We start from the raw sequence: 71,821 nt of genomic DNA, 5'->3' as shown, positions 1-71,821 counted from the left end.
TTCCTCTTCAAAGCAAACAAGCACCATGACATGCCTCTTCACCAAGTCGTCTCTTGGGTGGCTTTGGCATAGAAGAATTGCTCATATCGGCATGAGCAACCTCAAGAAATCCCACAATAGAGGGATGATCACCGGCCTGAAGGATGTTACCTTTGACAAGAACAAATTATGCAAAGCATGTCAAGTCGGGAAGCAAGTTGCAACACATCATCCCATCAAGACGATGTTGTCTACCTCCAAGCCGCTCGAGCTACTTCACATGGATCTCTTTGGTCCAACTACATACAAGAGCATTGGTGGTAACCTCTATTGCCTAGTAATCGTTGATGATTTTTCACGTTACACTTGGGTCATGTTTCTAGGCGATAAGGGTGAAACTCCAGAAATCTTCAAGACATTTGCAAGGAGAGCTCAAAGGGAGTACAACTCCCCAATAGTGAAGATCCGGAGTGACAACGGCACCGAGTTCAAGAATATGAAGATTGAAGAATGGTGCGATGAAGAGGGCATCAAGCATGAGTTCTCCGCCACCTACACGCCTCAACAAAATGGAGTTGTAGAAAGAAAGAACAAGACACTCATCACCCTAGCAAGAGCAATGTTGGATGACTATGGCACGTCCGAAAAGTTTTGGGCGGAAGCAATCAACACGGCGTGTCATGCATCCAACCGAGTGTATCCTCACCGACTCCTCAAGAAAACTCCATATGAGCTCATCACCGGGAAGAAACCAAATATATCCTACTTTCGAGTCTTTGGTTGCAAATGCTTCATCTATAAGAGGAAAAGGCTCGGTAAGTTTGAAAGTAGATGTGATGAGGGTTTCTTTCTTGGTTATGCATCAAACTCCAAAGCATATAGAGTATTCAATCAAACCTCCGGGTTAGTTGAAGAAACATGTGATGTAGAGTTTGATGAATCTAATAGCTCCCAAGAGGAGGTTGTTGGCTATGAAAATGTAGGTGATGAGGAGATTGACGAAGCTTTGAAGAAGATGTCCATTGGGGATATCAAGCCGGAAGAGGTGCATGAAGGCAATGATCAAGGGGGAGGACCTTCCTCATCTACACCAAGCACCTCCATGGTACCCCAAGTGGATGAAGATCAAGACAAAGATGATACACAACCTCAAGAAGATGTGCCAACGCCAACACCCCAAGTCCAAGAAGAAGAGGAGCAAAGTGTTCCACCACAAGCACAAGTCACCCATGCTCCACCCCAACAAACATCCACGCAAGCACCGCTAGTGAAGCATGGTCGCATCTTCAAGGATCATCCAATTGGTCAAATCATTGGTAGTCCTTCCAAGGGAGTAAGAACTCGCTCCAAGCATGCTTCATTTTGCGAATATTACTCGTTTGTTTCTTGTTTTGAACCCACTAGCATAGAGGAAGCTCTTGAGGACTCGGATTGGGTAATGGCCATGCAAGAAGAATTGAACAACTTCACCTGCAATGAAGTTTGGGTCCTCGAAGCTCCTCCGAAAGACAAGAACATCATCGGCACCAAGTGGGTCTTTCGAAACAAGCAAGATGAACATGGGGTAGTGATACGCAACAAAGCTAGACTTGTGGCAAAAGGGTTTTCTCAAGTCGAAGGTTTGGATTTTGGTGAAACTTTTGCTCCGGTCGCAAGACTTGAAGCTATCCGTATCCTTCTTGCTTACTCTTCACATCATAACATTAAGTTGTATCAAATAGATGTGAAAAGTGCATTCTTAAATGGCGTTATTAACGAACTTGTTTATGTTGAGAAACCTCCCGGGTTTGAAGATCCGAGGAATCCTAATCATGTTTATAGGTTGCACAAGGCACTCTATGGGCTCAAACAAGCTCCAAGGGCTTGGTATGAGAGGCTTCGTGACTTCCTAATCATGCAAGTCTTCAAGATCGGGAGAGTGGACACCACGTTGTTCACAAAAGACGTCAACGTGGATCTTTTCATTTGTCAAATTTATGTTGACGATATTATCTTTGGCTCAACTAATGATTTACTAAGCCATGAGTTTGCTACCATGATGTCTAGGGAATTCGAGATGTCCATGATTGGCGAATTGACCTTCTTCCTTGGTTTTCAAGTCAAGCAATTGAAGGAAGGGACATTCATCCATCAAGAAAAATATACTAAAGATATCTTGAAGAAGTTCAAGATGGATGAGTGCAAGCCAATCAAGACACCCATGGCTACCAATGGGCATCTCGACTTGGATGTGGACGGTAAACCGGTTGATCAATCCCTCTATCGTTCTATGATAGGGTCTTTGCTTTACCTTACCGCATCTAGGCCCGATATAATGTTTAGTGTGTGCTTGTGTGCCCGTTTTCAAGCAAACCCAAAGGAATCACACCTCTCGGCTGTGAATAGGATCCTTCGGTATCTCAAGCACATCCCTAGCATAGGCTTGTGGTACCCCAAAGGTGCTAGCTTAGATCTCTTGGGATACTCGGATTCGGATTTTGCCGGAAGCCGTGTGGATCGCGAGAGTACCTTCGGGGGTTGCCACTTGCTTGGGCGTTCTCTAGTTTCTTGGTCGAGTAAGAAGCAAAATTCTGTGGCTTTGTCCACCGCGGAAGCGGAATATATAGCGGCCGGTGCATGTTGTGCCCAAATCCTATATAGGATCCCACTCCTTTGTGACAATGAAAGTGTCGTAAAAATTGCCAAGAATCCGGTTCAACACTCTCGCACAAAGCACATTGATATTCGCCATCACTTCTTGTGTGATCACGAAGCCAAAGGAGACATATCTCTTCAAGGTGTGAGATCCAAGGAGCAATTGGCGGATATTTTCACAAAACCTTTAGACGAGAGCACTTTTGTGAGGCTAAGGAATGAGCTTAATGTGTTATATGCGGCAAACGTCATGTAAGTTGCCATGTCATATAGAAAAATGCATACATACAGGACACTTGTCTAACCATGGTAAGATAGTGATGAGCAAGGGTTTAGCTAGAGGTGGTGGTCCACTTGTTTTCCTCTAGGCTTGTAGAAAGGCTCATCATGAAGAAGCTTCCCGTGGGTTCAAACTTGACAAGTAGAATTTAAATTCTTGCTATGCATTTCTTGTCATATAGATGTGCACTTCATGTTTACCTTACTTTTGCATATGGTTATAGCTTGCACCATCATTGCATGCGTAAGGGTCACAAAGGAGATCACTTGATGAAAATAAGACTTGTTTCATATACAAGATCTTAATTCATGAAAAGTGAAAAGAGCAAAGTGTTAGGTGCGTTATTGCCTAGTGAGCAATGTCATGATGAGTTTGAAGCTTTCTATCTTCAATATTCCTATGACATGGCTCATACATTTTATTTGGCGCTTTGTCTCGCTTTGCGGCGTCTCCTTGTATTCAAAAAGAAAACTATTTAAGCTAGTGTGCTATCCTATTTTTTTTGAGGGGTAAAGTCGCCTATGCAAGTCCATTAACTTGAGTTTATTTGAGTTTTATAAGTTTATTGGACTCAGCATAGAAGTGTGAGCTGAGAGAAGGTTTTTGGGTTCACCGGTTAAACCGACGCTTAAAAGGTTTTAACTCATCGGTTTAACCAGCGTTACTAAGTTGTGTCTCAGCTCAGTCAGTTTCAGGCGTTCAACCGGCGTATACAAAAGTGACATCATCAGATCAACCGGTGAACGTAACACAGTTTTGACCTGTCAATCAACCGGTGTTAGCAGCAATCAACCGGCGAGTTCAAAAAGCATTACGTCGGATCAACCGGCGCTCAGATGATATTTTGCTGGAGTCACGGGTGAACTGCACCGATGCAATCGACCGGCGCTCAAGACCTAGGCATCGGTTTAACTGGCGTTAGGGAAAAACGCAGGGCCCACCTGTCATATATCCCTTGCCCGCGGCCTCTGTTTGTTTTCTCAGTTTATTCTTCTCGCCGCCGCCGCTCCGCTCCCGCACCCGACTCGCTCGCGCCGCCGCCATTCCACCTCGCTGCCGCCGTCCTCGCACGCCCGCGCTGCCGCCTTTGTGCCGCCCGCGCGCCTTCTGTGCCGCCCAGCGCGCACAACCGCCACCGCATCGCCGCCGCCTGCGCACCGCCATTGCCGCCACCAGCGCGCAGCTCCACCTCTCCGCACCCAAGCCAAGCAAACCAAGCCACATCGCCCACACAGCGCAAGTTCGCCGCATGCGAAACCCTACTCGCACATCCACGCCTCGCACGCCAAGTGTTCGGTGTTTTGCCCGAACCATCGCGCTCGCCCTAGCTCGCAGCGCCGCATCCTTGTTGCTCCCTGTTGTCGAGATGGGTCGTGAGAAGAGGAAGGGGAAGGAGGTTGTGGTCGAGAAGCCCGCTCGCAAGCGGACTCGTGCAGAGAGAGAGGTTGAGAGGGTCGAGATGTTGGCCAAGGCCGTCGAGGAGCAGGCGTCAGGCCGTGCTCGCCCGTTCGCGATCAGGGATCCGCCAGCCAGGGGCAGGGGCAGAGGCCGAGGTATGGGCCGAGTTAGAGGTGCCAGGGCTACCAGAGCCACGACTGAGGCTATAGCAGAGTCAGATCAGTCAGATACAGCTGCAGATTCAGGTTCAGAGGCAGTGCAGTCTGAGCAGTCTCAGGGGCAGAGCACACACGAGTCACCGACTCTACGACTGTCTGGCCGCACTCGGCAGACGTCCCCAGCAGCAGAGACTTCGCCAGCGACCGAGCGTCACACTGGACCGAGGATGCGAGGAGGTCACCAGCCACAGGAACCTCGCAGGTCCGCAGCAGCAGCAGCAGCAGCTCGTAGAGCCGAGGCCCTAGAGGCCGAGCGCGCAGTGTTCTGTATGGACACTGTTGTGCATCTGGAGCCAGGTGTGCTGCTCCAGAACTTGACCAAGGCCAATGCGGCGAAGGTCAAGAGGCTCAGGTGGAGTGTTCAGGAGGAGGACTGGTTCCCCGTGACCCGTGACAGCAGGGTCGACCGTAGGTTCTGGACGCTTCTTCATGCCAGTTTCTACGAGACCTACCAGAGGCGGGGCCACAGGATCTTCCCGCACAGAGTGCTTGACTGGGTGTCACTGAGGACAGCCGCAGGGGGAGCAGATGTTAGAGAGCACTTCGCTCACTTCAGGGGCCTGCCCAGGTTACTCCAGATAGAGCAGAACAGATACATAGAGGACTGGGTTAGAGTGTTCTACGCCACAGCCTGGATCGCTCCCGAGCGCAGAGCAGTACACTTCGTGTTTGGAGGCCAGGTCTTTGGTCTGTCCAGGGCGACGATTGCAGGGATTCTCGGAGTTGACTTGGTTGACGTCTCCCTACACGAGATGGTATACGGAGACGCAGATCCACCGCGCAGAGCTATGATTGGCGGGATTGCACCTTCACACGAGGCGATCACTCAGTGCTTCCGCCAGCCGTTTCCAGCATCGTATGCCAGAGTTCCTAGCCTGTTGACCCCAGAGGCGTATGCAGTACACATGGCCCTCCGGAGGACTTTGCTACCAAGGAGTGGCTACCTAGAGGGGTTTACGGGTTTGCAGCAGTTGTTACTACTTCACATCCTCACTCACGAGCCGTTCGATATTGTTGACTTTATTTTGGCTGAGATCGAGGATGTGATCACTGACGGGATGGGGGTCGTGAGGCAGTTTCCTTATGCTCACTGGATTAGCTATATCTGTTTTATGATTGTGCCAGCTGAGTCACCCGTCAGTGCAGTCTACCGTCAGGACGAGGCTCCCCGGTTCCCAGTTTACCATCCCACAGCACCACAGGACCGGAGGAGAGGCAGACAGGCCGAGAGAGTTGCCATGGCACAGTTGTCCCCAGAGGCACAGGCATGAGTGGCACAGGAGGATGAGGCACTGCTAGCTGCCGAGGCCCAGCTTCCCGGAGGAGACGATGAGATACACTGGTCTGAGCTTGAGTCAGACTCCTCCGAGGACGTCGAGTACTTCCCTGCAGCAGCCCTAGCTAGTCACGACCACGAGGCAGGGGGTCCAGAGAGCCAGCCCCAGAGTCAGCCGCTGCTACTACAGTCTCTGAGTCCCATGTGTCTCAGCCGTCCGAGCTCACCGCACTTCTACAGCAGCTCGTGACTCAGCAGAGAGAGGACCGGCTTGCACAGGAGGAGGCCAGGAGAGCCCATGAGGCTCAGCTTGCTGCTATACAGAGGGAGGCCGCCCGAGAGCGGGATGCGACCGAGGAGCGTTTTGTCGGGCTTATTGATAGAGTCTCTCAGAGGACAGACGCTCAGTTCCAGCAGATGCAGCAGGGCATGATGGCGATGTTCGGGATGATCTCACAGCTTTGCTCTCACACCGGACTCGCCCCGCAGCAGCCAGGACTTCAGGGTGTTGTAGCACCTCAGCTTGCAGCCACACCAGCCCCTCCTCCAGCTACTACTGCAGCTCTAGCCTTCTCGACGACACCGGAGACCACGTTCTCGATGTCCGCACTACTTGGGTCTGCCGGTCGTCCACTCTTCTCACCACTGCCAGCGACTTCACTCTTCCAGGAGTCTCCTTCGGCAGTCCAATCAGTCGCCCTCCCCATTGTACCTCAGACAGCACCTTTAGGGGGAGGAGCACGAGAGGAGTCCCTACTTCCACAGTCGACGCAGCCAGCAGCTTCAGCAGTCACGACTTCAGACGTTGACACTTCTTCTGCTGACCCGGTTACGACTTCTACGGATCCTCCCCTAGGCAGTGCTAGCACGAGAGCCTCGACTATAGCTACACCCCCAGTCAGTTCAGATCCAGCAGGCAGTACTGACCAGCAGCTCTCGTCTGTTACCGAGGGTACACCGTCCGACGACGATGACGACGATGATGACCCGGACCGCTTCCTCGCAGTGCCGCGACAGCCGGATCAGTAGCTCGCCTTTTTTGGTGCTTTGACGCCAAAGGGGGAGAGAGTCAGGGGGAGGGTAGAGTTAGAGAGAGCTCGTAGTTATCAGGACCATGAATGTTTTGTATCACATTTGGTGTTAGTTCATGGATATGTACATTTGACGCTTGAGTTTGCTGTGGTTTGAGACATATCTATGGATTTCGTTTGAGCCGTTGAGCTCTTTGGTCCTTTTTTCGAGTTTGCTTGTGTTTATCCTGTTTTATCTTTCTCGCTCTCTCGTTATTTATATTTGTGTTGTCATCAATCACCAAAAAGGGGGATATTGTAAGCATTTAGGCCCTCAAGGTATGTTTCGGTGATTAATGACAACCATTATTGTGACTAATGAGTTTGTGCAGCTTAATAGATCATTATCGCTCATTTGGTCATATGTCAAAAGAGGCCCCTCAATTTCATTATCCAAAAAGGTGATCTCGGTATTCAACTCATATTTATGTCAAGACTAAGGATCTTTCTAGTCCTAAGTGTCATAAGGTTGAGAAGGACACTTAGGTTAGTATAGGTTTTATAGTTTTGTAGTGATCGCACTATTAAGAGGGGTTAAGGCCAAGTAACTTGAGCATGGACATGGTCAATCAAAAATGGATGCACACTATGGTCACTCAGGTTCCTAGAAGTTCAAATAAGTGGTTCTCAACTTATATGTCAAGAATATTTGGATTTCATTCAAGACTCAAATCAGAAAAGGCAAAATCAGAAAAAGTCTTTAATATCGGTTTAACCGATGCCTTCATTTTTCTATACGTTGGTTAAACGAAGTCAGCAGAGTCTGGACAAGTCAATACACCGGTTAAACCGACGCTTTTGAATTGAACGTCGGTGCATTAGTCCAGAGTTGGTTTTTCCAGGGTGTTTCAAGGTTCTATACACCGGTTAAACCGACGATGTTTGAATTAAGACGTCGGCGCAATTGACCAGTGAGATGATTTTTCCAGGGATTTCTGAAGTTGTACTCACCGGTTCAACCGACGATGGTTTTGAGTTAACGTCGGTGCAGTTGTCCAGAGACTTGGTTTTTCAGTTGATCAGTGGACAACTACACTCACCGGTTAAACCGATGATACGTCGGTTAATCTGCCCAAGCTATAACGGCTAGTTTTCAGAAGGGGCAGTTTACATTCATCGGTTAAACCGACGCTGACTATTGGAGGTACGTCGGATTAACCGGCACTACGCAAGTTTTCTGGCAGCTTTTTCTCCAACGGCTCTATCCGTGTGAGCTGCCTATATATACTCCTCCAATGGGTCATTTTGCTACTCTTGACACCAGGCAACATCCAAACACTCATACTATAGTCAAGAGCCACCTTGAGCTTCATCTTTCACATACTTGTTCATTCAATCAATCAAGAAGCAAGACTAAGGACTTGAGTAGAGAGAAGCTTGTGTGCATCCGTTCTTGGTGATCGGTCCTTGCTCAAGTGAAGGCCCTAGCTTGTTACTCTTGGTGATTGGCATCACCTAGGCGATCTTGGTGATCGAGGTGTTTCTCGCGGAGCTTGCCAAGGATTGTGGGAGCCCGGAGAAGAAGATTGTACGTGGCTTGAGCTCCACCACGCCGGGATGGTGAACGGAGACTCTTAGTGAGCCCCCAAGTCTCGGTGACATGGGAGGTGACAAGACTCTTAGTGAGTGTCATAACGTGGATTAGGGGTGTGTGCCAACACATCGACACCACGGGAAAAAAATCCGGTTGTCTCTTGCACTCTCTCTCATTTCAAGCACTTACTTTCATGCAATCTTTCATGTGCTTGACCTTAGAGATCATAGCTTAGCTCTACCTTGCTTAGTTTCATATCTTTGTTAGCTTGTGTAGTTTGCTTTGTTTAGCCGGTTGGTGAATTGAGCCTTACTAGCATTGCATAGGTTAAGGTTGTTTTAACTATCTTAGAAATTTGAAAAAGGCCCAATTCACCCCCCCCCCCTCTTGGTCCATCAATCCTTACACCTAGCCTGTAACACTCTGTATATACAACCTTCCTCCCTGGTTGTGTATGAAGCGGAAATTCATTATGATGCCGGTGCTTATCCCCGGCTCGAAGCAACCCGGTAACAATATAGATGTGTATCTGAAACCACTAATTGAGGATCTTCTATTGTTGTGGAAAGATGAGGGTGTTCGTATGTGGGATGCGCACGCAGAGGATCATTTTAACCTGCGTGCATTGCTTTTCGTAACCACCAATGATTGGCCAGCACTAAGTAACCTCTCCGGACAATCCAATAAGGGTTATAGGGCATGCACCCATTGTTTAGAAGAAATCGACAGCATGTACCTCAAGCACTGTAGGAAGATCGTGTATATGGGTCATCGTCGATTTCTTCCGATCAAGCACCCATTAAGGAGGAGGCATGCTCACTACGATGGAAAGGCAGATCATCGTACCAAGCCTAGGCACCGTTGTGGGAAAATGGTGTTTGAAATGGTCAAAGATATAAAAGTAGTATTCGGAAAAGGACCCAACAGCAAATTAGTGCAGAGTGATGACGGACGTGCACCTATGTGGAAGAAGAAGAGTATTTTTTGGGAGTTACCTTATTGGGAAGTCTTAGACGTCCGCCACGCAATTGATGTGATGCACCTAACAAAAAATCTTTGTGTGAACCTTCTAGGTTTCCTTGGTGTCTACGGTAAGGCAAAGGATACATTGGAAGCACGGCAAGATCTTCAATGTATGAAACAACGGGCCGCCCTACATCCAGAAAAAAGGGATAAAGGACGTCATTATCTAGGTCCTGCGTGCTACACTCTTAGTAAGGAAGAGAAGCAAAATATGTTCGACTGTTTGAACAGTATCAAGGTCCCATCAGGCTACTCTTCGAATATAAAGAGGCTACTGAACTTGAAAGAGAAGAAATTCGCACACGTAAAGTCCCATGACTGTCACGTGTTGATGACGCAATTGATTCCAATTGCACTTAGAGGTATTCTACCAGCTAATGTTCGAGCAACAATCATAAAGCTATGCGCATTTCTCAACACAATTTCTCAGAAGGCAATCGATCCATCGAGTTTAAGCAGGCTACAAGAGGATGTTGTCCAAAGTTTAGTCAGTCTTGAAATGATATTTCCTCCATCATTCTTCAATATTATGACGCATCTTCTAGTTCACCTGGTCAAAGAGATTGGTATTCTCGGTCTTGTTTTCCTTCATAATATGTTCCCTTTTGAACGATACTTTACAGTACTAAAGAAATACGTTCGTAATCGGGCTCGTCCAGAAGGAAGCATTGCAAAGGGTTACGTCATAGAGGAGGTCATTGAATTTTGTGTTGACTATGTGGAAGAACTCTGCCCAATTGGGATTCCAGTATCACGTCATGAGGGGCGGCTGATTGGAAAGGGCACACTTGGAAGAAAATCAGTAAATGCCACAGATCATGCCGCGTTGAGCAAAGCACATCTCACAGTTCTGCAACAATCAGCCTTGGTGGCTCCATACATGGAGGAGCACATGCAAATTGTGCGAAGTATATACCCTTTGAAGTCTGAGACATAGATTACAAAACGTCATAACGATACATTCGCCACCTGGTTGCAGAAGGAAGTCATGGCCAACGATCAAATTCATGAGCAGCTAGCTTGGCTGGCCAGGGGTCCGGCAAATTCAATCCTGATGTACCAAGGATATGAAATTAATGGTTACACATTTTATACAAAGAGCCCAAGATAACAAGAGCACCAATCAAAATTGTGGTGTCCGTATAAATGCCACCGACTCTAGTGGCCAAACGAACTCATATTTTGGTTACATTGAAGAGATCTGGGAACTCGACTATGGGCCGTTGAAGATACCTCTATTTCGTTGTCAATGGGTTAAACTCACAGGAAAAGGTGTCGATATCGACGAGTACGGAATGACAACGGTAGACCTCAAAGAGCTTGGCTATCGAGACGAACCATTCGTCCTAGCTAAAGATGTCACTCAAGTTTTCTATGTGCAGGACATGTCTAGCAAAACGAGAAAGGTCAAGTCTAGGAATAAATCAAGTTTTGTAGGTGCCGGAGATGAGGCAAAGCGTCATATTGTTCTGGCAGGAAAAAGAAAAATTGTGGGAGTCGACGATGTCACAGATGAAGAAGAATACAATAAGGTTGAAGATATGACTCCGTTCGCAGTGGAGGTTGACACAAGTATTCTTTTAGCCGAAGAGGAGGCTCCGTACGCACGTCATGATCATAAAGAAAGGACGATTGTAAAGCGAACCATCGTTAATATTCCCTTAGTTGAATGATTATGTCTTATAATATTTTCTGTGAACATTATTAGATTTCTTATGCAATTATTTGATTTATTATGCAATTAAAATGATTAGTTATGCACCTAAATGATTTATCAATTAGTATTTAGAATTATTTTGCATTTAAATAATTTATTATGCAATTATTTGATTTATTATGCAATTAAAATAATTAGTTTTGCACCTAAATGATTTATCATGTAGTATTTAGAATTATTTTGCATTTAAATAATTTATTATGCAATTATTTGATTTATTATGCAATTAAAATAATTAGTTATGCACCTATATGATTTATTATGTAGTAATTAAAATTATTGTACATTTAAATGATTTATTATTGTGCAAATAATTAGTTGAATGATTTACTAGGCAGTTAATAAATTTATTGAGCAAATAACAAATTTATTAGACAATTATTTTAACTATTAGACAATTATTTAAATTATTAGATAATTATCTGATTTTCTAGGCAATTATCAGATTTATTATGCAAATATCAGATTTATTACGAATTATGAGGCAATTAATAGATTTACAAGAGAAAAAGAAAGGGGAAAAGAAAAGATAACCTTTGGTACCGGTTGGAAAATCCAACCGGTACCTTAGGGTCTTATTTGGGTAAAAAAAAGTGGGGCGTCGCGCAGGAGTCGAACCGTGGCCGCGAAGCTCAAATTTCCGCGAGTTACCATTGAGATACTGACGAATTCTGTTCAAAGAGGGTCAAAGAAGAGTGAAAAGTGAACTTCAAAATGCCTAAGGTACCGGTTTTGTTAATCCACCCGGTACTATAGGGGCTTTTCATTTCCCGCCCGTTGGGCCCTTAGGAACCGGTTGTGCAGAGACCCGGTACCTAAGGCCTGCCTAAGGCACCGGTTAGAGTTTTTACCCGGTACCTTTGGCCACGAGTATAAAGCCGTTGTCTTCTTCCTCTCCCAAATCTCTACTGCTCATCTCCTCCAGTCAACCGCCGCCGCCCTCCATCTCCGCGCGCGCACCGTCGCATAGTCGTGCCGCCGCTTCTTCCTCTCTGCTCTCGGCCTCGACGCCTGGAACTTCCCCGAGCCCGCTGCTCTTTGCTCCGACCTCTACAGCGGCCCGTCCTCGAGCGCCGCCCGCAACTCGTCGCCGATCCTCGCCGTCGCCCCCTCTGCATCGACGCTCCTCCCGTTTCCAGGGCCCGGTGACCCTTCTCCTGGGATCGCAGAGCACCGCCGCACTCGCCCGTGGAGATCCGGAGCCCGGAGCGCCACTTCCGCACCATCCTCCGCGAGCTCCGCCACGACCGCCGCCGGACTTCGCCGTCGACACCCCTGCGCCGGTCCATCCTTCGATTCCGAGCTCGGTGAGCACACGTAACCCCTGCCTGTCCTGTTGCACTAGGTTCTAGGGTCCGTAGACCACTGGAACCCCTCGAACACCTTGCGCCGGCGATGTCCCGCCGCGCGCAACCGCCTCCGCCTTAGCACATACCACTCCGGACCTGCCCGAACACCGATAACCTCACAGGTGGGTCACGCGTTCAACGCTGATCCTCCACGGCCAAACCCCGGCCCAAAAGGAGCCCTGTAGCCCCCAGAACACCTTCTCCGGCGAGCTCGCCACCGCGGAGCTCTGCTCCGGCGGTGTTCCGCCGCCGCCCCGCGCGCCCGTTGCCCAGATCCGTCCGATCAGAGATGGACGCCCGCGATTAGAACCCAAACCGATCAGATCTAGACCACCAGATCGAGATCCAACGGCCTGTATCCAAACATACCGGTTCGCCTGGCGCTTTTGTTAAAGAACCCCTCGGTTTTCTTAATATCAACCCGCAGTCCACCTGTATTCAAAAGTAATTGCAGTTTGGCCCAGGTTTTTACTCAGACCCCCCTGACCTTTCTAGATTTAGTACCCGTAGTCCAGCCCTGATGTTTTTGCGGGTTAGCCCCTGAATCTAAGGTTTAATTACGTTTGGGCCCTCGGTTTTTGCAGAAAACCCCCTGTAACCTAGTTTTTCTCGCAGATAAGCCCCTAGAACTTGTTTTAGGCCTAGATTTTGCATTTTAGTTCCGTTTTAGGCGTTCTTTATATCCACGGGATCGTTGGAATGCGTAGAATAGTTTTAGACTAGTTTAGTGTGCTGTTTTTATGTATTGATGTACTGTTTCTTAGCTTTTGTTAGTGTTTGCTTGTATGCTTATTGTGTGCCTTGCTTTTGGCCATGTGTTCGTGAGTAGACATTGATCCATCTGAGGAGCCCCAGTACCAGTACCCAGAGCAGCCATCTTCTGAGCAGTTTGAGCAGCAGGAATAGTTTGAGGAAGGCAAGTATAACATGAACAACACCTATCACTTTAAATACATTTTCATACTGCATTTTAATATTGTACGCCTATAAGGACTTTCCTAGCCACTTTATATCCTTTATATATAGTGTATAATTTAGTTATAGAATTTAGTTATTAGAGAGACTTTGTTTAATCATGTATTTAAATAGAGAGTGAATAATACTTGTATTTTTGTATTTATCTTATATTTCTATAACTCATGTATTTATCATGTAACTCGTGTAACGACGATGAGTAACGACGACGAGTAACGACGACGAGTAACGACGACGAGTAACGACGAGTAACGACGAGTAACGACGACGAGTAATTTCATATTCGCTCTCTAACTCACGCATTGGCCATCCCTCGACCCTCAACTCTAGACCTCGACGCTCAACCCCGTTCCTCGACCTGATTCCTCGACCCCGTTCCACGACACACACACACACACACACTCACTAACTCTCTCTCTCTCTCTCTCTCTCTCTCTCTCTCTCTCTCTGTCCCTCTAACATACACACACACTCTCTCTCAAACACGCATATTCATTCAAAGAATTTTATTCTACTGCTTCATTTAAGGATGGACAAATACTCTAACACATTTTTATGGTTTCAGTTAAGGATGGACCCCTTCGGTGATGAGCAGGCCGCCGGACAATACATGTTAGACGCAATAAATGAAGATACGAGGGCCAACACCACCCAGCCAATCGCTGAAGAAGATGCTCGGACAGTTGATTCGTTCCTGAATATGTCTGGAGATGCCGATGAAGAAGATGATGATTTTGCGCCGCCGCCCAATCAACAGCAGCATGTTCCAGTACGAATCTTAAAACTATATGCATGGTGACTTCGGTAGATTAGTTTTGCGATTAACATATCTTTTCTGTAATTTAGTCGACCTCCGCATCGACTTCGTTGAGCCAGTCAAAAGGGAGACGCCGGCCAACCAAGAAAATGGAGGGAAGACAGGTCGTCAGAGAAGTGGACGCAGAGGGCTGTCCAAGTGCTCCAAAGGATGCTAGCACAAAATTTTCAACTAATGTGGCGTTATTGTTCGGGCAAGAATTCCGATCACCACAAGACTATGGAAAACGACCAAACCCGAAGAACAGCAATACGTCGTGCCTGCACATCAGAAGGAAATGCTATGAGCAGAACTCAAGGATATGTTCACTCTTTCTGAAGGAGTTGACCAAGAACTTGTGAAGAAATGTGCCTTGAGAAAGATGGCCCTTGCCTTTGCAACTTTCAAGAAGAAGTTGTACACCAATTACATCAAGAAGGATAAGGAGCCGAATTGGGACGATCTTCCTCAGGTTAAACCATACTGGGAGGAGTTCAAACAATACAAACTATTAGAGGAAGCCCAAAACAAATCCGAACAAGCCAAGGTGAATGCAGCAAATAAGAAGTACAGCCACCACCTTGGGGCTGGCGGGTACAAGAAGTCAGTTAAAAAATGGCAGAAGATGGAGTAGGACCTTATAGATAGAGGCATCAGGCCGACGACTTGGGATTGTCCGGATAGATCCAAGTGGTGGTTATTTGCTAATGGCGTGACACTAAACCAGTTGGATGGAAGTTTGGTCATGCCCGAGCATATGCAAGAAGTATCCCGCGATCTAGTCGCTGCAATAGATGAGACTCAACAAGGAACATTCCATCCTCAAAGGGAGAATGATGAGCTGACAAGGGCATTAAAGAATCCGGAACACCCTAGACGAGCCCGCAGCATCGGCGTGGTCCCATGGAAAGTTGCTTGGGCCGGAGATCCCTCTTACAAGACTCACCGAAAGAGCAAAGCCGAACAGGAAGAGAAACTTCGTGCCATAGAAGAAAAGATGAACAAGAAGGTTGCGTCCTTGGAATCTCATATGGACGCCAGGGTCAATGAGGCGGTGCAGCTAGCTCTGAACCAAAGGGGCACTGCTGGGTCGCACCCGGATGTTGTGATAAGCCCGGCCTCTCAGCGTCGCAGCAACTGTGCATCCACGGCGGCGCCCGACGTACAAGTGGAACAGCAACCCCAGATTGAGCCAACGGCGGTAGATGACCAGAGGTATCCAGTGGATGATGTCACCATACCGACACCGTGCGAGCTTCATGTGCGAGCAAGAAATATATCCATTCATGTCGCATACGGGTCAGCCATGCCCCTGAATCCTTCTAGTACAATTCATGGAAGGCCGATACCTCCTGGCTACACCTCCATCACAGTCGAGCAGATAATTGGAAACAATGAGGATCTTGAGCTCGACTTCATTGGAGGGGATGGAGAGAAGACATTGGGAGACGTACTGCACGGGGTCGTTCTATGGCGCAAGGCCGACATCAAACTTACTGCAAGCACAACGGCTCCCGTGCAGACCGATCGCTCGTCTCCGCGGCCTACCTCTCCGCCGTCCCCACTACCACCTCCTTCACCACCGTCTCTGCCGGCGCAAAGGGCCACGAGTACTCCAACTCCTCCTACACTAGAAAAGGGAAAGAAAAAGACAGCATCCCTCCCAGCGGCTGGACCCTCAAAGAAGAAGCAGAAAACGGTCGAAAGACAATTAACCTACGAGAAAACCGCTGAGGAGTTAGAAGAGGAGACTGCTCGATATATAAAAGAACAATTGAAGCCTAAAGTCCCCCCGCCGAGGGAAAAGGTACCTCTAGAACTAGGGAAAAAGCTTCTCGCAAACCTAGACAACCCACCAAAACCGAAAAGCTTACCCTCGGACTATGATCGTACTCTGACAAAGGCACACAAGGTGAGAAATCTGAAGAAAAAATGTGGCAAGACCATTCCTCAGCTTGGCACACAACAAAAAGAACTCGAGCCCCTCCGGGTGCCAGGGTTGCCACTCCTACACCCGACGGACGTACAACTCCAGGCGGACCTACAGGCCGCAATATTTCTTTCTGAAACTGGATTAACACTAGAGGAGGTAACGGGGCATGTGGAGGCAAAAATCCCTGTCGCTCGCACTATTACTCCATTCCAGCATGGAAAACCGTTTGTCACTGAGGAAGAGGAGAAAAGTCTAGGCACGCAGATGTACAATTTGCATAGATGGTACCTGCGAATGGCGAAAGACGAAGGGAAAATGTTTGGAGTCAAGTATCGTGACCATGATTTATTCCGCGGGGAGGACGACTTCTGGGTGTACTTCCAAAATTTATATCACATTTACCATCGACAAGCCCTCGACGCCTCTATCATCACCATTTGGGTTTTGTAAGTATCACTTACCTCTATATTAATACTTTTTGTTAACAAGAACATAATTATATGTGTGCATTATAAAATTTGTATTGCATCGTTTAGACAGGAGATCCAAAGAAGCCGAAAACATGGATGGCACCATCAGATCGGCTTCATGTCTCCTTTGCTAGTCAACCAGAAATTGATCAACGAAAGTTACAAGGAAACGTGCGAAAACATGTACGATTCGTTGACTAGGCAAAGTTGCAAATCCTATATATTCATACCATACAACTTTGGGTAAGCCTTGATCGACTCAAACCTCTGTTATATTACTAAATAAATACTAAGTTGTCTAATACATTTATGTATATATCCTATCTATATCTGCACTTATCATTGGATTTTACTCATACTTTCCGTAGAGACCGGCAATCTTATAGTCCTTGACTCAATGAGAAATCCAAAGTCCACAATCCAACATATCATAGACCCCTTGAATAGGTAAGTTCAGTTTGCACAATCAAATCTTTTTTCTGTTAATAACAATTCCTGAATATCAAACTTAACTTTGAGCGCAGGGTTTGGAAAAAATTTGTGAAAAATAAAAAAGGACGTGGTCAATGGAGGCCCGAACTGAACGTTAACATGGATTATGCGGTATGTTCATTCATAAAGATTTGTCTAGTTAAGTATATAATCCCAAATTGTTCTAAATTGAGTAATTTATTTGTTTCTCCTTAAGTGTGCGAGACAACAACAAGGAACTGATTGGTGCGGGTACTACGTATGCGACTACTTGCACATCATGACTACATGCGGGAAGGCTACTGATGAAGAAACGAGAGTACATCCAAACCGTTCACTAGTATATTTTCATAATTGTACTAACGCACAGAATGTTAATGCTTTTTTCCTAAATGATAGATGTCTCAAATGGGGGATGAATGTTACTCTACTGATCGGATCAACGCCGTGTGCGAGCAGCTCGCCGGATTTATTTTGAACGAGATCTTGGATCCTAGAGGCGAGTTCTACCACGACGGTCACATCGATAGAGGACTTTCATCGACATCCTGAGGGGACTAGTAGTTGGACGGCTAACATGACTTGTACATTTGTAAATATTTTTAAACATTATGCCTTGATGTTTGTAAATTTGTAAATATATTAGTTCATGTAATTAGATTAATTATATGCTCGCATTTCACTTTTAGTTAGTTTCAAATATTCTCTGAAAACGAACACGAACAACCAATGAACGTAGAGTACTGTAGAGCTTGAGTGCGTTTAGCAATTATAAAAGAATAAATAGTAATAAATATAACAAACAAAACTGGATTTGGGAAAAAAAAGGGAAAAGGTCATTGGTACCGGTTGGAAATACCAACCGGTACCAAAGGGGCTGACACCTTACGTCAGCGTGGAAGCCTCTTTGGTACCGACTGGTATTTCCAACCGGTACCAATGGAAGCCTAAGGCACCGGTTGAAAAACCCGGTGTCTTAAGTAGAGGCCAATGGTCGCGGTTGCGGGGCACCGGTTGGGAAACCGGTGCCTTTGGCCTTTCTCAGCCGGTGCCCAAGGCCCGTTTTCTAGTAGTGGTGTTGCGCTGGCAACAGATGGGTTCAATCCTTATGGAATGACAGCTACCCCCATACACTTGTTGGTCCATGTTCGTTATCCCCCTCAATCCCCCCCGGCGTCATGTTTCAACGACAGAACATATTCTTATCGTTGATACCTAGGGGATAATATGAGTGTGTACATGGAGCCCGTGTTTGATGATTTGCTCCGTGCTTGGGAGGAAGGGATATGGACATACGACCGAGCTACAAAGACAAACTTCAAAATGTGAGTGTGGTACATGTACTCCCTGCATGACTTGCCGGCGTATGGGCTATTCTCCGGGTGGTGTGTCCACAGGAAGTTCCCATGCCCAGTATGCAAGGCAGCTCTTAAGTTCTTATGGTTGGTGAAGGGTGGCAAGTATTCTTCGTTCGACAAACATCGACAATTCCTCCCTATTGACCATCCATACAGATGAGACATCAAGAACTTTACAAAAGATGTCATGGTTGAAGAGCCCCCACCGCAGATGTTAACAGGTGCTGTGGTTCATGCGCAGTTAGACGCGCTCAGGGTCAACAAAGAAGGTGGTGGTTTTGTGGGATATGATGAGGAACATGCCTGGACTCAGAAGTCAGGCTTGTGGAGGCTCCCCTACATGGATGATCTTCTGCTTCCACATAACATTGATATGATGCACGCGGAAAAGAATATCGCCGAGGCTCTCTGGGGTACAGTCATGGACATTTCTGATAAGACAAAGGATAACGTTAAGGCTAGAGTGGATCAAGCTAGGCTATGCAATAGACCAAAGCTCAACATTCCGCCTCCCAAAGATGGCAAGAAATGGAAAAAGCCTCCAGCCGAGTTTGTCCTGAAGAAGCACGAAAGGAGGGAAGTACTTGAATGGTTCCAAACGTTAATGTTCCCCAATGGGTATGCAACAAATCTCAGGAGGAGAGTGAACTTAGCTACTATGCGAATCAATGGCCTCAAGAGTCATGATTACCACCATATGGATTAAGCAGCTTCTTTCGGTGATGGTTTCAGGCTATCTCCCTGACCATGTGGGGCTAGTGCTGGCAAAATTAAGCAATTTCTTCCATATCCTTTGTGCTAAGGAGTTATCTCGGAATGTGGTTGCAGAAATGGAACAATTGGCATCTGTGGTGCTTTGTAAGTTGGAGAAGATCTTTCCACCTGGCCTTTTCAAGCCCATGCAGCATATGATTTTGCACCTCCTATACGAGGCACGAATGGGGGGGCTGTGCAGGGCCATTGGTGCTATTCAATTGAGAGGCAGTAAAAGGTTCTTCGAACCAAATGTAAAAACAAATGCAAAATTGAAGCTTCTATTGCAGAGGCGTACTGTACTGAGGAGGTGTCAAATTTCACAACAAAATACTATACTGACACCCTTCCTAACGTGCATAATCCACCCCCTCATTACAATGCCGGCGAAAATGAATCAAACCTCAGCCTCTTCAGAGGCCAACTTGGAAGTGCAAGTGTTGCGACACCTAAGACCTTGCAACATGAACAGTGGCGCACTATCATGATGTATGTGTTGACCAGCCTTTCCGAAATTGAGCCGTACATTGAGTAAGTTCTCAACAAACTAGTTCTCGAGTATTTCTAGCGTATGGTCACTATTCTGCATCCAACCCCCTCGATGTTGTTCTTGTTCGTACAGAGAATTCACTAATCAATTATGGTGAGGAAAAAGGGTAGCGACCCTGCAGCAATTTGATACCCTTCTTAAAAAGGGTGCGGGAAGTGGATCACTCGATTTCATTTCATGGTTCAAACAAAAGGTATGGTCATTCTGGAGCTCATACTTTTTGTTTGATATTACAAGTTTCGCGTACGTGTGAATAATATAACGACCTATCCTGCTTCAACTTGCAGGGCCAAAATGATGTGTCTATGAGTCCTGAGTTGAGACAGGTTGCGGATGGTTGTGCCTATAGGGTCATGTCATACTCCGGCTATGGCATGAATGGATATCGCTTTCACACAAAAAGGCATGAGCAGAGTCGGCCCAATTGAACCACAAATTCCGGAGTTTGTACGACAGCCTATGATGGGGTCGAGTATTATGGAAGAATTGAAGAAATATACGAACTCACGTTTCATGGTTGCAAACCTCTTAAGCCTGTCATATTCAAATGCCATTAGTTTGATCCTAACGAAGTGCGACGGACCCCTAATCTTGGACTAGTCGAAATTCGGCAGTCATCCGTCTATCCAGGAGATGATGTCTATATTGTGGCTCCACAAGCCACGCAAGTTTATTATCTCCCATATCCGTGCAAAACCGACGTACGTCTTAAGGGTTGGGACGTTCACTACTACACGTCATAGATATTGTAAAACAATGTTGTAACACATTTATCAATATGTTACAAAAAAGTTTCATACACTATTACAAAATTCTATTTTGCGAGGCACTTCAAAATTGCCTCGGAGGCGGGCAGGGCTTTTAACCGCCTCGGTTAATGCCTCGGATTAACCGAGACGGTCATTTATTATTAACCGAGGCGGTCTTCCTAACCGCCTCGCAAAATACATTAACCGTAGCGGTCATTGCGAGGCCCAGCCCGCTAGCCCAAGAAGCCTAGTTATGAGCACATCTATATATATACAAGAGTTAGGGTTTCCAACACATCCAACACATTTCTCTCTCATGCCCCCATGAGCCTATCTCTCCCGACGCCTCTCTCTCTCCCCATCTCTCTCACTCCTTCCGCTCTCCTCCCGGCGGCAGTGGGCCGCCGCACCTCTCTCTCTCTCTCTCTCTCCACCCCTGCCCCTGACCTGCTCCCGCCGCCGACCCCAGACGCATCGAGCCCTAGCTCTGAGCGTGCGGCCGCGGATGGCGACCGGCCGCGGCAGGCCGGCGGCCGTGCAACAGATGGCGCACGGCCATGGCGGGGCAGGGCCGAGGCGGCAGGACGCACGGCCATGGCGGGGCAGGGCGTTCCTCCTCCCTCCTCCCGCCCCCTCACATGGCGGCGCGGGCTCGGCATGATGGCGGTGCGAGCTCCGCCGCGGGGCATGGCGGCGCGGGATCCGGCGGCCACGGGCTCGGCGTGATGGCAGTGCGAGCTCCGCCGCAGGGCATGGCGGCGTGGGATCCGGCGGCCGCGGGCTCGGCGGCGCGGGATCTGGCGGCCGCGGGCTCGAGGTCGGGTCCAGCAGCGGAGGCGCGTCTGGCGGCGGCGCGTCGTCCCGGGGCCAGATCCGGTGGTCTCGGGGGCGGATCCAGTAGCGGCAGGACGCGCCGAACACGGGAGGAGGTGGCGGCGGGACGCGCCGGCGGTGCGATATGGTGGCGGCCGATGGGCTCGCCGGGCCCGTGATGGGCTCTACGGGCTTCGTTCTTTTTTTTATTTTTATTTTTTTGATTTACCGAGATGGGCATGGAAAACCGCCTCGGTTAAGTCACTATTAACCGTGACGATACCTCCGAGGCGGTTGGGCCTGCCTGCCTCGGAAAATAATTTTTGACCGCCTCGGAAAATAATTTTTGTAGTAGTGATAAGAACACAAAACTATGTGTTACTAAAGAACACAGTAACACATAATGCTTATTCTATAAAACTGTGTTACAGTAAGAATTCTAGTAACACAAAAATAATGTTACACCTAAGATGTTACAAAGATTGTAGTATTTTGTAACACATACAAAATAATGTTACAACTAAAGTGTTACATGGAAACATATATTTTCTGTGAACATCTTGGGACCTGTTCTTAGAGCTTCTCCAGTGGTGACTCGATTCATGGAGGGAAGTGAGAGACACATAAGCAAGCATGTCCTGATGAATCGACTCCTCTAGTTGTTGAGCCTTGTACCTACCCTACCATTGAAAAAAAAATTGCAATCTTTCTCTCCGGCGCAATGGTGGGCAGGCGTGATTCACTACATATTCTTACTTTTATTCATTATGAGTCGACCCAAGCCTGAGAGTCGAATCTCTCTCTCCTGATATGGTTCGGTTGCTGCAGTGGTGAAAATTCGCTCCGAGGAATCTACATCAGATGATGGTTCGACCACTGGAGAAGCCCTTAACCTGTCAACATTTATTTTTCATTGTAATTTGGTAATCGTAGAGTGGAAATGCTATTTAAATTGCTGAAACAAAACTTCCTAGAAGTAGAATATGAACCTAAGATATGTTATATCTAGACATTAGCTGAAAGCTTCCGTTGATATAATTATTCATATTCCTTATTAGCATCAAATCAAATATGATATAGTATTTCTGTTTGATTTGGTAATTTAATAATGAAAACAATGTTCATCCTCCCTAAAAATAGTATGATTCACTCGGTTGCATTAATTAGCATAAATGTTATCGAGGACACAAAGAACGGGAGGCTCCAAATTTCACCCGCTACACTAGAAAATATCACGATTAGAAAATGAGGAATGTGGAGAACCACTACATTTTTTATTTCTGCAAGATACATCAATAGATGATATAGGATCCATTAGATAGATGAAAAAGCAAGGAGTACACTTGTAGAAAAGAAGTCTTTCCACAAACCATATTCCATACAGTACAGAATACTAGATTTTACACATATGAAAATTTGCACTGTTGTGAAAAAAAACTATGACATATTTGCAAATTGATGTTATCTCCAAAGTCTGACGGTTCTGCAATAGGAGAAAAGATATATTAGTAACTCCCAACGCAGCACATAAATAGGAGGTCAAGATGAACTGTAGCATGTTGACTAAATAATTTTGTTAAATCTGTAAATATTTCCATTTCCTAAGAAAAATCTACATTTGTTGATACATATATCTAGCAAGTAACAAGTCAAAGAAGAACCTCACATGCTACTTTTAGTTTTGTACCAAACTAAATCCTAGAATTGAAATTTTTTTTAAATAATTCAGCTATACAAATCTTATCAAATTTTTATGGCATCATTAAGAATGAGAAGAACATTTAAATAACTAAACATAGCAGAATAAAGATAGGAAGTCAAACCATTCATGATTGGTCATTCCTTCCACTAGTGGTAGCATCAACTGTTGTTCCCTCAATGTCTGTTCTAACCCATTGATGCCTAATCTTTGCATTATTAAATATCTCTCCAAGGTGTGTGACATGGAATGGCTCAGTTTCAATATCATCTTCCCATTCATCAGAACCAACATCATATATATCTCTTGGTTTCATTTTCATGACCACGGGCCACCCAGGGTTTAGTTTGTCTTCAACATAAAAGACCTGGTCAGCTTGGTTAGGAAAAATGAAAGGTTCATGCCCAATCTTTTCTCCTGCATGTATCAGGTGTGAGAAGTTGACAAGTGTGTATCCATACTTATCCTTTTTTATACCGCTTTTAGAAATAACATCAATCCATTCACATTTGAAAAGTACCACAGAAAAATTCCCAGAGTAGTTCAACTCAATAATATCAATTATCCTCCCATAGTAAGTCACATCACCTAAAACCGGTCTGGCGTCACTTGCACTTACATAACTGGATGTTTTTGTAGTAAGCACTACTCCACTATTTTGAGTCTCCCCATCCAACCGTTTTGGCCTAAATCGAAAACCTCGACTGTTGAAAGCACGATACCTTTTTGCTACTTCAACTGGGCCACGAGCTAGCCATCTGATGCCATCTTTCAAACTGTGAATGCCATCTGTCCTCTCAATCTGCATAATCTGTACAACGATACAAGTTTAGTTTTATACTTTAGAGTTAGATGTAAAGGACATAGGATATGACACTTACATGACTTCTAAACCATAGATGGAACTTCTCATTTTGTATTTTCTCAACTTCTCTATGGCTCCCTCGACGTCCAATATGCTTAGTTGTGATCTCTTCAGCATGAGCTCTATAATATATCTTGTAAGAAAACGTGTGATATGAAAAATATTAAATCTATGTTTATAAGTTTGGGATATTACCAAAGGTATGGATTGACATCAGAACAATTGAATAACACATATCTATGCGCTTGTACTTTTGCCAGACCTCTTATAACATAACTTCGTGGCTTTCCAAGTGCCCTTCCAGCATTTGGAAAAAGAGTTGATGCTGCTCCAGTAGAACATCCAAGTGTTTCATCATTATCATCAGTCCTTGAGAGCTTGTTAACCAAGCTTTGAAAACCATCAAGAAATCCTGAGCAAAGTCCCATAGCCTCTTTTGCCAAAACTGATTCGGCAATACATCCCTCTGGATGAGCTTTGTTCCTCACATTTGATTTCAGCTCACCAAGGTACCTGCATAGCAGCATTATATAAACAAAAATGTTAAATAAACATGTATATCAATAGGTAAAACAAGGTTCTATCAATCTTAAGAAAAATGTGTACCTTTCCACAAAATACATTGACCGATAGCAAACTGGACCACCTATTTTTGCCTCTGTTGCTAAGTGAAGAACTAGATGCACCATCATAGTAAAAAATCCTGGAGGAAATATCATCTCCATTCGGCATAATGTCATTATAATTCGCTCCTCTAACTTTTCAAGATCATCTATGTAGAGAACCTTCGCATTTAGCTCTGTAAAATACCCACAAAGATGAAACAAGACAGATGTAACATCATCAGGGAGAAGACCTCGCAAAGCAACCGGCAGAAGTTGTTGCATTAGTATGTGGCAATCATGACTTTTTAGGCCTCAAATTTTCGCTTAAGCAACATTTACACATCTGGAGATGTTACTAGAATAACCATCTGGAACTTTAATATCATGAAGGACCTTACAAAACTGTTGCTTCTCTTCTTTAGACATTGTACAAAGCAGGAGGTAAGTAATACTTATCGTTAGCCTTTTTTGTGGATGTAGATCTGGCCGGATGTTCATTTCTTGCAAGTCTTTCCTTGCCTGTAGATTGTCCTTTGATTTGCCCTCCATCTCTAAAAGTGTGCCATATGTATTTTCACAGACATTCTTTTCTATATGCATAAAGTCAAAATTGTGCCGGAGCAAATTATACTTCCAATAAGATAAGCAAAAGAGGCCACCAGCACCCTTCCATGTTTTTGAATTGTCAAAATCCTTGATTGATTCTATCTTTTCCAAAAGATTTATTCCAGAGCAAGGAACTGGTTTCGATCATGCTCTTCAGTTCCATCAAAAGATTTTGCATCATATCGAAACTCATGGTCAGCAGGTAGAAACCGCCGATGTCCCATGTAACACTGTTTGTAGCCATGCTTCAAGCGCATGGAACTTGTTTCTTCTTCACAAGACATACAACCCAGCTGGCTATTAGTGCTGAACTGTGCCAATATCCCAGCCCCAGGATAGTCACTGATTGTATACATCAATGTAGCACGAAGTTGGAACACCTCATCTCGAGATGCATCATATGTAGGCATACCAATGTCAAACAGTTCAATCAGCTCATCATAAACTGGTTGCATAAATGTATGGAAGTCCTTGCCTGGGTAACCTGGAATTATCAGAGCAAGCATAAGAGAAGAAGCTTTCATGCACAACCATGGAGGAAGGTTATAAGGTAACAAGACAACAGGCCAGCAACTATGTTTTGAATTGCACTTTCCAAATGGGTTGAACCCATCACTAGCTGTCGGATTGCTTATCCGGCAAGTCCACCAGGGGTATGCCCGGCAGTAGATTTGTAGGTGAAGGGGGGATTCCGGAGCTAAGAACTAGATGGTTGCGAGTTGATGCTAGGGTTTAGATAGGTTCGGGCCGCTTGGGAGCGTAATACCCTACGTCCTGTGTTGTGTGTATTGAGCTTGACAATGAAAGGTGTAGATGGGATGAGATGCCATGCGTTCTATGGGTCCCCTCACGGCGCCTTTATTGGCCAGGTGCTGTGGGTTACAAGTAAGGAAAGAGATCTACTCGGGTTGTTACATGGAATCAGGTCGGTTGAGATCCCTAGATATCCGGAATACATATCCGCGCCTTGATCCTGATCCTCGGAGGAACCTTCCGACGTCCAGCCGAGTGCCTGTCCGCCGGGTAGTCGTGCAGAGTAGTCCTAGCCGAGTAGGTACCCAGTCGGGAGATAACTACTCGGCTGGGAGGTACCCGGATGTACCTCCGTCAAGCCCCCGAGTGCTGAAGAGCTTGAGCTTGAATCTTGATGGTTGACTCATGCGAAGTTCTTCGGGACTCATAATGATGTCTGACTCCCTTCAGTCTCCAACGGGATGCGCCCCTGGGCGCACCCGTTGGGTGCAGCCCCCGGGCCTCGGAAGGTTTCGAAGAAGCTTTTTGAGGGTCAATACAAAAGCCTTGTTTGCCTGAATTCTCGGGTTGCATGAGCACCCAACATATCATACTACCTTGTTGTTTCCCGATCATTTGTCCAAATGGACCCACCCAACTCTGAAGTCATGGCGCCCAGCCCCCGAGCAGGGTTGCTGGCGAAATCGCGGAGACACGACGAGTAGTAGCGGCACCCAGCCCCCAAGCAGGGTCGCTGGCGGAGTCACGGAGACACGCCGAGTGGTAGCGGCGCCCAGCCCCCGAGCAGGGTCGCTGGCGGAGTTGCGGAGACACGCCGAGCGGTAGCGGCGCCCAGCCCCCGAGCAGGGTCGCTGGCGGAGTCGCGGAGACACGCCGAGGGGTAGCGGCGCCCAGCCCCCAAGCAGGGTCGCTGGCGGAGTCGCGGAGACACGCCGAGTGGTAGCAGTGCCCAGCCCCCGAGCAGGGTTGCTGGCGGAGTCACGGAGACACGCCGAGTGGTAGCGGCGCCCAAGTGGTTTGTATTTTTATAGTTTTGGTCTTTTACTGCAACAGGCAGAAAGTTACCGTTGGGGGCCCGCTCCTTGCCGAGTATGACTCAGGTTGTTTCTGTTTCTGGAAAGTCGATTCAAATCCTGTGCGATCTTCGGGGTTGCCGTTGCAGGCGCAGCTGATCCTCTTTAAAAGGGGAAGGGCCCGGCCCGTGGAGGGCTACCCGTTCCCTGGCCTTTTCGCTATTGCCTCTTGCTGTTGCCTCTTCGCCCTCTCGCCGCCAATCATCCTCTCCGCACCCGCACAGATCCGATCCACCCGCCGCCACTCAAAATGGCCGGCGAATTGCCGAAGTCTTCCTCCTCCGCGTCTGGAGGCGCCGCCGACGTGCCGCCGCCCTCGGAGGTATGGGCGCCAAGCAACCTTCGGGAGGAGAACATCCAGGATCTGGTGGAGCGCGGACTCCTTCCCGAGAAGGAGATCTTGGGGCAGAAATGTTGCTTCGGGGAGGAGTTCCCGACGGAGGACCGAACAGAGACGGTCGTTTTCCGGTCCTTCTACGAGTAGGGCTTCGCCTTGCCCGCGGGGGCCTTCTTTCGCGGGCTCCTTTTCTTCTACGGGCTTGAGGTAACTCATCTCAAGCCGAACTCCATCGCGCAGATCGCGATCTTTATTCACTTGTGCGAGGCGTTCCTGGGAATTGCCCCGCACTTCAATCTATGGCGGGCTCTGTACCATCTGAGGGGGTACCCGTCCGCCGCTCGCCGCGACGTGGTCGGTAGCGCCGCCTTCTCGCTGCGCCAGGGCCGAACGTACCCAGCCCTGGAATTGTGCGACAGCAACAAGGGATGGCACAAGGAGTGGTTCGTGGTGTCGAACCCGGCCCCTTGTCTGCCCGCCCGCACTGGCTGCGTGCGGAGCCTCGCGCGTGCCGGGAAGAACAGCCGACCGAGGAGGAGATGGTCCAGGTGGACCTCCTTCTCAAAGAGATCGCCGGCCTATCAGCCCAGGGGCTGACAGGCGCCGTGGTGGCCTTGTCCTTCAGTAAGCGGCTGGTGCAGCCAATTCGGGACAGGGTGCACCCTGGCTTTGAGTACTGGGGTCGTCAGGACCCGACCCGGGGGCAGAACCGAAAGGTTCCCCGGGAAGAAGCCGCGAACCGGGTCGACCGCATGATGCAAGGGCCGATCCATGACCGCGGGTGTCCGAAGACGCACAGCTTGAAGCGGCCGACCAGAGCCGTAAGTCTTCTTATCTCTTCCGTGTTGTTCTGCTTTTTGTTCCAAGTTGTTCTGTTTTTGCCTTGGAGTCATTTCTACCCTGCTTCTTCGTATGCAGGGCACCCGTTGGTTGTAACCAACTCAGAAATCCTTTGTGAATGCAGGAAAAAGTTCTGGAGTTCTGGTCTCCCGCTCCCCTGCCAGAGGGGGACGCAGGGAAGGACGCCGCCGCCCCGGCCGATCTGAAGAAGCCGGAGGCAGCGGATCTGGAGGTGTCGTCCGACTCGTCCAGTGAGGATGGGTCGGATGTTGAAGTTGTAGGTGTCAACGCCCCTCCGGCCGCGCCGAGGCGGAGGAGGCATGCCGTCAGGAAGGTCCCGGCCTCCAAGGCTGGCTTGAGGAGTGCCCTGCCACGGGAGGCTCCGCCGCCACCTCAAGGTCGGGGAGTGAAGAGCTGGGGGCGGAGGACGCCCCCGAATTGTCAGGAGAAGGAGCCGGCGCTGGCGCCGGGCGCGCTGAGGGGGAAGCGGCGGCCGGGCTGGCGCGCATTGGAGGGATCGGATCTCCTTCGCTCGTGCCCCGACCGCAGCCACCCGCTGCGCCGCTGAGGCTGTCTTTCAAAGCTCGCAGGAGCGCAGGGTAAGTGAAGTTTGCATGTGCAATCCCTTGTCGTTTTGGAGCGCGATTTGTGTCTTGATGATGCGCGATTTTTGGCTTCACAGGAAGAGGAAGGCGGAGGAGTCCGCTGATGAGGCCTGCCGGGCCGAGGCGGCTAGCTCCAATCCGTCGGTGGAGAGCCTGCAGCGGTCCCGCGCTCGCCGGGAGGCGTCGCCGGGCGAGGCGGAGACGGAGGACTCCGGGCGATCCGTGGCCCGAAAGGCCGCACCGATGGGGGTGGAAGAGGTGCCACCTGCGCCGCCGTCGCCTCTGCTGCAGGAGACCCCGAGCCGGGAGTTGTTCCCTGCTCGTCAGGGCCCTGTTCTGCCCGGGGTCCTGGTGGCGGAGGAGCAGGAGGCCGGGGGTGACGAGCCGGCTAGGTTGGCAGAGGAGCTCCAGGCTGCCGCGCGCTGCGCGGCGGAAACGGCCGAGGTAGGCTGACATCCCTTGCATGTGTAGTTATTCGTGTCGTACTGAATTTTGAGCTGATTGCCCTGTTCTTGTTAGGCACTGGCCGGCCTAAGCTAGCGGGCCGCCGAGAGGATGCGGGGGGCACCGGCCGCGGACGTCCGACTCGAGCAGCTCGAGTCCCGGCTAGCTGAGTTGGAGGCGCAAAACCGCTTGCTGGAGAAGCAGCGGGCGGAGACAGAGAAGGCCCTCACGGACGAGAAGTGGGGTAAGAGGCGTACCACACTTTGTGCCGACTCGTTTGTGTTCAAGCTAATCGATACCCTCTTAGGGCTGGAGAAGGAGGTCCGCACCCTGAAGCGCGACCTGACGGCCTGTGAGAAGGCCAACACCGAGCTGCAGAAGGCTCGGGAGGCCGCGGAGGCCAGGGAGGATGCCACGGAGGGCAAGCTCCACCTGGAGCGCCAGGCGCGCGAAGGTATGATTCTGGAACCACCCTGTTTCCTTTCGGATCCGACTCGCGGGGAGTTAAGATGAAACCTTGCTGACAGGCGCAGAGGCCCGGCTTGCGGCGGCGTTCACAACCCTTGGCGAGCTTACCGGCAAGGTGGGCGCCGTCCTCGCCGCCTTTAAGCCGGAAGGCACGGCCGCGGCGGAGGAGCTGGAGGAGCGGCTGGAGGCGGCGCACGGGCGGCTCGGCGTCTTCGCCAGGGGGGTCGCCAAGGACGCGGCCCAGTACACCCTGGGACTCGTGAAGTCCCACTTCCCGGAGGCCGACTTGGAGCCGGTGGGTGACGGGATGGCGCCGGAGACCTCGAACCTCGCCTGGGCCGACCTCAACCTGTAATTGTAGGAGCTGAAGAAAAATGGTCAACGGGTGGCCAAAAGAAACAATATTTATTTTGTATGTAAATAAATTTGTATGTGTTTGTGTTGGATTCAGTAATCCGAGTTGCTGCTGAGTTGGCCGAGTAGTTAGGAACAGACGACCCTGCGATGTGCCTTTACTTGCCGGGTTGAGAGCTAATCATCAAGCGCGCAGGCGGTAGAAGGTGACGCAGGGTGGTTCCATGACTAGCGCGGTTGTGCTCACAATGACTGGTTACGTTGGGAGTGCCTGCGCTGGGCAGACTTCGGCGAGTCGGACTGGCCGAGCCCAACCCCCGAGTGTGAGAGACGAGTCGGACTGGCCGACGCGCAGCCCCCGAGCATGCTGAATGGGTCGGGGGGAGCAGATATGAGTAAAGAAAGACTTTGAACTTTATTAATAACTGATGAGAGGAGTAAATAATTCTATTGATGATTTTTTTTCTACGGATAGAAGCGACGAAGGTGTTCGATGTTCCATGGATTGCCCACGTCCGTTCCGTCCTCGCGCTGCAGTCTGTAGGTTTCTGGGACGACTACGCTGCTCACGATGAAGGGCCCTTCCCATGGGGGAGTTAGCTTGCCTCCGGGGATCTGGACCCGTCGGAGTACCAGGTCGCCAACGTTGAAGTCGCGCTGCTGGACGTTTTTGTCGTGATAACGGCGTAGCTGCTGCTTGTACCGGGCGTGCTGGTGGGCTACCGTCAGACGGTGCTCCTCGGCCGAGTCGAGGTCTGTTCGCCGAGTTGTTTCGGCCTCGCCTTTGTCGTAGTTCTGGGTGTGCAGAGCACCAAAGGCAATATCAGTCAGGAGGATAGCCTCAGAACCATAGACCATGAAGAAGGGGGAGTAGCCGGTGGCCCGGCTTCTCTGCGTGCGCAGCCCTCATACTACTCTGGGTAGTTCCTGGATCCACTTGGAGCCATATTTTTCGATCGGATCTAAAATCCTGGCTTTGAGCCTCTGGAGGATCAAGCCATTGGCGCGTTCCACCTGGCCGTTGCACCTGGGGTGAGCCACGGAGGCGTAGTACACATCGATGCACCTTTCCTGGCAGAAGTCCCAGAATTCAGATCCGGTGAAGGAGGTACCCAAATCTGTGATGATCCGATTGGGCACTCCGAACCTGTGCGTTATCTCCTGGATGAACTCGGCTGCCTTAGCTGCTAACGTGGATGAGACCGGCTTCACCTCGATCCACTTGGTGAACTTGTCGATGGCGACGAATATATGGGTATAGCCGCCTTGCGCTGTTTTTAGGGGTCCCACCGAGTCGAGTCCCCGGCAAGCGAATGGCCAGGATGGAGGGATCGTCCGCGGAGCCTGAGCTGGGACGTGCTGTTGCTTTGAGAAGAACTGGCATCCTGGGCATCGTCTGACAATGGCTTGGGCATCGCCAGGGCCGTCGGCCAATAGAAGCCTGACCTGAAAGCTTTGCCCACCAGGGTGGAAGCTCCTGCGTGGTTTCCGCAAATTCCTGAGTGGATTTCACTGAGGAGTCAGACTCCATCTGACTGGGAGATGCATTTGGAAAGGGTTCCTGAAGAAGCCGAGTGCCTGAACAACTCGGTTCCGACGACGACGTAGCTTGCGGCTCGGCGGGCGAGTCGCTCATGCTCCTTGTCCTTCGGGTAGGACTTGTTGTTGATGATGAAGTCGAGTATCGGGGCTCGCCAACTAGATCAGCAACCAGTACTTCCTGGTCTAGGGCTGGCGCTAGGTTAGGTTTGGTAGGAGGTTCCTCCTCGATCTTGATAGTGGGGGAGTTGAGAGCCGGGACGAGTGCCCGCTTGGAGCCTAGCTTGGAGAGTACGTCAGCTGCCACGTTGTAGTCTCGGAGGATATGATGAAATTCCAGGCCGTAGAAGTGGGCTTCGAGCTTGCGTATCTCTTTGCAGTAGGCATCCATCTTCTCCTGGGTGCAGTTCCAATCTTTGTTGACTTGCTGAGTGACAACTTTGGAGTCGCCGTACGCGAGTAGTCTCTTGACGCCAAGTGAGGCCGCAATCCTGAGATCGTGGATGAGGGCCTCATACTCGGCCGCATTGTTGGTGGCCTTGAAGAGTAGCTGCAGGACATATTTTAGTTGCTCACCTCTCAGGGAGATGAAGAGGATGCCTGCCCCGGCGCCATCAAGGTTGAGGGCGCCGTCGAAGTACATGACCTAGTGCTCGGGTCGCTCGTCAGCTATTGATCGAGCCAGTTCTGCGCTTGCCGGCACATCATCACCGGGAAGTAAGCCGCCATGATGTCGTTGTTGCCATTCGCAGCTCGGACGGCGATGGTGTAGGTGCGCAGCCATGTCTTGGGGTCAGACTCGCCATTCAACTTTTTGATGCCGACCGGCTTGAAGGTCGCGGGCCACTGGATGGCTCGCAACCAGTCGTAGAAGGCGGAGAAGCCATCCAAGTCGTCCACCAAGTCGTAGTCGTCGTCGCGGGGTCGGCGATCACGGTTGTTGCGGACGTGGCCGGATGCACCATGCTCATCATCGTAGAGGCGACGTCATTCCCGCTTGGCATTGTCCCGTTGGCGATGGCGGTTGTCGATGCGGGGTCAAAGATCTCGGCGGGCGAGATGGTCGCGAAGGTCGGGCTGGTCGACCTCTTCATCACGACGATGAGGACGCATGAGCGGTTGGAGCTTGATTGCCCCCGGCGGTTGGAGTACTCCCTTCTCAAGCCCTGGGCTTGGGTTGCTGCAACATGCAGACGAGTGCGAGCTTTTGCAATCTCGGGAGTTTGGGGTAGTCCCTTGAATACCTGGAGGACGGCGGCCATGTTGGCAGATGGCATGGCGAATACTTGATGACCGTCGTAATCTGGGACCAACTCGTTTTCGAGGTTCCTGGGCCTTGGCGGTGACGGACGCCTCTGTGCAACCCTGGGGTTGCGACGCTCGACGTTTTCGAGATCTTTCTCGGCCTGAAGAATGACTTGCTCGTTGGCTCGACGGTCGGCGCGGAGGCCGTTGCGGTGAAGACGTTCCGCCCGCTGTTGGTCGTCCTCGCCGGTGAAGGATTCGGAGTCCACCGAGACGACCGAGGTCTAGCGCCGGCCGTCAGGGTTGCTGCGGTTGGGTGGGAGGGTGAAGACGGCCGCCTGATACCCAACCTCAGTAGATGAGGGCGGATTAGATCCACAGATCAGATTGGATCTAATCCGAGTCGGACTGGTCCAACTCGGTGATGCGCAGGTTGTCCATACGTACTCGGATCTGATCCGAGTAGGCCGCGGAGTTGTTGCGGAGTCCATTCGGAAGGACAGCCGAGCTGCTTGGACGACCCAGCACAGTCTCGTCGAGTTGAATGCGCTCGGCAAGGGACTTGGTGACACGATCTATTTCGGAGATTAGATCGTTGTTGCAGATGACCGGCCGACGCGTTGCCCTTGGGCGAACGATCGGAGGTTCATTGATGTCAAGTTTGAAAACTCGACGAGTGATGGAGCTTTGAGCCGTCAGATCGGATCTGACGCTGGTGGAGTTGCCGCTCTCGGTGGTCGAGGGGCAACTACCGAAGGTGAAGGCGAATCCGGCGGCGGCCTCCATCTGGATGCTGACGTTGGCGGAGAAGAAGACGCCGGATCTTGCTGCCATCGAGCTCGCTGTAAGGACTCCCGAGAAATCTCCCCTACTTGGCGCGCCAACTGTCGGATTGTTTATCCGGCAAGTCCACCAAGGGTATGCCCGGCGGTAGATTTGTAGGTGAAGGGGGGATTCCGGAGCCAAGAACTAGATGGTTGCGAGTTGACGCTAGGGTTTAGACAGATTCGGGCCGCTCGGGAGCGTAATACCCTACGTCCTGTGTTGTGTGTATTGAGCTTGACGATGAAAGGTGTAGATGGGATGAGATGCATTCTATGGGTCCCCTCACGGCGCCTTTATAGACTAGGTGCCGTGGGTTACAAGTAAGGAAAGAGATCTACTACATGGAATCAGGTTGGTTGAGATCCCTAGATATCCGGAATACATATCCGCGCCTTGATCCTGATCCTCGTAGGAACATTCCGACGTCCAGCCGAGTGCCTGTCCGCCGAGTAGTCGTGCAGAGTAGTCCTAGCCGAGTAGGTACCCAGTCGGGAGATAACTACCCGGCTGGGAGGTACCCGGATGTACCTCCGTCACTAGCTAATCCAAATCTCATGTTCCGAGAATCTAATGCAAAGTCAGGGTGTTGAGTATCAATGGCTTTCCAAACATCTGAATCAGCAGGATGGCGCAATGCCCCCTCCTTAGTACGCACCTCATCATGCCATCTAGTTAATTGGGCTGTTTCTTTGTTCATAAAAATCCTTTTAAGCCTTGGTTTGATTGGAAAGTATCGCAACACCGTATTTGGGACTGCTTTTCTTCTTTGCTTCTGTGTTAAGTTTGTTTTGTCTGGTATACCTTTGCTCCTTGAAGCTTCACATTTTGAACAGAAGTCGTGATCTTTCTTGTCCTTTCGATAGATCTGACAATTATTTGGGCATACAAGAATTTTTTCATATCTTAGGCCAAGCTTTCCAATGATCTTCCAAGCCTCTGCAAATGTTCTTGGTATGTTGGCACCATTTGGCAAAGCAAGCTGTAAAATTTGAAGCAAATCATTTAATGATTTATTGCTCCACTTATTGCTGGACTTGACATTAAACAGGAGGACTAGAAAAGAATGTTTTGATAGTTCACAGCCTTCCCATAAAGGTTGGTCATCATCTTTAAGCAAATCAAAGAAAGCTTGTGTTTCTGCATCTGGTCCAGCTTTAGAACAACTTTCAGGATCTGAATCATTTGTGTGTGATGTCCATTGTTTTCATATCCAAAAGTTTCTTGGACAACCTGTCGCATATTATTGTTTAAACTTGGAAGTTGTGACTCCGAATCCTTGTTAGCAGAGATATATGATGCTGTTTCCCCATGGCAACCCCATATAATGTATCCACGGAGCATTCCATTGCATACTAAGTGATCATAAACTGTATCTTGCTTTTGTAATATCTTGTTAACACACTGGAGACATGGGCAACGAATCTTCGCATTGGAGTTCTTCCCTCTGTATGCAAACTTAAGAAAACCTTCTACCCCGGCTATGTACTCATCACTTGGTCTTTCAGAAAGCAACAATGTCTTAATAATGTTTAAATCCATGTGCTCTGGTTCTGAAGGTTCGCAACCTAAAATTAGAATGAAACACTGAAATTTCTGTATGGAAAAATAGGCATTTGATCCAGGGATAAGATACTCGTGTACATACATGAGGATTGGGTATGTATAGCCTACTTTTGCCTCACTTACATGGTACTTAAACTAGAAGAAATATTAGTCTCACTAGGATTGAACTTATGTATGTATTTGTCAGATGGTGATAAGTTTAATACCTGTAGTTTTTCTGCAAAGAAAAGGTGCTCCTGGGCCCTGAATTTTCAGACTTCGATCCAAAAGATGAAAATCCTAATAACATAAAAAGGAATCTTTAAACCAGGCCGCAACATGAGAAACTGTAACCCTGATTAAATTGGCTAAGATTAGATTGGCTAAAAGAGACCCTTACTGCATGTTCGCCTAGATCAGAAACAATAGAGGCCAAGATGACCAAGGAAGAGGAGAGTCGACATGCAGGATGCCGATGGATCCAGAAAGCATCAATCAGGGGGCGGCGAGTTGCACCAATTATTCAATTAATCACTCTACGAAATCAGAAACAATGCAAATGGAATCAAGGAATAGAGTGAGAGAGAGAGAAGTACCGAGTACGGACCAGCACACAGCAGCCCCAGTATACGAGCTGACAGCTTGAACGCGTTGGGTCGCCAGCGGCCGGGTGAGAGGTGGCTGGTGGCCGCGGGCTGGTGTGCCGCGTCGCCGTTGTTAGAGCGCGGCCGCGGCGTGGGGCAGCGGTGCAGGCAGCGGGGCGGGTCGTCGGGTCAGGACTCAGCAGCACTGGAAGCGGCGTGTGGGGGCTGAGGGATGGGATGCCTGAGAGATTGAGAGTTGGGCTAGCTTGATTGTTTTTTCTTCAGATGGCTAGGTTGATTGTTGGGCCGTTTGTTCGGTGTGCGCCAAAATTTAGTATTACATATTTTATGGGTTAAAATCTAGGCTAGTTCTCAACCTATCTGGACTACGCTTTGATCCGCCACTGCCCCACCGCGGCCGCATAGGCACCGGAAATTCTATATATCTTTCGAAAATTTTTTCTTCCCCAACTTCCAATGTTTGAGATTTGTGCAAATAAATCACAGCCCTTCATCTATGCCAAACTCTAGCTTCATATCTCCCCAACAATCTCCCAGCCACTGCCGTCGCGGCCGCGCGTACCTGCACCCGCCCGCCGCTGCGTCGCTGCCGCCCGCGTGCCCTGCGCTCCGCGCACCGTGCGCCGCCGCCCGCGCACCGTAGCTCCCCTCTATGCCACCGCCGCCCGAGCGCGTCGCCGCCGGCCGTGGGAGCTAGAGAAATTGAAGGAAGATGTTGGGTTCAATATTTTTTTAATTAAATGGGTTTTAATGGGCTTTATAAATAACTTGCTTAACTATCTTCCATAAAATGTACAGGAACTCCCCATAGGCACTATCTATCCTAGACGTGACTGCCAAGTTGCCGCACATCCTAGCCATACCATCGCTGCTCATCCCCGGCTGTGGCTGCGCAACCACGCGCGACTGACGGGCCCTCATGCGGCCACAACGGCGCACGTCCCCGGCTGCAACCATGGGTCCCCGCGCGTCCGACGTGCCGCCGCTCAGCCCACCAATGCTGCCCATCCCGACTACTCATGGATCCTGTCATGCCAAGGCAGGATCGAAGGACCGAGTGTGCGGCTATGCCGGCGTGCCGGCGGCCACAATGGCGCCGCTTGTCCTTGTCCCTAAATGTGGCCGCCAGGTTGCTGTGCATCCTAGCTTGCCTCGGCGTGACCAGTGGGCCGAGCGTGCAGCCACCATCGGTGCCCGTCCCCGACTGTGGCTGCGCAACAGGTGCCATGGGTCCCCGCGCGACTGACAGGCCCCGCTGCTACCACAACGGCTTTGCTTGTCCCAATCCCTGGATGTGATCGCCAGGTCGCCGCATCCTCGCTAGCCTCAGCACGACCAGTAGACCAAGCGTGCGGCCACATCGACGCCGCTCATCCCCGTCTACGGCCATGGGTCCCCGTGTGACCGACGTGCTGCCGCTTGGCACGCCAACGCTGCCCATCCCCGACTACGCACGGATCCCGTCACGCCAAGGCGCGATCGGCAGATTGAGCGTGCAGCTGTGCCGGAGCCCCCGTCCCCGCCTGCGGGGGTCACTGCCGGCAATCTAGAATCTCATACAATCGGAGCCCAAAAAATCCCAGTACTTGTACAAGTATTACATTTCATCTCTCCATTATAATAACTCTGGCTATTCATCTTATTCTATTTCTTTGAACAAAAATTCATGTGAGTCTGAACACAATGACGATGATGACTTATTCCTATCCAATGAAAAGGTTATCATGATTTTTTCTTGTCTTTTAACAACACTATACTCTAAGTTGCTTATATGCTTTTATATGTGTCTCATGTTCTAAATTACCTGGATTTATTTTCGAAGCATTGTCAAGAAGATCCTATTTACAAGAAAGTATCATATCAAGGAGCGGAACCGTCATCCCCACAATGCTCTACTAATCAATCTACTCAACAAAAGGTATGTTGTTTCAGGCATGGATATTAGTCATGGCAAGCAAGTTACATTCTGTATCACCATGTAAATAAAAATATTTTCGCTTCCTTTCAGCTTGATGCATGTAAAAGGAATCCAACTGATGGTAGAATAATAAAGAAACTGAAGGTACTTAAGAATCAGGCTTCCACATCTATTGCAGCAATATATTTTCCAATACTCGGCATGGTTTTGTGACTATTTCACGTCTCATTTCAGCTGACTAAGAATCAACAAGGATTGCTCCGAGATACTACAGCCATGGCACGACCAGTGCTCACACCAGATAAGGGTGCAGGCTATAAGGTGGACAAGCAACCTCCAATCAAGGTGGACAAGCATAGTGACAAGTATCAAGTATTCTGATTTTGTTACCTCTATACAACTAATTCTTGGTTGGCCATTGAATGATTATGTTAATTCAATGTAGGTTGGATCAACTGTGCTACTTAAGACTTCAAACTATCCAAATAAGGCAATTTGTGGCCTATGCAACCCTTTTGAGCTCTAATCCAAAAGCACAAGCTGGTGGAGTTGACATAGGAATGGAATTCTACAAAGTGTGTATCAATCACCCTACTATACAAGAGGAGCCATTAGTGAGGCCCATGATCGGCTGCAGAACCATTGGTGATGCCCATGCCAAAGGATACTACTACAGGAATCTTATTGGAGGCGGGCAAAAACGGTTTTCCGAGGCGGGCGGCCCAAACGCCTCCAAGATATCGTCACAGTTAATCGTGGCTTTACGGAGGCGGGCGGGTGCCCGCCTCGGTTAATAAAATAAAAAAAGGGAAAACCCTTGGATGAGCCTGCCGAGCCCATCCACGGGCCCCGCGAGCCCATCAACGGGCTGCCGCCGCCGCTGCTCGCTGGTGGAGCGCAGCCGCCGCCTGGGGCTCTCTCCTCGCCCGTGCCGCCACGTCGGAGGAGGAAGAGGAGGCAGCCGCATCAGCCCAGCACGGATCTAGGCGTCCCACTGTCGGATCCGGGCTCCCCACCTCTGGATCCCGCGCTGCCAGCCCACCTCGACCGCACCAGAGGGAGGGAGCAGCGCCGCCGCATCGCCCTGGCCGGATCCGCCTGCCGTGCCGACCTGGCCGTCCGGATCCGCGGTGCCCTGGCCGACCCGCGCCGGAGGGAGGGAGCAGCGCCGCCGCGCGGCCTTGGCCGGCAGGACCCGCGGCGCCCTGGCCGCCGTGGCACTGATCCAGCGCCGCCCTCGTCCCACCGCTCCAGTGCTGCCCCACCTCGCGGCCAGATCCAGAGGGAGCAGGGAGGGAGGGTGCGAGCAGGGAGGCGGCCGGATCTGGAGGAGCGAGCAGGAGCCCGCCACCGCACGCCGTCGTGGAGGGAGCCTGCCGCCTCCGCACGCCGTCGTGGAGGGAGCCCGCCGCCTCCGCATGCCATCGTGGAGGATGGAGCCCGCCACCGCCGCGCGCCGTCATGGAGGAGGGAGCCCACCGCTCCCGTACGCCGTCATGGAGGATGGAGAGGGAACGAGGTGGGAGAGGCGGGTCTCGGAGGGAAAGAGAGGGAGAAAGAAAGAAGGGGTGGCTCTGAATGGCTGTGGGAGAGGAATGAGTGTGAAACCCTAACATTTGGTATATATAAGTGTGCTCGTGCTTGGGCCTTTTGGGCTAGCGTGGGCCTGATTTACCGAGGCGGTTGAGTTAAAACGCCCGCCTCGGTTAATCGAAGGCATTAACCGAGACGGTTTTTTAATGTGCCCGCCTCCGAGTCAATTTCAAAGCGCCTCGGTTAATGAAATTTTGTAGTAGTGGGAGTACCAATCGCTTGGCCTTTGATTTGTGTATGTTATAGCTACCTTTCTTCATATGTAGTGTTAGCTACCTGACTACCTCATGCATGTTCAAGTGATTAATTTTACAACTCCATTGCACTATGCAGGTTGAAATGATCAATGGTTGAATCATGAAGCACTGGATTTGGAGAATACTATATATGTCGTGGCATAGATTTCTAGTGATGATTAATTATATTATTTGTGGCACATTTGCTCTTTATAATCATATGGTTGTGTATATAATATCAAATGTCGTGGTCAAGTTCTATGTTTCCTTCCTATGACAAGTGCAACTTTCTTTGGTTATTGAACTTTTTGGCTTGTGTGATTGTGCAAATTTTGACGGTCCCTTCAAAAATTCATGCAGATTATACCAATATGTAATTGTATAATATTTTTTTTGAAATTTTGAATGTGTTACAATAGGTAAAACATGTGTTACAAATTGTGTGTCCCTAAAATTCCAACCAATGTTCTCAAAAAGTGTTACTGCCACAATATGAAAGTGTTAATACAGCATGAAACATATGTTACCCAAGAGAACCATTGTAACACTTAATAAATGTTCCATTAGGTCAATAATTTTGTTACAAAGTAGTAACACTTTTCTGGGTGTAAAGGAGCACATGTATTTTGTTCCAATAGATCACATTATAGTAACACTGAAAATAAGAACACTAACAAGATGTGTTACTAGGAGGGCTAGTAACACATTTAGTTAAGTATAGTAACACAAGTTGGTGTTACTATAGCTATGTTCTGTACTAGTGGTTGTGTACCAGGTATCGCCACATTGTAAACTATTTGTCCCAAACAATGAAAATTACAACATAGACTCAAATACATATGACGGAGAGTTCTTTCAAGAAAATGGATTACAAGGGCATTTTGAGATAGACTTAACCAGATTGATCGGAATGGAAGTAGACGATAAGGACATGGTTGAGGACGAGGATGCTGGAGATGAGGTTCATAATGTGATGGACCTAGAATTACTTGAGCAATTACAATTAGGGGTTGATGACGCAAGTCCTCCTGTGGAGCACGGGCCAGATTATCTCGACATGCATGATAGTGATGATAAGACTTATTAACCAGCTAATCCCGATCAAGATGATTATTTCTAATACATGTATGATTCATACTGATTCAATTATAATTTGTAATATCATGGTAGTTTCTAATTATGTCTTGTTTATTTTGCTTCTCTTTCTAATTACATTTTGTTTATACGTGCTGATTCAATTATTATTTGTAATATCAAGGTTGTTTCTAATTATGTTAATGTGTATTTTGCTTCTTTTTCTAATTACGTTTTGTTTATACATGCTGATTGGTTTATTGTTCTTAATTGCAGGTGACTGAACAAAGATGGTGGGTGGCGCAATTCAGCGAAGGTGCGCATCTGTTTTCAAAAGAACGGTGCCAAGTTCGGATGGAGCTGAGGGGTCCGTACCTATGGGTACCCGAGGCAAGGGTCGAGGAAAGGGTGGCCCCAAGGGTCGAGGGAGGAGTCGAGCCACTCGGCATGTAGAGCAGCCGCAACAGGAGGAGGAGGAGCAGGAGCAGGAGGAGCAGGAGGATGATAATGTACCTTCCGCGGAGTCGTCAGGTGGTGAGGAGGAGGAGGAGGAGGAGGATGCGACAGAGGGTGCCTCTAGTACGCCGACTGTTAGGTACTTAGGTTGCGAGGTCCCTCGCAACTCCCGGACAGGCCGATACCTCTTGCCCAATGCCCGTTGATTCGACCCTTTGGTCCATGGTAAGTAACTTTAGATGTTATCACTACTTTTTCATTTGATAACTTGAAAATCACAATAGAAACATTCGATGTTATCACTACTAATATTTTATCTTAATCACTTTTGGCAGGAGTTGGAGAGTACTCACTGGAGGTGCTCACAAGCGCACGGCATCCTGGGTACTCTGTGCAGGGATCACTTCCCAGGTCTAGTCCACATTGGTGGAAGGCACGAGCTGGCCTGGACGTGGGACCACTATGCACACGCCCCCAATTATCTCGATCGGGAAAATAGGTGCTTCAACAACAAGGCGGAGCGAGTGGAGGCCGAGCTGTGGGTAAGTCTTCCTCACAATACACTGCTCAATACATCACAACTATTGGACATTTTTTTAATAATTACTCGATCCATCGAGGCTATATGTGCAGGATTTCTACAGGTGTGATGATGGCTACGCAGAACAGGCGTCGGTTGTGGCTGACAATCGATGCGTTAAGCTGGTCAAGGACATGCATTATGAGGCACAAGTCCAGTGCGTCATAAACTACGGTGCTCTGTTCCTTGGGCAGAAGATCAAAAAAGAAGTTGCAAGAAATTTGAAGCTCACCAGGGAGCAATACTTGAAGGTAAATTTGTATTTACACTTAGATTAAGTGAATCGCTTAATTTGATCTTTTTACATGTCATGCACTTGATCACGTGCAGGTCCCGCCCTGGTGGTGCCATAATGATTCCAAGTGCTGGGAACGCATAGTGGACAAGTGGTTCACACCCGAGTGGGAGGAGAAGCACAACGCTGGCTGAGAGCGACGTTTGCTTATGCGAGGTCCAACACATCATCAAGGCAGCCTTAGCAATGATGAATACAAGGCTAGATGGGTATGTAGATTTATTTCTTTATTCTAACGTTCAATTCTGCATAATTTGTAATCAACCTGCTGTTTTTTCGCAGTCTGCGGCACATAAAGGCACTGAGTGCTCCCAGTTCATGGGATGGGCTTTGGCCCATAAGGGCAAGGCTTCCGAGGTCACCTACAACCCGGATGATCTGCCCTTGGCGTACACCAATCCCTTCATCCACACCCGCATCAATATGTACACAGAGGCGGGAAGGCTGGTCCATGGGCTAGAGTGGAATCCGAGTGCCCATGACTAGACCTGGGCATCCTCCGGGCCGGGTCGGGTTCGGGTCGGGCCAAAAAAAGCCCGGTGTTTTTTCTAGCGGCCCGTGCCCGACCCGACCCGGTGGCCGGGCCGTAAAATTGAGCCCGCACCCGACCCGACAGCCAGTCGGGTCGGGTCGGGTTCGGGTCGGGTCGGGCCGGGCCTATGTAAAATATCGGGTTCCTTCGGGTTTTTCGGGTTTCGGGTCAAAATTTTTAGCCCGTGCCCGGCCCGTCAGTCATACTGGGTCAAAAATTTTGACCCGAGCCCGCCCATCAAACTCTTCGGGTTGGGTCGGGTCGGGCTATTTTCGGGCGGGTTGGGTCGGGTCCGTCGGGTCGGGCATCCCATGCCCAGGTCTACCCATGACCTAGATGGAGAGGTCATCGTGAGGGTGGGAGGAGGCAAGAAGCATGGCCGGTACCTTATAGGCGACATCACTCTAGACACGGCCACTGCTCCCACTCTCGCCCAAATTCGAGCAAGGAGCACAAGTAGTAACCCTGCCATATGCCCACGGCAATCCATGGCAGAGCTCCGTGTGCAGGAACTTCAGGTTATTTCTGATTAACATCGTTCATTCAATTGTTACATATGTTTGTTTTCCATTGTAACATTGCGATAAAAAATTGTAGGCCCAGCTGGTGGCGCAAGCGGTGGCACACGAGGCGGCGCTAGCCGAGGAGAGGAGGATACGACAGGAGGAGACGGCGAGGCAGCAGGCCGAGGTTCAGCAGCAGATGTCCCAGATGTACGCTTACATTCAAGGTCTTGCTGTTAACATTGGTCCACCCCTCCCACCGATGATGTTCACTTCGGTTCCGGCTCCGGCTCCTGCAACTCCTCTGGTGAGCCACTTGTCAACCTTGCTTAAAAACTGAAAATATTTGGTCACTTTGCCGTGTGCATTTAACCTGGCACACGGCAAAGCGTTCGTTTCTAGATTTCCACTACAAGAAATCATTTAATATGTGACAGTTTTTGCATGACATTTTTAGAGATCGTCATAGATATGCTAATGGCCCATTCGGGCTTGACTTTGGGCCCAGATTCTATGACAGACCTTGATATCGTCATAGAGTAAATATAAAAATTGTCACAGATTTACTATTTTACTTAACTACAATAATGATAGAAAATATCATCATAGTTCAACATTTTTTTTTATCTCAGTCTGCTTCCTCCGGCAGCGCAGCGGTAGGGAAAAAAGAAAAAAAAATGATGGCAACTAATAGGGGCGGCAGGGGAAAGATTAAAAAAAATGGGTGGCAACTACAGGCGGCGGCAGGGAAAAAACAGATGGCTGAGAAAAAAGAAAAAGGGGGCAAAAATAAGGGACGGTGGGAATCGAACCCAGGTCTCCAAAATAAAACGCGCATATCTTACCAGTACACTGCACCTTCTTTTGTGCTTATACCTGGTAGTAAGTTTTATATACAAATTTATCTGGTGTTTTAATTCGGACAAAAAGAACATGTGCCGTATGGTAGCGAGCTTCGAACTCGGGTCACGGTGATAAGACCGAGGAGCACTAACACTACGCCGAGCCTTCGCTTGTAGTGTTTTCAGATATTAAAATTTTTATATTATGTAACGTAACGTGTCTTTGTATTGAAGAACAAACATGTGAGTCATATTTTTCTTTTTAATCCGGAATTAAATTTTGTAATTGGTATTTCTCCCTCATAAGAATTCCAAATTTGATGGTTCTTTTTTCTAAATTTTTCTAAAATTAAGATCTCTTATTTAGTGACTTTTGTTTGTATGTTAATTGTTATATCTTGATTGTTTTCATACGAATGTTTTATTCCAACTAAATAGAGAATTGAAAAGCATGTTTTTGCATAACAATTACTAATGTAACTTGATATTTTTCAATGTTATGGTAAACATAAGGTAGTATCCAAATCTGAGATGCATACGAGTTTGAACATGGTATGAGGTATTCAAATCTCGAAGTTTTAACTTGAATTACAAGAAACTATGTGAGAGGTGTATGCATTATGAACAATGTATACTTCAAATATCGTAGAATCTTATGAAATTTTTATGTTAGGATTATACACTCCTAAAATGATTCTATGACAATTTATAGAATTTTTGGAGAAGTTTTAGATATTATTATCATTATTTTATATTAGGGTTGCAAGTAGAAGTTTTAATTATCCCTAACAAACATTTAAAATTTTCTTCCATTTTTAGGATATGAGCTATAATAGAATGGGTAAACTTAAAATACATTGGAGATTTTTTTAGACATTATTCGAGATACTTTTAGTTCAAATAGTAATTACTTTTAACAAGAATGCAGAAATTCATTTAAATGATAGAAAATATCAAATATATTCAAAAAAATTGAAAATTCTACATGACAACTTCGATATTGTCTACTACATCTCAAAAGTGTATTGTCTATTTAAGATAAATTTTTTTTGGCAAATTACTTCACAAGAGTGCTTTAAATAGAAAAAGAAAAAGAAAAATCTTAATCTATGATAAACATGGGTTGTTTTGGGCTCGGCCTACCCGATCCAATTATCACGGACCATCCATCTCCGATCGGACGGTTAGCATCTCACCTCCCTGGTATAAATTGAGCTGAAACCCTAGCTTCCCTTCTCCCACTCATCCTCCGGTAGTCGGCTCCCCGCGCCTCCTCCTCCGACTACTACGCTCCCTGCTCCTCCGACTCCCCCCTCCCCACGCCCAGATCCGGCCACCGTGGACCAGTGATGGGGCCTGAAAGAATGCGGCCAAGGGACGTGCGGCCCCAGATCCATGGCCACCGGGCCACGGGCGCAGCCGCATCGCCTCCATGGCTGCCGGCAGCGACTTCATCGACCTCGGCACCTCCCGCTGCTAGCTCGTTCGCCACGACCTCCATGGCTTCGAGGACACCAACGGCAAGTCCCTCTCCCCTTCCCCTGCCCCCTCACCTCCTTTCTCTTTCGCATGCCATCGTCTCACCCGCCCACACTACTTCCTTCACTCCTGCAGATCTCGACCTCAGGAGCGGCCGCTTCGGTGACCACTCGGTGCACCGGGTGTTCCTGGACCCCTGCGGCAAGCACTGCTTCGCCACGGTGATCCACCCAGGCGGCGCTGAGATGTGTTACCACCACTCCAGGTGGGGCCATCGAGCGCACATGCTTATGGGGCTGTGGCCGAGATCCTCGCCCTCCTCTTTACCTAGTGATGACGGGATCCACACGAGCTCCTCCTCCAGATGGATCCACGTGAGCTGCTTCTCCTATATCGTTTTAGGATTGATTTGTCTCTTTCCTGTGGTAGATATGTGCCACAACTGTTTGTTGAAATGCCCCACTGAAATGACTTAATTCTTAATCTCACTGTTGTTAGTTAATCTCACTGCAGTAGAGATTAGTGGAGTATAAATCTGTCTAATGCATTAGAAATACTAGAGAGAATGATGTAAATCTTGTGATTTTAACTAATTTGACAACTAGTTATTCAGTTATTCATATAGTTGACTTGCTAGATATAATTGGCAATACTTGAATAGTTTGTATAGATAATTTTTACACCACACACAGTAATAACTCCAGTTTCTCTTTTTTTTTAAATCCATATTTCAGCATAACCTGTATGTGTGATTCTTGGATGAACTGAGCTCTGATAGTACATAGATTTGGCAACTAGTCATCTGTGGTTTGTTACAGTTAGCTATGATCATGTAGTGAGACATACCAGTACTCTGATGTGCCTTTCCGCTCTCCTGATCAGTTTGTATTAATTTGAATTACATGTTGCTGCCCCTATTAACTACTATTGGGTAATTACTTCTCATGCAGCTATTTGAGAGTTGAGACTGCAATCAGTTTTACTATGCGCAGACATTTCTTGATGGGATTGCTACAGACCACTATGTGATGACCTGTTCTTTTCCCACTGTGTGCAGGCAGATATGCACTAAGTACAGCTAATGCTCTTTCCCGAAGCAAAACAAGTCACATGCTGTTTCAAGTTCAAGTACTTTATTATTACAGATTAAAGGCATGTGAGAGTTAAACAAAATTCAGGTACGTAGTAGGTTCCTTTTCCATGGTGCAACTGCATCAATGCACTACTGTTTGGTGTGAACTTGATATCTTGGCTTCATTTAGTTTTTGGACATCTTTGGTGAGTGTGGGAAGAATAATACCTGCTGCTATGTTGTTAATTTTATTCCATGTTCTCTGAACTGATTTTGGAAACTAGTGCTTGATGTTCTGTTTATTATTATAAACATGAAAAAAACAATAACATTGACTTAAATAAAAGCTTATAAATGGTACCATGTTATCTTGTATTTTTGTATGTATCTTCTGTGTATGTCATTGTTCATTTCACTACAAGGATCGGAGCTTGACCATTTCAAAGCAAATAGTTGACTTAAAGATGTAGCCTCTTTTGATATGACTTAGCGCAAATACTGTACTTAAGCTAGTGTATTCTTGTGCCAAGTGATTTGGAGATGCAATTGGCATTGTCCTTTTGCAAATAATCAAAACATGCTTTGTTTATTCCATGGCTAATTTCACCACGTGCACCACATGCAGGTATGCAAATAATCAAACTGAGATGGATGCGAAATTGGAGGAACTTTTTTGCTGCTACCAAAGTTTTGCTGCTGTACTGGTGGTTTTTGTTGTTTCTAGTGTGTGGTCAAAGAATGTTGATATCGAACTATTGTTCTTTCTAGTGCTATTTGTATGCCGTGGTGAACTCCTTTGACCCCGGTTGATTTGACATTATTTCTGTTGCTGGAACAAAGCTATATTATGGGATGATTTTCTGTGAGATTAGATGCTGAAATTCTATGTATTATGGGATTGAATATATGTAATGATAAATGGGCTGAAAATTGGCCCAAAAAAGAATTATGTTACGGGTCATTTTTAAAAATGGGCTGTGGTGTGGTCACCCACCACGTCGCAGCGGCCTAGTTTCAAAATGGGCCCAATAACAAGTGGTCCATGTACTCTAAAAAATGCCACGTCAGATGCCACATTGGCCGTCCACATCAGATGCCACATTGGCTGCCACATCAGATGCCATGTTGGCCGCCACGTCAGGTGCCACATCAATATTCATGTCAACATTAGTGACATTTATTTTTGTCATAGATACTGGGCTTGGGTTGGGCTAAGTGGGCTTCAGATCATTTTATGATGATTTAAAAACGTCATAGATTTTGCCAATCTGTGACGATTACGGAAAAAACGTCACTCGATTTAATCTGTGACGCTCAATACATGACGTTATCCGAAATCGTCACAAAATCATCATCGATGATGTTTTATGATGTTTTTTCAGCAATTTGTGACGAATTTGTTTCGTCATAGATTAAATGATTTCTTGTAGTGTTCTTATTCATACTTTGCCGTGTGCAAAGTTGACACACGTCAAAGGAACCAGCATTCGTCGTGTGCTGGAGCTGCAAGCACACGGCAAACCTACCTACAGTTGCCGTGTGCTGGACAGTGCGCACATGGCGAAGTTTGAAACTTTGCCGTGTGTTCCGTTGGTGGCACACTGCAAACCTGTGCTGTTACGTTGTCTGCTCCGCGCCGTTAACGGCATGCACCATCCCATACTTTATTTTGCCATGTGCTCTGAAAAACTCATGGCGAATATGTTTGCCGTGTGTCCAATAAAAGACACACGACAAAGCCATCTTTGCCGTCAGCCCTGGTCGCCGTAGGAGGTTCGCCGTGGGCCACGCATGGCAAAGTCGTTGCCGTGCGCTTTTGTGGGTTCGCCATGTGCTCGGGGTACACGGCAAATGAGCCGAATCCGGTAGTGAGGTATGCTGATAAACTGACTTATCCTGCTCTCTAGCTATTTCATATGATCTTGGACATTCCTACACATCTTTCAATTAGTAAGTCGTGTGGTATTTATGAGACTACAATATGCTTCTGTTTTTTGTGTTCCCACGCAGTACAACTTACCTTCTACACATTTGTATTCCTACAAATCTGAGGATGATTTAATTATATCAGGGAGCTTTTTGCACCGAACCGCTTTATAAAAATATTTTATCTTCTTCATATGATCTCCGTTTTGAGTACCGATTGCACCGTTGCGTACTACGTGGTGAGATGAACAAAACTAGTTCCCACTTGCATATATTTTGAAGATGTTTTGTACTAATAGCAACTTATGTGTAAATTTTAATTTGATATTACTGAACGAGTTGCTACAATATACATATATAAGTTGTCAGTACATATATGGTAGCAATTTATGTGCATAATATGCAATAACTTTTAGTATTTTTTTGCTATAAAATATACTTATCACAATATATCTATCCTATTGATACAGTACTTTCTAAAATTTTTAATAGAAAAGTCATACGATGTGTTTGGCTACACTTCTTTGGGCTGGTTGTGGCTACTTTGCCATTACGTGTAGCTTGTTGCTGATTGTGTCTTAGCGATTGCCGCAACTGCAGCCCACAATGCAGTCAAATGGGTTCATACAATGTAAGATGCTGCAATATAGTATGTACATAAGTTATCACATTATCGGTCTATAAGTTGCTATTTGTTATAAACATAAATTGTCCCAAAAATGGAATGTTTTACGGTATAAGTTGCCACATATATGTTGCTACGTACCATACATGTACTAGCAACTTATATATGTATATTGTAGCAGCACATAAGTTCCCACACATGTATTGTTATTATGTGTGCAAGTTATATATGTATATTATAGCAACTTATTTGATAACTTTCAAGCATAAATTTACATATAAGTTGCTACTAGTGTAAAATATCGTTAAAATATATGCAAGTTAGTCTAGTTTTGTTCGTCTCGCCGTGTAGAACACAATGATGTAATCGGTTCTTGAAACGGAAGTAATATGAAGCAGATAAAATATTTTTAGTAAACCAGTTTTCTGAGAAAAAAGCTTCTAGATGAATTGTACGGAGCTACTTTTACTCACACCGATACATCCAAGTGTTCACATTCTTACTGTCTACATTTATCTTGCACAACAAAGCCCATCTAACTTTTTTCGAATCGAGGTTGTACCCCATTTCCATTTCACAATGGAAATACAAGAGTCATAGTGCTGCAGAAAAGAGTATCGGAGAAAAAGGGAGGGGACAACCAACGACACACCCCTAGTCTAACCTGCTTCAAGCTAGATACACAGGGTCGAGCGCCGTTCCTAAGATTCCGAAGAATGCGCCCACAAAGAGTTCTAAAAAACAACCACTGGACCAGTTACTAACATGACAGCAACTATAAGCTGAAACAACTCAAAAGATAGCCGCAAGCCCACTGGAAGGGACGCCACACTATCAAAGCCCATCTAACTCAGTCACCTAAAAGGCCGTGGCGGCCATGGACATGGAATGTCGCGCGTTTAGATGATGGCGTGACCAGTCGCGTAAAAGCGTTTAGATACTGCCTCGTTCTAAGCCCTGAATGGGCGCATCATGGGCTATTGGGCTAAATCTCCGGATTGATGACGGATGTGTGAAGTCATGGAGAATGCCATTGTAATGGCACTCATTCAATTCTGCCAGCAAGGAAAACGTTACTGCCTCGATAACCACGTCCCTGCTGTGCTGAGCTTACAGAAATTGGCATGCTATTTAGTATTTAAACTGCAATAATATACAGAGGCCGCTGGAAAGACAGACTTCCATGTTCCTATTTTCAGGTGTGCTAACATGCTTTGTGAGGAAACTGCTGATCTCTGATCGCCGTCCGCTGTCACCTGGACCTGTGCAGCATACTGCAGGTTCCAGAGAACCTCTTCAATGGAAGGTCGGGTCGAGGATTCAACGGATAGGCATTTGATCATGATGGAAACCACTACGGAAAGAGAATTCTGTGATGAAGTGCCAATAACCACTGGATCCAGAACTTCCTCACGCTCTTCCTGGCTTGATATTGAGACAACCTGCAGATACAATCTAAGACCAATGGTCATGTCGGACTTCAGACAGTCCCACAGATATGAAGGCCAAACTTAAATCACTTCGAATTCATTTATCCATTTGATCAGATGCTTCATACTTTTCAGAAAATAAAAATGCAACTCATGACTATTAGAAATATTTTGCATATCCAAATGAAGTAAAATTGTGACCTACTCCTTCCGTTCCAAATTGTAGGGGTTTTTTTTGCAACTCTAGATACATAGTTTATGTATCTAGATACATAGATATAATTTGGATAGGAGGGAGTAGAGGATAATTATTAAATACTTGAATTGCAAAAATAAAACCATATGGTAAATAAGTGACCTACTAAACACCAACAAATCTTGAGCAAGTATCACATCTAGAAATTTAAGGCGTAAAATATGAAGGGAAATTTTTACCAAATCATTTAAAACAAAAGGACCGCCTTTCCTATGTAATTTTGGGCCCATGAGTACTTCCAGTAGAATACAACCAAAGTAGTAGACATCATCCTCCGATTCTTCCCTACAAAAAAGGCACAGGTATATGTTATATTTTTTTGAATTGGATCGCCACTAATTGTGGACATCCATGAAGTCTGTAACCATATTTCCTTCCCTCTTTCAATTTCAATGCTTTTGGTGAGTGGAATGTCTTTACTAAAATTTATGGCATAGACCATCCCCAACAGATTAGTTAAATGGACTTGGTTAGTTAGGTAAAAAAATTAAAAAAAAAACTGAAAACGCCATCCAACGGACTCGCTCTCCAGCGCCCCTCACCATCCCGCTCGCGATAACGCGCCCCTCGCTCGGTATTTTTGCCTAGCGGACGCCGCTTGGCATCCCCCTCCTCCCCGCTAGGGATGAAAGCAGGAACGGGAAGATCCGACACCGTATCCCGTATATACCGATCATATATCATGTTTCCGGGAAAAAACGGAAACAGGAAAAAGTTACGGGAAAACGGACAGGAGCGGGATCGAATTCAGGTGAGGCACTTTCCTGACCGATTCCACGGATCCTGTATTAATACGGGAAATTCCCGTCAAGAATCCCGTTTATGTTTTCTTCTCAGACCCTACAAGCAAAGCTCCTAAATATTTTAGTCCGGCCCATCAACTGAGGAGCGTGGAACACATTCGCTGCTTGTCCCCCGCCTTTCGGTCCCGTTTTATAGTGCACCAGCAGACACCTTTCTATGTCAGTTTCGCGAGGTGGTACTAAAGCTCTTGCGTTGCTGGCTTGCTGCCCCTGGCTTGCTGGATTGCTGCCGCCCTCCACGCAAGGGGCTAACTAAGGACGCGGCCCACGATGGCCCAAGCATTCACGAAGTGACGAAGGAGCACAGAGGACAGAGCAGCAGGTTTCATCAATTTTATTTCTTTTCTTTCCTTTTTTTATCTTCTTATACAATTCATTCCTTTTATTTTTTTCATGTATAAGTTATACACGGTTGTAACTACTTTGTTGAGCTAAATGTTTGAAATGGTAACATGTGGTGGTGTTTCCGTTTTGAGTTTTCGATTCCCGATCGTAACCGGCTTATTCCCGATCGAATTATTCCGTTCTCGATATCCCGTAATATCGGTTTCGTATTCCCGTCCGGCGTTCCCGTTCCCGTTTCCGTTCCCGACAAAAAAATATGGTTGCGGGAATGGTTAAAGGATTTTTCCGACCGTTCCCGACCGTTTTCATCCCTACTCCCCGCGGCCTGCCGTTCTCTCCCCCTCCTCTTCCCGCAGCCTCCTCCCTCCCTCTATGTCACCCCCTCCAGCTGCTGCTCCCCTCCTGCACGCACGGCCGGCACGGCCCCTACCGGACAGGGGGATCGGTAGGGGAGACCGCCGGCCAGGGCGGCGCGCGGCCGGCCAGCATGGCCAGGCGTGGCGGACGGCCACCACGCACGGCCGGGAGAGCAGCGCAGCATAGGGCCGAGCGCACGGAGCCGGCAACATCATTTCGGGGCGGATCCGGGCGGGGCCAATGCCGGGGCGAGGTGGAGGAGGAGGATTCGAGGAAGAAGGTGATTTGAATATAGATAAGTAAGGATTTGGCTAGTATGTTGGTTTACTCATTCATTTAGCTAGCTTTTTATTTTTTTACCTAGTCATTTAGCAAGGATTTTTAGCTAATCTCTTAAAGATGCTCAAAATTGTGCATCTGAAATCAAACCAGGCACAGTTGGAATATGAATGCGAAATCAAGCTGTTCAGCATGGACTTACATTGCTGGAACATTATTTTGTAAGTATCTTTTCCCTTCTACTACCTGCAAACAGCAAACAATATGTAATTTATACTAAAATACAGGATTCTCTACCCTTGAAGTTGCTTTATTAACATTTAATGAAGAGGACAAAGAGGAACATTCATTTGGAATGACAAGCCCACCTCATGTTTGTATATCTCCTCTTTTATTATCGATAATCCATAATCGCTCAACTTTGCGATAAGGTGTTCGTCAAGTAAAATACTAGAAGATTTTAGCCGATTATATAACGAACCAGGAATTATTCCTGTATGTAGGAAATGAACAGCCTTAGCTATAGCAATCAGAACCTGCAGCCTACCACACCACTTTAGGGTCTTCTCTGGAGAGCCTGACAAAACAAGAAAGTGCAATGTAAATAAAAAAAGTGGGACCCAAACATTGCTTTTAAAATTAATTTTGCATATTTGATTTAGGTTATTACCTGAAAGATAAGAAGAGAGAGTTCCACCACGAACATATTCATACACAAGAAATACCCTCTTCACACTTGATTCATCAACTGCACTATCAATGCAGTGGCCCAAGGGGCAAACCAAATTTGGGTGGCGAAGCTTTGCAAGGAGATCTAAACGAAGCTTTAGATTCCTTATTGAATATCGTTGGTGTAATGCCAAACATCTTATAGCAATCAGGGTGCCATTCTCTAATTTTCCCATGTATAGCTGGAAATAAGATAAGTTGTTACAAATGGATGTAAGGTAGACGAAATACTATTCATACTATTGTGACTAATATTTCTACTTTGTTACAACAAAAACTGATTAAACCATGCCCAATATTGAGGAACAGAAAATTATACTCCTCAGGTAGGCCTTAGTGAGAGCACCAAGATGCAGTTCTGGGAAGATCTAGATAGCATGGTTAGTACCAAGATGCAGTTCTGGAAAGATCTAGATAGCATGGTTTGTTACAACAACAACAACATAGCCTTTTTTCCCAAGCAAGTTGGGGTAGGCTAGAGATGAAACCCGAAAGAAATAAGTTCAAGGTTCAGTCACATTAATAGCTAGTCTCCAAGCGCTCCTATCCAAAGCTATCTCTTTAGAGATATTCCAATCCTTAAGGTCTCTCTTAACCGACTCATCCCACGTCAGTTTAGGTCTACCTCTACCCCTCTTTACATTATTGACCCGCTCAAGAACCCCATTACGCACCTGCGCCTCAGGAGGCCTTCGTTGGACATGTCCAAACCATCTCAGCCGATGCTGGGTAAGTTTCTCCTCAATTGGTGCCACTCCGACCCTATCCCGAATAACTTTGTTCCGGACTCTATCCCTCCTTGTGTGCCCGCAAAACCACCGCAACATCCGCATCTCTGCTACACTCAGTTGCTGGACATGTCGCCTTTTTGTAGGCCAACATTCAGCACCGTATAGCATCGCCGGACGAATTGCTATCCTATAGAATTTGCCTTTTAGCTTTTGTGGCACCCTCTTGTCACAAAGGATGCCAGAAGCTTGCCGCCATTTCAACCAGCCAGCTGAAATTCTATGCCTAACATCTTCATCAATGTCGCCATCCTTTTGTAGCACCGATCCTAAATACCGAAAAGTATCCTTCTGGACCACCACTTGTCCATCTAGACTAACGTCTCTCCCCTCATGCCTAGTCGCGCTGAAATCGCACATCATGTACTCGGTCTTGGTCCTACTAAGTCTGAACTCTTTCGACTCTAACGTGCGTCTCCATAGCTCTAACTTCCTTTTAACCCCTGCCCTACTCTCGTCAACTAGCACCACATCATTAGCAAAGAGCATACACCAATGGATCTCACCTTGTATATCCCTTGTGACCTCATCCATCACTAAAGCAAATAAATAAGGGCTCAATGCTGACCCCTGGTGTAGGCCTATGTTAATAGGAAAGTTAGTGGTGTTGCCATCACATGTCCGGACAAACGTCGTTGCATCCTTGTACATATCCTTAATGAGGGTAATGTACTTAGTTGGGATTTTGTGCTTCTCCAAGGCCCACCACATGACATTTCTCGGTACTTTGTCATATGCCTTCTCAAGGTCAATGAAGACCATGTGCAAGTCCTTCTTCTGTTCCCTATATCTCTCCATCAATTGTCGTATTAAGAAAATCGCCTCCATGGTTGACCTTCCAGGCATGAACCCAAATTGGTTTTGGGTCACACTTGTCACTCTTCTTAAGCGATGCTCGATAACCCTCTCCCAAAGCTTCATCGTATGGCTCATCAGCTTAATCCCACGGTAGTTAGTACAACTTTGAACATCACCCTTGTTTTTGAAGATAGGTACTAATATACTTCTCCTTCATTCTTCCGGCATCTTGTTTGACTGAAAAATGAGATTAAAAAGCTTAGTTAACCATACTATTGCTCTATCTCCTAGGCATCTCCACACCTCAATGGGGATACCATCAGGGCCAATCGATTTACCTCTCTTCATCCTCTTCAAAGCCTCCCCGATCTCTACCTCCTGAATTCTCCTCACAAAACGTCTGTTGGTATCGTCAAAAGAGTCATCTAACTCAAGGGTAGGGCCCTCACTCTCCCCATTAAACAACTTGTCGAAGTACTCTCTCCATCTATCCATGATCTCCTCATCCTTCTCTAGCAGTCGATCTGTCCCATCCTTAATGCATTTGATTTGGTTGATGTCCCTTGTCTTCCGCTCGCGGATCCTAGCCATCCTATAAATGTCCTTCTCCCCTTCTTTCGTGGCTAGCCGCTGATACAGGTCATCATACGCCTTACCCTTTGCTACATTCACAGCTCGCTTTGCAACCCTCTTCGCTAATTTATAGCCCTCGATGTTGGCTGCACTCTTGTCAAGGTGGAGGCGCTTGAAACACACCTTCTTCTCCTTAATAGCCCTTTGCACCTCATCATTCCACCACCAGGTGTCTTTCCCCTCCTGTTTGCCTCCCCTACTCACGCCAAACACCTCTGAGGCCACCTTCCGAACACATGTTGCCATCTTTAGCCACATGTCATCTGCGTCTTCTCCTTCTTCCCAAAGCCCCTCACCTAGCATTCTTTCCTTAAACACTTGTGCCGCTTCCCCTCTAAGCTTCCACCACTTTGTTCTCACAATCTTAAGTTCATAGTCATAAAATTTAATAACTAACAAAAGGGGTCTCTATAGAAAGTAAAGTGCTAGACATATTCAATGCACCAAAATCTTAAGAACTCTTACTTGCATTTACTAGCAGTTCTGAGGACATTCCTGAAGTCGAATTATCTTGTTTATGCTTTTGCAGGAACTGTTGTTCCACAAGAACTATCTGACAGCTCCTTTTGTTTGAAGCCATTAACACCAGAGAAAGCACAAGAACAATAAACAAAATGCCGACAACAGTGATTACAAGTCCAACATCCTTGTTTGATCCTCTTTCCTTATGAGACTGATGGCAATATTTAGCTTCATGCTGGTGAGCAGGGTCAGTACTAAAGCAGTTCCCAACAAACTTGACGACCTTGTTATTCATATTGCCATTCAGACAAGCAGGCAGATCACCTGTGAATTGGTTAGTGGACAGGTCCACAAAGCCCAGAGTACTGCTACATGTTAAGCTACTCGAAAGTGATCCACTAAGCATATTTGCTGCCAAGTTCAGATAACTGATGTTGGGGAGAGCAAAACTCTCTTCAGGAGGACTCCCCACAAGAAAGTTGAATGAGAGATCAAGGTGCTGAAGCCGGTTCAACTGAACAAACTGCTCAGGGATTTCACCCTTTAGTGAATTCTTGCTGAGTAAGATTGTTACCAATGCTGTAGGCATCTCCGGAAGCTCTCCATCCAACTGATTGTCCCTTAAATCCAGCATCTCAAATTTACTTAGGTTGCCTAAATTCGGAACATCCCCTGAGATGCTATTGCCAGCAAGCGCAAGCTCCGTAAGCACGTCAGCTTTGCCAATTGATGCTGGTATGAATCCCTTTAGCAGGTTACTCTGCAACCGAAGAACAGTGAGGTTTGAGAATGAGTCAAGCCAGTCTGGCACACTTACATTGAAGTAGTTACCATCCAGTGTCATGGTACGAAGCTTCGACATGACTGACAACTTGGGAGGGATCGATCCATACAGAAAATTGGAACTCAAATCAAGCACTTCAAGCGAAGACAAGCAGTGAATCTTATCCGGGAGGGGACCCCATAGGCACAAAGACACCAGGATTACAACCCGCAAGGTAGTCAGCCTTGCCAACGTAGTAACAAACGAATCAAGAACAAAGACTTCTGAAAGGGTGACATTAGGAACAGAATAGCCATTGAACTTTGGTGGCTTGGTGATCCTGTCGCCAATGATCTTAAGCTCCATGAGGGCATTTCCCTCGCATGTTACGGCGAGCACCTGTTGACGACTGAATTTGGTAGGAACCGGTCTGACCGGTACCTCTAAAGCGGTCTGACCGGTCGGGGTTCCTGTAACCAGTCTGACACAATCGATCGGTCTGACCGGTCCAAGCAGAGTCCGAGTACAATTAGGATTTTTCATAGATTTAGATCTTGTAATAGGATTTCTTGTGGGGCAAGTTCACCCACCCTATAAATATAAAGGGCCACGGCCGATTCAGACATCCAATCGATCAAAACACATCAATACATTACTTTTCTTTATGTTTATTGTCTTTACTTTTATCTCCAAACCCTAGCTCTTCCAACCCTTTTCTGCTGTTCTTCTTGCGTCTCTGCGATGTCTGAAGGTGTTCTAGGTGGCCTGCCGATCCTAGAGCAACCCTACGTGCGCCTGCCCTGACGGGAGTCCCTCCTGGGCGAGCGTTCATCGGACTTCGCCGTTTTTCGCCGGCGAACCGGTCTGACCGCCCTGAGCATCAGCGCTGCATTTGTGCCATTGCTCGCTGTGCGATCTAGCGTGTTCGTATGTGTTGGCCCTAAATTTGCGCCAACACATTTTGGCGACTCCGCTGGGGAAGAAGATATTGATTATTTAAAACCGATCTAATCTACTCCATCTACTATCATGGTGAAGCTGTCGAATCCTGGAGAGATCGATCCCTATAACATCAGCAGACCGTCTATTGATGAATTGCTGCCCGAGGATCGTCAAGCTTATGAAGCCTTCATAAAGGAGTGTGAAGAGGAGAGCAAATGGCGCAAGGAAAAAGAACTTGAAGAAAAGCGTCGGTGGTTCTTGTCTCACTTTTCCAAGAATCGGAAGGGTGATATGTAAGGATCACCGGGGTGTCCGACCATAGAGGGGGAGGGGGTGAATAGGGTCGCTAATCGTTTTCTATCCTAGGGCTCAATCTATTTGCATGAGATAAACCTAACACGTCCTACACATGCTAGTTATGACTAAGGTTTATCTATGCTACTCTCTACTTACCCCTAAAAGACTTGCAACCTATAGCCAATCCTAATCAAACTAACTAGGAAAGTAAAGGCACACAAGATAGAGTAAATGCGGAAACGTAAAACGGTAAGTAAAGAGGTAAGGGAGAGAATATGCAAACTCCCGTGAAGACACCAAGACACACGATTTAACGTGGTTCGGTTAGGACACCAAGTCCCTCACTACGTCCACGGCCACTTGTCCAACAAGAACAAGTGTGATGCCAAGTCTCTTCGCTTGATCACCATCTTGCGTTCGCCACCAAGGCTTCCGGCAAGCAAAGGCTAAGTGGCCCCAAGTCGCCAAGACAAGGCCACCGCCACCGTCTCTCTCGAAGCGTCACCCACGGCACCATCTTCACTATCGGAGCTTCTCACCAATAGGGGTCTCCTTCCCCGCACAAAGTGTCGTTGCCTCTCCACACCAAGTCGGAGGGTCACACGACGAGTACACAAGATGCTTGCCGCAACAAGACTTTCACTCAAGTTAGTTCTCTCAAGAACTAAGCCTAATCAAGCACTAAGCACTCTCACAAGTGTGCTTAAGCCTATATGATGTACAATGAAGCTCTAAGGTGGTTGGAGGTGTTCTTCAAGTGTAGCAGGCTTCAGCAACTCCAGCACTCCCAAATGGCCCGGCCTTGGGGGTATATATAGGCAGCACAAGCAAATATAGCCGTTGGAGAAAAGCTGCCAGAAAAATACTTAACGCCGGTTAATCCGACGTACCTCCAATAGCCATCGTCTGTTCAACCGGTGATACTAAACTGCCCGCCTCAAAAACTAGCCGTTGCGTGTACGGGCAATCAACCGAAGCTGCGTCGGTTTAACCGATGAGTGTAGTTGTCCTGTGAACTCTGAAAAACAAACTCTCTGGACAACTGCACCGACGTTCACCAAGACCCGATCGTCGGTTCATCCGGTGTATAGACCTTGCCTCAGCTTCTAGGTCCATTGCACCGACGTATTCAACTTCCCTAACGTCGGTTCAACCGGTGAAACCAAAATTCCTGGTGTGCTCCAAGTCAATGCACCGACGTATGTGATTTTCTCAGCGTCGGTTCAACCGGTGATACTAAAGTATCTCTGTCTTGATTTCTTTGACTTGGATTTCTTCACGGTCTCTTCAATTCTTGTCCTTTGGACTGAAGAGGGGCGGCCCTTCGGGCCTAGCTACGCCTATCTTCTCTTTGTCATCACTTGAACCTAAAAGCCTGAGAATGATCATCTTAACAATCATATTGGTCCAAGTGTTGTGTGTGTCATAAATCGCCAAAACATTATACTGAAATATGGCATGAGAGGCCATTTTCGCTACATGATATCTCCAAGGACAAGGAGGTGGTCATTCTTTCGGATGAAGAGGAGCAAGCCAAATCAAGTGCCACTATAAGTACTACAACATCGCCTACTTTGGAGCAAATTACTCAATTGGTAGTTAGTGGTCAAGAAAAGATACTTGCTACTGTTCAAAGCATGATTGATAAATCACTAGGAAAACAGCCTTTGACTGATGATGGTAGTGCTCCTAATTTTAATGTTGATAGTACTTTTCAGTATAATACCATGCCTCCTGAATCATCGGCAGCATATGCTCATTATTATGGCATGTCGATGAATTTTTATAATGGTCAGAAAGGCCCAAATTACTACCGAGCGCATGGAGCGGTCGGACCGGTCACGCCGACCGGTTAGACCGGTCATGGAGGATCGGTCCCAACCGGTCCGACCGGTTCTGGAGCTTTAGTTGCATATCCATATTCTCCTGAACCAATTACTAGTGTACCTCCTGTTTCGGCTGATTTCAGCCGAATGAATAATTCATATGGTATGGTGCCAAATAATGGTCATATGCAGCGATTACCACATACATATCCGAACCATGCACCGCATGTGCCGAATAATTCTAGTGTTAATATACAAAAGCCAAATGACTCTTATTTTAATCAAATACTTGAGAAGCATAAGAAAGATTTGGCTATTATGTTTAAAGAAACTTTCAGCGTAGAATTGAAGGACAAAACTCTGGTTTGTCAAAAGTCTTATCCTGAGAGTTTTGATTTTATTCCATATCCTCAGAATTTTAGAGTGCCAGAATTTATTAAATTCACTGGAGAGGATAGTAGGACTATATGGGAGCATGTTAGTAAGTTTAATGCGCAAATGGAAATTTATGGTAGTCTTGATCATTTAAAAATTAGAATGTTCTCTTTGTCATTATCTGGTACTGTTTTTTATGGTTTTTGGCATTAGCTCCTAATTCTGTGCAAACATGGTCTCAATAAGAGCGTAAATTTCATGATCATTTTTATAATGGTGAAAATGAGTTGATGCTATGTCATTTAACATCGGTTAAGCAAAAGCATGATGAGTCGGTTGCTGAATTTATTAGAAGATTTAGAGATACAAAAAACCGATGTTATAGCTTGGTTATTTTTGAAAAGGATCTTGCCGAATTAGCTCTTAATGGTTTGAGGTCTTATATTAAAGAAAAATTAGAAGGATATGAGTTCTTAACCATTAATCAAGTTTTGCAAAGGGCTTTGGCTCAAGAAAGCCGAAGTAAAGAGTCCAAGTTTAAATCTGATCGTCTTGGTATGCATATGCTACATGGTGATTCTTCGGACGATGAGAATAGTGAGGTTTATGCTGCTGAATTTGTATGGTCATCTAGCGATAAACCTAGCACTTGTGCCTCTTTAAAGCCGATTCCCAAAAATTGGCATGATGAAATTAAATACACCTTCGATGTGTCTAAGTGTGATAGAATCTTCGATGAGTTAGCAAAGCTTGGAAAGATTAAGTTCTCTCACACTATTCCATCGGTAGATGAGTTGAAGAGACGTGCTTATTGTAAATTGCATAATACCTTCTCTCATGCTACAAATGATTTCAATGTTCTTCGTAGACAAATACAATTGGCTATAAATGAAGGACAATTGGTTATTTCTGGAATGCAAGTTGATCAAAATCCTTTTCCAATGCATACGCATGTGCTTGAGTTGAAAAATCCCAAAGTCTTAATTCGGCCGAATCAAGTCGAATCAACAAAGGGAAAAAATGTGGTCATTGGAGAAGAGAGGCCTGAGAAGAAGATACAATAGAACGAAACCTCTCGAGATGCTTCAACGCTCGGGGGACAAGACAAGAAGAAGGCCAACAACAAGTCGACCGGTCTGACCAGATCCAACGACGGTCTGATCCGTCCGACCGGTCTGACCGGTGCTAAGATCGGTCTGACCGGTGCGTCCAATGGATCTAGAGGTTCCTCCAAAAGCAAGACACGGCCGAGTTTTATGGAACTTTTTGCTAAATATGAGAAGCAAGGAGCTATTCAGAAGAAGGAGAAGCAATCAGGTGAAGCCAAGGATGTGAGTTCATCATCAAAACTTCAAGAGCAATCGGTTTGTCGTTCACGTCAAAGTAATTATTATGGGTCGTTTTCTCCCTGGTTTCACCCTTATTTTTATACGCCTATGGATTATAGTAGGATGCATATGCAATCATATTACATTCAGTATCCTCCTATATATCCAAATTATGCTTCACCACAAAGACTGATTGTTGCTAGCAATGATCTGATCAAAAGAAGCTTTGGTTGCAGCAAAGAAGACATGAAGCAAGACTCAAAATATTTACAGCAGAGATGGTGTCCCTCAGGCTTGTCTCATACCCAGAAATGAAGACTACAACGTATGCACAAGAGAGAATCAATGGAGCAACAAGTGGAGGTCGAGCCAATAAAACCAGTAGCCATGAAGAAAGTTTGGAGACCGAAGCAAGTTGTTTCAACTTGAAGAAAACAAGTCATGGCCGATAATTTTTATTGCCCTTAGTACAAAAAATGACCGATGTATTATTGATCATCGTCCATAGACAAATTTAGTCCAGATGAATGTTCTTTTGCACGCAAGCTTTGCCAAAGAACAGGGGGGCATATGTTGATGACTGAATTTGGTAGGAACTGGTCTGACCGGTACCTCTAAAGCGGTCTGACCGGTCGGGGTTCCTGTAACCAGTCTGACACGACCGACCGATCTGACCGGTGGGTCTGACCGGTCTAAGCAGAGTCCGAGTACAATTAGGATTTTTCATAGATTTAGATCTTGTAATAGGATTTCTTGCAGGGCAAGTCCACCCACCCTATAAATATAAAGGGCCACGGCCGATTGAGACATCCAATCGATCGAAACACATCAATACATTACTTTTCTTTATGTTTATTGTCTTTACTTTTATCTCCAAACCCTAGCTCTTCCAACCCTTTTCTACTGTTCTTCTTGCGTCTCCGCGACGTCCGAAGGCGTTCTAGGTGGCCTGCCGATCCTAGAGCAACCCTACGTGCGCCTACCCTGACGGGGTCCCTCCTGGGCGTGCGTTCGTCGGACTTTGCTGTTTTTCGTTGGCAAACCGATCTGACCGGTCCCCTGATCGGTTTGACCGCCCTGAGCATCGGCGCTGCGTTTGTGCCGTTGCTCGCTGCGTGATCTAGCGCGTTCGTGTGTGTTGGCCCTGAATTTGCGCCAACAGCACCGCAGTGGGCTGAGTGTAGCAGGGATCACTGCTTGGGTTGCCCCATGTATCCAGCTGCCTGGGGTACTCCAGCTGCTTCCTGAGCTGCTGCAGCAATTCGCTCTGTGAAGACTGGTCGCTTATTGGAAATAACATAAAACAGGTTGTGGCCATGACAAGGATACTCAGGTGCCAACCCATTGGAGCTCAGCTAGTTCTATGTATCCTCTTGATTGGCTTGGAATCTTGGTAAATTTTTCACTTCAAAACCTGAATGCCCAGAATTTCACCTAGGATTTTCTCGGGCAACAGAATAAAGCAGAAAGGCCCAAGGTGGAGCAATGTAGTTGCACAATGATTACTCTGAGAGACTTGCCTTGCTTGCTAAAAAATTCAGTTTCCTGCAGAATACTATACTTTTTTAGTCCAAATTGGATGAAACAAAGAGTAATAATAGAACTACAAGGCAAATCTGTCAGTAAACTGACTCATATCCGTGTCTTAACACAAATAAAAAATCCACTTTTGGGTGGAGGACGGAAGAAACTCACTTCAGATCAAACAGGGGAAGAAACAAGGGAACAATGTTTAGTTTCCTTCTGTTTAAATAAAGAACATTTGGGTTGTAGCCCAAATCTGTTGGAACCCGACATAGAAAATGACAGACAGGGGTCGCGGGGCAGAGCGTTAATATGCAATAAGAGCACGGCGACCGTAAATTGGTCAGATTGTACTGCAAATGCGGACTACCCACCACAAGAGCTTGCTGGCACAAATACAAAATTCAAATTCGGAACCTGTGGTTTTGCATGAAACCTTAATGGGGACTTGGTGAAAGAATGTTTGCAAACTGCACACAAATCTGAGCTTGCAAGCAAGAACTTTACTGCAACCTACCAGGAACCGCAGCGGGCTTGACGATAAAACAAAACCGCTGCACGGCAAAAAAAAGAAGAAATCCAGCGAACTCGATGGGGCAATCGAGGGTTTAGCAACCTGAAAGTCAAGCAACTGAGAGTTCCAGGTACGAACTACCCAGAGCACGACATCAAAAGAACGCGAAGAAGAATAGAGAGGGAAAATTGGAAAGTTCAGTATTTCAGACCGAATCACACCGTAGTAACAGAGTAGAGAAGGCATCAGGAACTGAATTGGCCCAGAAGAGAAACGGCACTCAGAATTCAAATGCAGGAACAGGGAGATCCTGACCTGAACGCAGCGAACACAGGAGGCAAGAGCAGGCACCGCAGCTCCGTGTAAAACGCAAGGAGCTCACCAGCTCACTTGCACAGCCTGAACCCTGCGAATGCATCCAAGAGCCCCCAACATTCTGTCCCCCATTCTTCCTCAGCAACTAGCAGGCTAGCAAGCAGCCGCGGGAGTCAATAATAGGAGGACGGGCTAGCAAGGGATGGAGGATCGGAGGGAGAGAGCCGCAGTGCGCACGGGACCGATCTCTGACCTACGCAGCTAGCTGCTCACACTCCCCCAGCAGCAGGCGACAAGCAGTAGCGGTCCTGCGGACGGGACAGCATTAAGGCTGTCTGAACTGGGATCTCCATCCCATGCGCTACGCAAAGTTAGAGTTGGATTTTAGCGCAAAAAACTGCTGCAGCGGTATTCTCTATGCCATACTGAAAGCTAGCGCACGGCTACGCGCTATTCCCAGCGCATGTAGCGCTCGTCGGCTTCGGGTTGGCCCGGCATCGATGCCGCGCACCCCCAACTGCCGGAAGCCGCCTTCGCTGCCACGGGCCTGCCTCGCTGCGCCTACCGGAGTCCTGCCGCGCCGCAAGGAAGGGCCTGGAGCTCGCGGCGGGCAAGCGAGCCGCCGCAAGCAAGGGCTCCGGTGCATGGAGGAGGATGGGGAACAGGGGAGGATAGGAAAGGGAGGGAGGGGGCGGAGGCTCTCCGCCGCCGCACCGGCCTGCCAGCCTCCTCCGCCGGCGCGCTGACGGGATGAAGCAGGGAGGCCGGGAGCTCGAACACACGTGGGCCCCTGGTCCTCCACCGCGCGTGCACGCCCCCTGCTCCGCCCACCCGCGGCCCACCCCCACTGTGTGCCGACCGCGGCACCGCGACGGCCGCCGGCGCCGGGCCCCTGCTACCCGCTGTGCGCTGCAGCCGGGAGAGGAAGGGGGAGCAGGGAGGAGAGGGAGGCCGCCGGCGCCGGTGCCATGGGAGGGGCGCGCGGGTCCGGCCGAACGCTCGGGCCAGCTCAATCCGTGCCGCAATGGGAGGGCGCAAGCTCCATGGTCATGCCTCCCGGAGGAGGAGGAGGAGAGGCTCGCCAGCGCCCGGCCCCACGCCGCGCACCCGCCGTCGGCTCGCACGCGCACCTGCCCATGCCTGCCGTCTCAGCCCCACGAGGAGGTGCGGCCAGGGCACGGCTGGGAGCCGCCATGGTGGGGCGGCGCTGGAGCGGAGGCTCGGCAGGGAGGCGTGCGAGGGCCAGTCGTCCTGCACGGGTGGCCTCCGCCGCCCCCCATGTCCACCACCGACGCGTGGCCCTCCTCCGCCACCCCGCCATGGATCCGGCGAGCACGGAGGCCACCAGGAGGGCATGGCCGGCGGAGGGTGCAGGGGAGGGGGTGGTGTGCCGGCAGGAGGGTGCAGGGGAGGGCGCAGGGGAGGGGAGGGGCGCGGCGAGGCCCCCCGTGGAGGGGGAGCGAGCTCGAGCCTCGCCGGTGTCTGAACCATGGCGAGGGAGGGACGCGCCGGGGGCGGGGCCCTTGCTCCGCCGCGAGGTCGCCGGGGGCGCCGAGGTCCAGATGCGGCTGGGAGAGGATCGGGAGAATGGGAGGAGGAGAGAGAGACTGGAAAGGGTAAAAAGAAAGAGATAAAAAATCTGATGTGTGGGTCCCGTGGCTGGTAGTTGGTATAGAGAGTGATATAGAGAATGGATGGGTGTGAAAAAACTAAATATAGAGAAGAGAATATTGATGACTAAGACGAAATATTCCATTTAGATAGTGAATTCGGAGTATGACGAGTGCGGATAACCTAATGGGCTCTGGACTGTGACCAGTGGGCGACGCCAGGCGCCACCACGCCAGCCCTGCCGCTACCCTTGGACGAGTAAAAATCACGCACGCTCGTCCTCCATTGTCACTCCTCGGCCACGAAGCAGTGCCAGAAAAAAGCTAAGCCGCTGGTACAGGGGCAGGGGAGTTGTTGGCTCGGCGCCTCGGCTGGCTGTCTGGCTGGGGTGGAAGCATAGGCGCAGGCACGGGGGCGAGCCGGGGAGAAATGGCCAAGAGCGCTGCAAAGCTGAGCTGGGGCTGGTGCTGCTAGGGGCAGCCCGCGCTGCTGCGATCTGATCGGTTGCAGTAAGCGGCACCCACTCTAAATTTCGTATTTTGGACCTAAACTGGCCCAACAAATTAGACCGTAGTCAAAATTGTTCTAAAACAAATTTTTTTTTTGTTCCGGAACAATTTTTTAATTGTTTCTGCAATAAAAAAATATTTGGGAACAAAAAAAGTTGTTTCGAAACAAAAAATAATTATTGGACCTTGTGCGATGGTTTGACTGCCAGTTGCCCGACTCCTAATATTTACAGCTGTGGCCACTGGCGCTGTGCGGGAGGTGGTGGTGGATTTTGACCGGTGGGCTGGAACCCAAACGCTAGTGGAGTGGTGGGTGGTGAAAGTGAAGCCGAGCGGAAGAGAGAGACCAGGGCTGTGTTCCGATCTTTGGCAAAAAAAAAATTTTGAAAGAGAATTTTACTATTTCGAAGTACTAAATGAAATTTATTTACAAATTTTTTTGTACGGATGGGTTGTAAATCGCGAGACGGGTCTAATGAGCCTAATTAATCCATAATTACTGAATGGTTACTGTATCATCACTATTGCAAATCATGGATTAAGTAGGTTCATCAGATTCGTCTCGCGATTTACATCTCATCCATGCAAAAAGTTTTATAAATAGACTTATTTTAGTACTGTCCAAATATTCGATGTGATGTTTTTTGGGATAAAATTTTTGAATCTAAACACGGCCTAGGGGGGACAGTTGCAGTTGTACAGGGATGGCACCAGGTACCGGAACCCGAAATCTCATAGGTTTTTACGGGTCAATTCTTATACCCACAGATCTGTTGCTGGGTAAAATTTCAAACCCGTCGGGTTTGCGGGCATGGGTCTGGGATAGTAGAACGAACCCGCAAACCCATGAGTTTGTGAAACCCGATCCATCAAATAAACAAGCTCATAGCCAATAGCATAACTAAGTCCTACTAACTTGGCCCAATTGCTCAAGTATATAAGAACAGAACCATCCAAAAACCTAGCCTAACCCTTTTTTTTCCATTCAGCAGCCGCACGCAATAGGGGCGCGTCTGCCGCCACAACAGCGCATATGGCCTCGGCATCCCCGCGCAAGCCCAGCGAGGCAGCAAGCCAGCGACCGCGCGCTCGCCCCGCTTGCCTTTTGGTCGTCCTGCATGCTAGCCTAGCCCCAACGGCCATGCGCTCTCCCCACTCGCCTCGTCCTCCTCCACGCGGCCCAGGGCGGCGCGCTCACCCGCCAACCGTAGCCTCTGCCATGCGTGCCCAGTGGCCGAGCATGCCGTCTTTGCGCGCCCGCCCTGTCGCGCCGCCCTCACTCGCCCGCCCCGGCCACCTGTACTTGCCCTGCTGTGTCGCCCTCACCGCCGACTGTTGGTATTTCTTAACTCTTACAGAGAAGTCCGCAAGCGCACGGAAATACCATTGTAGCACTTCACCCAGGAGTATTAAGGGTATCGTATTTTCCACGAAGAACGGGTGTGTAACTGTCTTCTAACTAGGTTACCCTGAAGAAAATAAGAGATAGAGAGACCTTAGGGTAGTGTGGTTCTGATCTAAGGATGAGTTCAAGGAAAGATACACTAATGTTTTCAATCGTTTACTTCGGGCACCGGTCTGACCCTGGTCTGCCAAGGACCTCCGGCTACTAGCTCTACGCCGAACCCAGGGGGGAGTTCACTAACCACGCAGGATGTCTCCGTAGCGGACGGACAGGGCTGTCACCACCTGTCGTCTACCCCACAATGCCAGCTGAGCTCGAGGCAAACAAAGGTAATATAAGGCCCAGACACCACGCCTATGCCTTCGACTACTACTCTAGAGTCGTACAGGGTTATCCCGTCTTTAACAGGGGCCCTCTTCTAGAGTATTCGCTACTAGAACGGACGATGATCCCGCAAACGAATGAGAACAAAAGAATAACTTGACTAAAACTCACCGAATAGAAGAACCCGGATATGTACTCCAAATGTACCATATCCGTAGAGGTACAAGGCCGAAGAGACACCGACAAGTCCGGCTCTTCTCCGCACTCCTTCCTCACACACTCCCTAGGCTAAGGATACAAAGGTGGAGCCTCTCTACTCTACTCCTTCACATGAGAAATGGTGTGTGTTGAGAGGGGTCTCTCCTCCTCCTTATGTAGCCTCTCCATGGGTGGATCCGTGGTTAGACTTGCGAGGTGGTACTATGCATGTCCGGAGTAGACGTAGGGGAGCTGTGGGAGACCGCAGGAGAAAGCTGGGTCCATTTAGGCCCATTAGGGGGTCGGGCGACCCATTGGGTCGACCGAGCCCAAATTGGGCTCCCTCGGGCCTGTCTTCTTCTGGATGACTGGTAGGTGGGCCCTGGTGTTGATCCTTGGGTGCATTTTGCTTGGTGTGCCTGTTTTGTCTGATTTGTGGGCCATCCTTGTAAGTGGCATTTCTGGGTAGCAGTATTCTGTGCATTTCATTGTGTGTTTTCCTATGTTGTTTCTGTTTTGCAGATGTGGGTGCCTACAGATGACAATTCATCAAAACTCGTAGAATTGATTAGTTATAGGCCCTATATCTAAGTTTGGTGATTAAATATCCTGAAAAGCTGCAGGAGTTGACAGTTAATTTTAGCACTTAAGGACCGTCAACAACACCCCCACACTTAGCCCTTTGCTCGTCCTCGAGTAAAGTTTGAAGGACTAAGGTGGATGTCACTCCTTGAACATAACCTGCATATAAGTTATTCCAAGCTTCTTCTAGTCCTTGTGAAACTTTTTTGAGTGTCTACCATGCTTTCTTGGGTAATTGAAGAACGGAAAGAAATAGACTTCAGGTTCCTAGCTCTTTCTGCCTAGAAACTTGGGTTTTTATTTTTGACAATAAAAGCATAGTCTTGCTCCTCAGATTATTCTCTCGAATCTCTCTTGTTGTTTCAGAACCTCGCCAAGGCAAAGTTGTTGCCTTCTTTTCTTCTATTGTCTAGTCAGGCTTATGTGGAGCTCAGGGTAGGGGTAAAGAGGCACGTTTGCTTTACTTATGTTATTGAGCCAAAAACAAGATCCAAGCAGAAAACGAGGCATACAATCCGATCAAGGCGTGCAAGTGTGTGGAATAGTTTTAGTGGATAGTGGATGAACTCCTTTGCATGATCTATCTCTCTCCTTGTATTTTTCTTGGACATGGCCTATATATATATTTTTTTTCTTCTCTTTTTTTTCGACATGTCTTGTGGACATGTGGCATACCTTCTTTGGGTATGCATCTTTTCTCTTCTTCTTTTTTTTGTCATGCTTTTTAAGCATGTGGCATACCTTCTTTGGATATGCATCTTTTATTTTATTTTTTGTATAGCACATATCCTTGATGGTAACCTTGGAGAGAGAGTCATGATAGAACTTGGAGTTTTATTTTGTGAGTGGATGGAACTGCGTTGCTATCTTCTAGTGTAGAAGTATAGCATGTGAGTGGACGTGTACGTGATCTTGATCGTGAGAGTATGACAAGTTTCTAATCAAGGGTCAAAGAGTTTGATAAAACTCAAAGCAAAGTCAAACTGTATAAGAGGGTTTGATCATGAAAATCTAACTTTGTCCTTGGTAGGAATTTGTAATTTGAGGAGACAAGCCATTGCGCCTCTCTTTTTTTAGGAAAGAAATCCCAAGTACTTTGCAAGAAAGAGCATGGTTCCATTCATCAATCATATCACATTCGTCAATTACTTAGATAGCATGGGTTCCCTATGATAATGATTGTTCACAAGAACCAGAAAGAATGCAAGGAATAAAGAGTATGCAAATTTATTCATGAAAGCGCATGGAGAGCAAGGCCCTTCTTTGCATTGTGATTTGGAGTTGAAATTTTAGATCACAATTTATTTGAATAGGGAGGTGTGAGTGTAGGAGAGCAAACCAACATGAAGGATGAAGAAGGGCTGTACAAGCCTCCTTAGGAGTTCGGCGGGCCTTGGGGGCCCGGCCAACCCTTTAGTTGGCCTGGTAGGTCCTGTCTTGGTCATGTTGCTTGGAGCTGGTCTGTCGGTGTCGTGCATGATGTTGGGGGAGAGATCTCAAGTGAGTTTGCTCCTTTTGCTTTTGACAGATCTCCCCACACTTATTCTTGTACCTGCTTCTATTCAACAAAACAAAGGTGGAAGCAAGCAAGGACTCTGCCGGTTGTAAACACCGGGGAGTCTAAACTTTTATTGAAGTATTTGAAAAACCTAATTTTCTTTTATTTTTTACCTTTTTTATTTTATTTTATTGTTTTTATGTTTTTTTATATGGCAAGCTAGGCATGATGGGTAACTTGGTAGAGTGGAAGCATGATATGAGGATGCACGAGTTATGAGATTACTTACCTGAGAACTCGCCAAGCGTGAACAATAATGCAATAACTAAGCTTGGTGAAGCAAAGTTTTGCATTTTGTTCTGCTTAGTTCCTCGTGCATCTGTCCTCCATGGAACCAAGGAGTGTTGCATGAGTGTTGGGTTGTTGCACATTGCTCCTTGGTTGTTTTCTTTTTATTCCCTGCAAAAGGTTAGTGGACAATAAATACTCGAGGCATGTTTAAAGAATTTTGAAGGGATTTTATCTTTGCCTTGAGATTAGTTGTTCACATCCATGCTTAAGGAGGATCAAATTTTAAAGATTCAAAAGCCATGGATCCCAAATTGGTTGCCATTATTTTATTTCATCATCAATTTTAAAAAAAAGAGAGATATACTTTTTTTCAAAGGGTATTTATTGCTGTTCACCAAATTTTGATCTTTTTAGCAAAACTCAAACAAGGCTGGGATAAAACTGCATGAACGTAAAGGAGCATTTTGGCAAAATACTCATAGTGCACCTTGAGAGGTGATTTGTGCCTCCTTTGTATGTTGTGCATTTTTTTTGATGTACATCTCGAGCCTTGATTTACCTCCAGTATGAATTTAGCTTCAGGACTTTCCTATTTGTTTGAAGTCTTCCCTGCAGGGGTTAGTCCGCAAAATATATACATGCAATGCCTATGAAAGTATGAACTCTGGCGGTTCATTAATCAATTTTTGACACGAAGTCTCATTTGATCAAAGATCCTAAGCACTAGGCTAAAACCAGAGCATACCAAAAAATAGCAAAGGCTGCATGTATTTGTAAAATCGAGCTATGTTCAAAAAGGAGATAAAAATGCTTGAAGGATTGGTGAACATTGAATTACCTTGGCATATACCTGAGTGTACTTACTAGCAGCATATATGAATGGATGTCTTGGAGCTGCTGCAGCAGTGGCATGGTTGCGTATGGTTGTTGAGGACTCCTCCTTCTGATGCAAACTGAAATGGAGGGCACCATGCCGACACAGGTGAACAAGAAGGCCAGGTTGCACGCACGGCTAGTGTGTAGAAACCGTGGACCTAGGTGGCATGATCTGTTGGCACGTGCAAAGTACGTCTCCTTTCTTTGCATATGAGCATGTGCCAAATGATGTGGAGTAGCAAAGCCCCAGATCGTAAGAGGAGCATTCCTCTTCTTTGCGTGCGTTGGGGCTACTAGCGACGCTATGCAAAGCTGGCAATAGATGGGAGTTATGGCAAGGCTTTGCAAGCGCGCGAGAGCAAGGTTGGGTGGAGCCAGGCGGTGAAATGTTTTTCTGCTAACGTGTAATGCCACAACTTGAAGGTGTGCACATAATATAGCCTTCGATGTGTGTAGAGCTAGCTGGCTCACATTCACTCCCTTCCTTTCTCACCCCCTTTTTTATATACCCTCTTTTTTTCTCTCTTTCTTTTTCTCTTTTTTTTTCATTTTCTTTAGAAGAGTAGGCTAATACCAACCTTGGTAGGGATGGATCTTATTTCAGGGTGATTACCAATCTCCCCCACACTTGCATTTTTGTGTCATACGACACTAAATCAAGTGTGCGGTGTTGGTGCTTCCTTCAGAGTGTGCTCCATCGCAGGTGTACCAAAGTGTTGATGTAGCCCCCATGTTTCCGATCATCGTATGTCCCATGTTCTTCTCAATCTTAACCTGTATGGTTAGGGCCAAGAATACCCGAAGGTGCATACTAAACTGAAAACATGTTCATACTTATTATAAAGAAGAATTTTTTTATATATATTATATATACTCTTTTT

The 71,821-nt window shown here is 47.4% G+C and overlaps 2 protein-coding genes and 1 long non-coding RNA gene across 7 annotated transcripts; 1 reads left to right on the top strand and 2 right to left on the bottom strand.

Moving 5' to 3' along the window:
* The first annotated feature begins 21,090 nt into the window (after positions 1-21,090).
* On the top strand, positions 21,091-21,525 carry LOC120645577 (spidroin-1-like). The gene has a single exon (XM_039922359.1). It carries the CDS (start codon positions 21,091-21,093, stop codon positions 21,523-21,525), a length of 435 nt encoding a protein of 144 aa, XP_039778293.1.
* A 1,797-nt stretch (positions 21,526-23,322) lies between these two features.
* Positions 23,323-35,997, bottom strand: LOC120644265. 5 transcript variants are annotated; one of them, XR_005663552.1, is made up of 9 exons: positions 35,754-35,997; positions 35,547-35,682; positions 35,374-35,446; positions 34,260-35,169; positions 24,517-25,605; positions 24,106-24,423; positions 23,927-24,032; positions 23,768-23,856; positions 23,323-23,462 (listed from the first exon to the last, which is right to left on the bottom strand). It is a non-coding gene; the product is annotated as an uncharacterized LOC120644265 (long non-coding RNA). The 5 variants fall into 5 exon arrangements; XR_005663553.1 differs by having other exon boundaries at positions 35,547-35,557; positions 35,743-35,994; XR_005663555.1 differs by having other exon boundaries at positions 35,547-35,557; positions 35,754-35,994.
* Positions 35,998-49,942: 13,945 nt separating this feature from the next.
* On the bottom strand, positions 49,943-63,942 carry LOC120645576 (probable inactive leucine-rich repeat receptor-like protein kinase At3g03770). Its single transcript, XM_039922358.1, has 9 exons — positions 63,647-63,942; positions 62,459-62,838; positions 55,760-56,924; positions 55,698-55,708; positions 53,023-53,311; positions 52,721-52,929; positions 52,555-52,598; positions 50,748-50,853; positions 49,943-50,324 (listed from the first exon to the last, which is right to left on the bottom strand). Exons 2-9 carry the CDS (start codon positions 62,636-62,638, stop codon positions 50,010-50,012), a joined length of 2,319 nt encoding a protein of 772 aa, XP_039778292.1. The 5' UTR covers positions 62,639-62,838; positions 63,647-63,942; the 3' UTR covers positions 49,943-50,009.
* Positions 63,943-71,821: the final 7,879 nt, after the last annotated feature.

The sequence above is a fragment of the Panicum virgatum genome, chromosome 8K (genome assembly GCF_016808335.1).
Source record: "Panicum virgatum strain AP13 chromosome 8K, P.virgatum_v5, whole genome shotgun sequence".
NCBI classification, from domain to species: Eukaryota; Viridiplantae; Streptophyta; class Magnoliopsida; order Poales; family Poaceae; genus Panicum; species Panicum virgatum.
The sequence above is the reverse complement of the archived record's forward strand: the minus strand, read 5'-3'. Positions and strand labels throughout refer to the sequence as shown.

Coding starts and splice junctions, on each gene's coding strand:
- LOC120645577 (XM_039922359.1), top strand. CDS start 21,091: ATGGCGGGGCAGGGCCGAGGCGGCAGGACGCACGGCCATGGCGGGGCA.
- LOC120645576 (XM_039922358.1), bottom strand. CDS start 62,638: ATGGGTTGGCACCTGAGTATCCTTGTCATGGCCACAACCTGTTTTATG. Junction 56,925..62,458: donor GCTACACTCAGCCCACTGCG/GTGCTGTTGGCG, acceptor AGTCGTCAACAG/GTGCTCGCCGTAACATGCGA. Junction 50,325..50,747: donor CTTTTGTTTTAAATGATTTG/GTAAAAATTTCC, acceptor TTGTATCTGCAG/GTTGTCTCAATATCAAGCCA.